Raw genomic sequence first — 72,089 nt, 5'->3', positions numbered from 1 at the left:
CTTGATTTCAGCAAGGCATTTGACAAGGTGCCCCATGATATTCTTGTAAAGAAGCTGGTAAAATGCGGTCTTGACTATGCTACCACTCAGTGGATTTGTAACTGGCTGACTGACCGAACCCAAAGGGTGCTCATCAATGGTTCCTCTTCATCCTGGAGAAGAGTGACTAGTGGGGTGCCACAGGGTTCTGTCTTGGGCCCGGTCTTATTCAACATCTTTATCAACGACTTGGATGATGGACTCAAGGGCATCCTGATCAAATTTGCAGATGACACCAAACTGGGAGGGGTGGCTAACACCCCAGAGGACAGGATCACACTTCAAAACGACCTTGACAGATTAGAGAACTGGGCAAAAACAAACAAGATGAATTTTAACAGGGAGAAATGTAAAGTATTGTACTTGGGCAAAAAAAATGAGAGGCACAAATACAAGATGGGGGACACCTGGCTTGAGAGCAGTACATGTGAAAAGGATCTAGGAGTCTTGGTTGACCACAAACTTGACATGAGCCAACAGTGTGACGCAGCAGCTAAAAAAGCCAATGCAATTCTGGGCTGCATCAATAGGAGTATAGCATCTAGATCAAGGGAAGTAATAGTGCTACTGTATTCTGCTCTGGTCAGACCTCACGGAGTTTTACGTTCTAAGAGATTTTTATGTCTAGTCCATACCTCATACAAGGATTTTCTAATGATGTGGTGCAGAAACCCTCTGTGAACTTTTGTCTTTCCATACCACAGGTAGGCGTGCCACCCGTATCTATTATCGAATCCCTCTAAATCTAGTACCTCCTCATTGTCTAATGCTATCCAATCACGCAACCAACAAAAACAAGATGCTTCATAATAAATTTTTAGATCTGGCTGGGAGAATCCACCTCTTTCTTTTGTATCAGTCAGGATTTTATATTTGATCCTAGGTTTCTTTCCCAGCCAGATATATTTAGAAATAAGTTTTCGTCAGATGTCAAATTGTTTCGTTCCACATATAACCAATCGGTTAATTATCCTCTCAATTCTTTGAATGATTTTAACTTTACTTTACCATGGAATAAAGATTAACAGTTTCGGAAGCATGTTCATTTTAATATCAGCAATTCTGTCCATCAACGATAATTTCATTCTGGTCCAAATTTCCAGGTCTTGTTTAATCTCTGTCCACACCTTTTCGTAATTATCTTTATATAAGTTGATGTTTTTTGTCATTAGCCATACCCCCAAGTATTTTACTTTTTTTTGCAATTGTTAGTCCTGTTTTAATTTGTAACTCTTCTATTTCTTTACTATCCATGTTTTCTGTTAGTAGTTTTGTTTTGCTCTTATTAAATTTAAATCCAGCAAGATGACAATATTCTTCTATTTTTTCCATTGCCTCAATTGAACTATTTATTAGTTGTTCCAACGTCAACACTACATCATCTGCAAAAGCTTTATATTTGTATTCTTTTAAACCAATTTCTATACCTTTTACTCTTTTTGTTTCAGTTATTTTTTTCAGCAGAACATCTAGTGTTGTTATGAATAATAATGGCAATAGCAGGCAGCCCTGCCTTGTCCCCTTCGTTATCTCAATTCTTTCCGTTAAAGTATTGTTAATTATTAATCTAGCGAATTGTTCGGAATAGATAGATTTAATTCCATTCAGATATTCTGAGCGAGTATCGAGGCAGCTTCTTATGTATTTTGTAACTTGATGCAAGAACCTTCCCTCTCAGTCTCAGTCACCTCACTGCTATGTTAGGAAAGTGATACTGGCCTACCTTGGAAGACTGTTGTAAGAAAAAAGTAGGTTTTTTAAATTGTACCCATGGTTTTTCAGAACCTATGGCTTGTCTAACTGATGCACTTACCTGAACTCACCTTTTACATGCCTTCTGAGGACATCAATTTTTCTTTTTCTTCCATGCTGCCCCCAGCAAAGGAAATTTTTGTGTTTCATTTGTGTTCCTTTGCATACTTCTGTATCTGTATTTTATTTTGTTGTACTTACCTTTGGGGAAAAACCCTTAATAGACAAATATACAATGTTTAAATTGTTATATTGAACCAAAAACAGAGGTGCCACACTACTGGCAATTGCAAGTTTGAGAACACTGCTGGAAATTAGCATGTTGAATCCTAAGATCATCTGTCCAGTGGTTGTTGCTTCTGCTCGGATGAATTGGATAAAATGATTCTAGGGTAATTAAATGTTGACCTACATATCCATTTTTCATTTTCATATACAGTGGTACCTCGGGTTAAGAACTTAATTCATTCCGGAGGTCCATTCTTAACCGGAAACTGTTCTTAACCTGAGGCACCACTTTAGCTAAAGGGGCCTCCCACTGCCACCGTGCAATTTCTGTTCTCATCCTGAAGCAAAGTTCTTAACCCGAGGTACTACTTCCGGGTTAACAGAGTCTGTAACCTGAAGCGTATGTAACCCGAGGTACCACTGTATAGTTATTGTGTTCTATATAATTTTAAGTATAATTCCCCATACAAGTGAATAGTAAAAGAACTCATACAAGTAATGCTGACACAACCCCTCACACACACTACCATATTTTTTGCTCTATAAGACGCACCAGACCATAAAACGCACCTAGTTTTTGGAGGAGGAAACAAGAAAAAAAATATTCTGAATCCCAGAAGCCAGGACAGCAAGCGAGATCGCAGTGATCCCGCTTGCTGTCCTGGCTTCTGGGATAGCCACACGCAGCCCCCGGCAGCGGGATGAAGGCTTCTGTTGCCCGGGAGAACTTGCGCATGGCTAAGGCTCCCCCAAGACCTGTGCTCCCTTTAAAGAGCCTGTGAAGCGCTCTTTCCCTGGGGAAAAGCCAAGAGCCGCACACAAGCTCCACACGGCTAATAAAAGGGAGCACTGAGCAGAGCCTCCCGCCTGCATTCGCTCCATAAGACGCACACACATTTCCCCTTACTTTTTAGGAAGGGAAAAGTGTGTCTTATAGAGCGAAAAATGCGGTAAGTAGAATAAGAGAAGCATAACCACCCGACCCCACCCCTCTCCCTCTTTTGTCTTTTTCTTCTTCTTCTTCTTCCTAATTGTTTAAACCAGTTCATAAACCAAGAACTTATACACTGATCACTAATAATGAAACATATGTTGCAGATATTTTTCCACAATTATTATGCTATTTTTGTGACATACTAATGACATGAGAAAACTTGTATAATGTTATTCTTGTTTATATAAGCCAATAAACACACACACACACACACACACACACACACACAATTTTAGTTCTCATTTCCCCTAATTTCTTTCCAAGCAATTTTCCCCAAAATAACACATTTCTGTTTGTTATTGCCACAAATATATGTATTTTTGATGCACACTTTTCCCTAACGTATGTGTCACGGGAAATGGGGATGCTTGTGTGTAAATCTCCAGCCGTTCCAAACTGCTTAGGTGTGGTTGTGTCTTTTTCTGACTGAGCAGCCCTTTGCGCTGCTGCTCAGTCGCTAGCAGAATCCGTGAGTGAGTGTCTCCTAAATTTCCTCCAGCATAAGAATTCCTTAACGGACAACCTTCGCCTCGCCTCTCTGCGCAGAAGCCTTCTGCGCAGAGTGGGCATGCCGAGTGGTGGTCCTCCACCCTCCTCACTGACTTCACTGGAAGAGTCTCGGAGCCTCGCCTCCGAGCTGCTCTCTGCCTCTCCCTTCTTCCTGGTGTCACCTGAACTTCCTTCCCCAGATGACGTTCTCTCTCTTCCCTTACTCTTCCCCTCTCCTGCAGAGTCCGGGAGCCTCGCCTCTCCCCTCTGCTCCGATGTCAGTTCCCTGACATCCACCTCCCTCCCAGGGCCCTCCAACCCCCCCGTCCTTTCCTCGGACGGTGATGCAGGAAACCCCCGGAAGGAACTCTCCCCTCCATCTGATGATTCAAACACCCCTCTCCATTTGCTGCTGTCTCTTCTCTCTCCCCTATCTCCCCAGTCGGATTCTTCTTCGGACAATTCCCCTTCCTCCTCTTCGGAGGCGGGAAAACCCTCAAACTCTTCCTCTTCATCGGTGGTGCCAAATTGCTCCCCCCAGAACCTCTCTGGTGGTTTGGGCTTTCCCGGATACCTGCTATGAAACTCCTCCTGCAGATACTCATCCCTAATCTCTTCTGCTGGGACCCATGCGTTTTCCGCTTCTGGCTCCCCCTCCCACGCCACCAAATATTCCACTCGTCCCCCTCTCCACCTGGAATCAAGAATTTCAGCTGCATGGCCACTGAATTCCCTTTCCTCCATCTGTGGATGCAAGGGTGTTTCACTTTGCTGACCCAGAAATTCCCTCCCCTCCCTGAACGGTGAGAGTAAGGACCTGTGGAACATGGGGTGCAGTTTCATGTGAGATGGCAATTTGAGCCTAAAGGCCACTGGATTAACTTGCTGGGCTACTTCGAACGGTCCCAGTTTCTTTGGCCTTAGCTTCTTGCACCCTCCTTTGAACGGCAACCCTTTGGTAGACAACCACACCTGGTCCCCCACTCTTATGGTTTCTCCCTCTCTGCGGTGCTTGTCTGCCTGCCTCTTGTACTCTTCCTTGGCCCTTTCCAGGTTTAACTTAAGCTGTTGGTGTAAAGCCTCCATTTCTTCCACAAATTTTTCAGCTGCGGGAACACTCCAACTTCCCTCCCCTTCCCCGGGGAAAGCCCTGGGGTGACACCCGTAATTCGCCATAAACGGACTCATCCCTGTGGACACATGTTCTGCGTTATTGTATGCAAACTCAGCCAGCGCTAATTTGTCCACCCAATCCTTCTCCCTCTCGCAGACGTAGCAGCGTAGATATTGTTGAAGTATGCTGTTAGCTCTCTCTGCTTGTCCATTGGTTTCTGGATGTCTGGCCGTTGAGAACCCAACCTCGACGTCCAGCAGACTCATGAGCTTCCTCCAGAATCTGGACGTGAATTGCCGGCCTCTGTCGGATAAAATCCTCAAGGGGGCGCCATGCAACCTGAAAACATGCTCTACAAACAGCTTTGCTGTTTCTTCTGCAGTCACCGCATGCGAGCACGCAATAAAATGGCACATTTTGGTCATCAAGTCAACTACCACCATTACTGCCGTTTTCCCCCTGGCTTTGGGTAAGTCCGTCATAAAGTCAATTGATACCACCTCCCATGGCCTCTCTGGTGTGGGTAAGGGCTCCAGTAACCCTGCAGGTGCTGTCCTCTCCCCCTTCGCTCTCTGGCAGCACTGGCACCCACGTACATACTCCTTCACATCTTCCCTCACCCGTGGCCACCAAAACTGCCTGGTGACCAGTAGCATTGTCTTATGTTGTCCAAAATGTCCTGCCGTGGGGTTGTCATGCAGTTGTTTGAGTATTCTGCTCCTCAAATCCCCCTCAGGTATGTACAATGCACCCTTATAGTACAGTGCCCCGTCCTTTACTTCGAACCCCCCCCCCTGAGTTTCCCCAGTGATACCAATTTCTCGGATTTTGGTTTGTGCATATTGATCATCCCTCGTCAACCCGGCCAGCTCTTGCCTCCCGACGAACACTCCCCCACACACCCATCTGCCCTCGGGAATGACATGACGTGCTTCTGGCCCTCCCTCCCCTTCTGCGTATTCGGGCTTGCGGGAGAGGGCGTCTGCTCTGACATTTTCCTTCCCAGGCACGTACCTAATCTCAAAATTAAACTTGGAAAACTCCTGTGCCCACCGCACCTGTCGTTGGTTCAGCACTCTCGCCGTTCTCCAATATTCCAGGTTCTTGTGGTCAGTACACACCTGGACTTTGTGCTGTGCGCCTATGAGAAAATGTCTCCATCGTCAAAAGGCCTCGTGAATTGCCAGCAGTTCCCGATCGTACACTGTATAGTTTTGCTCTGACTTGTTCAGCTTCCTGGAAAAGAAGGCACACGGCTTCCACTGTTCCCCATTTTCCTGCTGGAGCAATATGCCCCCCACAGCTCTGTCTGGCGCGTCCGTCTCTAGCCTCATCGGCTTCCGCAGATCCACATGTAGGAGCTGCTCTTCCGACGCGAAAGCCCTCTTAAGCTTTTCAAAGGAACGCTGGGCCTCTTCTGTCCATTCGAACTTCTTCTTACTGCTGAGACAATCCGTTATGGGTGCCGTTAGATGGGCGAAGTTCTTGATGAACTTCCTGTAGAAATTTGCAAACCCCAAGAACCTCTGCACGTCCTTCCTGTTCTTGGGAGGCTTCCATTCTAGCACGGCCTGCACCTTCCCCGGGTCCATGGCCAAGCCCTTGTCTGACAACCGATAGCCAAGGAACTCCACCTATCGAGCGTGGAATTGGCACTTCTCCAATTTGACCCACAGCTGGTGCTCCTGCAGTCTCTTCAGCACTTCCCTGACGTCTTTTACATGCTGCTCCTCGTTCTCTGATTAGATTAGGACGTCGTCCAGGAAGGCTACACAATTCTTGTACAGCAGGGACCCCAGCACGTGGTGCATGAAAGCTTGAAAGGTGCTCGATCCCGATTGTAATCCGAAGGGCATAACTAAGTACTCAAAGGCTCCCAGAGGGGTGAACATGGTGGTTTTCCATTCATCCCCCTCCCTCATCCTTATCAAGTTGTACGCCCCCCGAAGGTCCAGCTTGGTAAAAATCTTCCCCTTCCTTACCCTGGCCAAAATGTCATCAATTCTGGGCATTGGGAAGGTCACTGGTTCCGACACCCTGTTCAATCCACGGTAGTCCACTACGAGCCTGGGCTCATGGGAGTCTCGCTTGTCCACAAAGAACACTGGACTACCCCCCACCGCCCTCGATTCCCTTATGAACCCTCGCTTCAGGTTCTTGTCAATAAACTTCCGCAATTCCTGCATCTCCCTATCTGACATGGCGTACAGCTTGCCCACTGGCAGCTGAGCGTCTGGGAGCAAGTTGATCTGGCAGTCAAAGGGCCTGTGGGGGGGTAGCCGATCCGCCTCCTTCTCGCTGAAGACTTCTTCCAAGTCCGCATACTGAGGTGGTATCTTCCCTTTTTCCCCTACTGCCATCCCTGCCACCCTGGCTACTGCCATCCTCAGGCCTTCACCTCCGTGGCAATGCTCTACGCAGTGAGCTGACCCAAAGGTGACTGTCCGCTGGTGCCACCCTACTACTGGGTCGTGCAGTGCCAGCCAACTCATTCCCAGTATGATAGGTGGTCCTGCTAAGGTGGCTACGTGAAAGACAATTGTCTCAGTGTGTCTGGAAACTGTCATTTTCATGGGCGGGGTCTGGTGGGTCACTTCCCCTCCCAAAAGTTCTCTCCCATCTATCGTGGTTACTTGCAGGGGATGTTCTAGAGGCACCACCTGTAGCTGGTGTTCTAGCGCAAAATCCTTGCTAAAGAAGTTGCAAGAGCTGCCTGAATCCAGCAGCGCCTTCACTTTGATGGGGTGTCCGTTTGGGAGTTCTAGCACCACCTCTATTGCGATGGCTGCTCGGGGGGGGGGTCTGGTTTGGGCACTACTACTGGTTGCTCGCCTGGCTGCTGTGCCCTCCTTCCTGCAGCCAAGCACGGCCGTTTCCCGGCGCCTCTTTTTTTTCCTCCTCACTCCCCACTGCCCCCACCATTCCTTGCCACGCCTTCTTCTGAGGGCATACTCTGGCAAAATGTCCCGGCTGCTGGCATAGGAAACACCTCTTACTGGTTTTCCCCTCCTTCTTACGCACCTCGCTGGAGTTTGAAAACCCGCGCACGCTCGCTTCTCCAATCTCCATTGGCTCCTCGGGTGGCACAGTAGACGCTGGCATGTCTGGAATGCGGTTGTCATGCCAACGCTCTGCTCTCCCTTCCCGCCTTTCCAGAGCGCGCGTCTCTTGTCGGACTCCTACAGAGAGCGCCAACTTGGTCAGCTGGTCCATCGATTCCGGGCGGGGTGAGCGGGAAAGTTCGTCTCTCACCCAAGGGGATAAGCCCTCCTCAAATAACATTTGTACTGGTTGAGAACTCAGATCCCACCCAAGTTTATGGATCAGCATAGCAAATCTCGACCAGTACTCTCTCACTGACTGGTTTCCTTGTTTGCACCCCATCAGTTCTTTACGAGTCACACTCTCTTCAACATCGCTCGCGAACATGTGATCCATCACGCTAAAAAACTTTCTCAGGTCCTTCAAAGCCGCGTTCTCCGCCGCCATTAAGGGTCGGACCCAATCTCTGGCCCTCCCCTGCAGGTGCCCCACCACGAAAGCGACTCTTCCCCCATCGTCGGCAAAGTCATCGTGCTGCAGATCCAGCGCATACTGCACTTCAGTCTTAAAAGCGTTATAATCTCTGGGGTTGCCCCCAAAAGTCCGCACAAGTCCCCGTACCTTTCTTGCGATGGGGGTAATCTTCCCCTGGGCGTCATGTGTCCTCCTTTCATCCAGCCGCGCCGCTAGTAGAGCCAGTTGCTGCTCCAAGTCTTGGTTTCTCTCCTCCAGACTCTGTCCGCCTTTGGCCCCCTCTCCTGCGCCGGCTCCTCCGGTTTGACTCATGACTGTACCCCGGTCCTCTTGCACACAAGCAACGTAAAGGACTCACGGATTGCTGTCATGGGAAATGGGGTTGCTTGTGTGTAAATCTCCAGCCGTTCCAAACCGCTTAGGTGTGGTTGTGTCTTTCCCTGACTGAGCAGCCCTTTGCGCTGCTGCTCAGTCGCTAGCAGAATCCGTGAGTGGGTGTCTCCTAAATTTCCTCCAGCATAAGAATTACTTTGATCTGAAGCCTTTGAAGAGGAATTTAAAAGTTTCAATTTCGTGCATGACCTGAACTGTCGCTATAGGTACTAAGGGATTTAAACTTTTTTTTCTGCTTTGCTTTGAACTTAGTTTTTCCTCTCCCTGTGGATTTACAAAATTATTTAAAGAAACCCAGGTACTTGACTGCCAAACTATTAGAGCTGTCAGTTTGCGGACTTGATTTTTGCTACTCTGAACTGTTACTTTTGAGTGTTACTGGACTTTGAAACACTATTATCTGGCACTTTTCCTGAAACTTTGTTTAAATAAGGACTCACTCTGCTGGCTATAAAGAAGAGCGGAAGGTCTTTCTTGAAATTTATGAGTGGTTGGATACTGTTGGATTTTGGCAAAACTTTTTTAAGCTTTTAAGCTTTGGAACAACTATTGGAAAAATTTCCTTTGTTCTCCTCAAGATTTGTTTGAACTCCCCCTGGTGGATTTTGGATTTACAACTGGTTGGGACTTGTTTTTTCTCTTTTTTCTTCCTTTAACTTGTTGTTTACTCTCTGGGCTTGTGGATTCCCATGGGAGCATACTAAATCTGACCTTGGTACGCAGACAGGAGTGGAATGAGTGGCACTGGGAAAACAAGATCGGCCAAAGCTAAAGCTAAACAATTAACTCAATCAACATTAACTTCCCAGTTGCGCAGATCATCTGTTCCTACTGTTTTGGGAACACAAGAATTAGAAACTGAGCTGACTTTATCAGAAGGCATGGCAGCTGGAGGAAACGAATCAGTACTAGACAAAATCTTGGAGAAGTTGGAAACATTGGACAAAAAAGTGGATGTACAATCGGCAAAGATTGACCAAAATACTGCCAGCCTAAATAAATTAACTGAACAAGTGACCTTACATGCACAATCAATTGGGAAGCTTTTTGAAGCTACTACAGAGAATCATAAAGCTACCACAGAGAATCGTAAATTGGCTGAGGAAGTTAACCAGAAAGTGGAAGCAGTGAAGGAGGAGGTTAAACCACTGACTAAACAGATTGGTGAACATCAGGCCTACCTGTCTATGATTGAATTACGCAGTCGGGAAAATAATCTGAGGCTGAGATCAATTTTAGAACTGGAACAAGGGAATTTAACGGAATATTTGACAAAAGAACTTTCCAAGTTTTGGAACTTGGAGGAAGACAAGGACTTTAAAATCGTTAGTGCCTTCAGACTTGGAAGAGTTGCAAGGAAGGACAGACCCAGAGACTGTTTGATTACTTTGAGATCTAAGGAAGAGAAGGATAAAATACTAAGCTTACATTAGGAAAAATCACTTGTAATCCAGGGAAGGAGAGCGGAAATTTACAAAGATATCCCTAAACAACTTTTGGATCTAAGAACCACCTATACAGAACTAACCAAACTGTTGAGAAGTAACTCAATCCTTTTCAGGTGGGAATTTCCTCAAGGATTATCTTTCACATTCAGAGGGAAGAAGGTGAAAATTAAAACACCCGAGGATAAAGATAAGTTCCTGCATGATTACGGAGAAGACCTTCAGAAAGTGATTACAGGGCCTGAGGCTTGGTCACCGCCACCACCTGCACCTACACCTTTGGGATCTGAGGAACAGAAGAAAGAAACACCACCCTCTACAGAATAACAGACTCGCCCAGGATGTCTCTGCAACTTCTTAGCTGGAACATTAATGGTGGAAATTCCCCGGAAAAAAGGAGAAGGATATTCCATATATTAAAGAAAGAACAATTGGACATTATTTGCCTACAGGAAACACATGTGACTAGGCTCCACAGAAAAGTGTTAATTAACAAAAGATTAGGCCAAGAATTTATTTCATCAGACCGAGTCAAAAAGAGAGGAGTGGTGATTTATGCAAAGGAGAGCCTATCACCAAAATTCCTTTTTAAAGATGAACAAGGAAGAATTTTGGCAATCGAAATTCAAACCCAGGGTGAAAAGTTCTTGATACTGGGAATCTATGCACCGAACGAAGGGAAATCAGAATTTTATAAGAAGCTGCATGAGACAATGCTGGACTATCTGGACTATAATAACATCATTATGATGTAGATAGGTAGCCGTGTTGGTCTGCCATAGTTAAAATAAAAAAAATTCCTTCCAGTAGCACCTTAAAGACCAACTAAGTTAGTTCTTGGTATGAGCTTTCGTGTGCATGCACAAGAAAGCTCATACCAAGAACTAACTTAGTTGGTCTTTAAGGTGCTACTGGAAGGATTTTTTTTTATTTTATCATTATGATGGGAGATATGAATGGGGTGGTGTCTACAAATATGGATAAGTCACATGGCCAAAGCTTGACAAAAGATGGCAGACTACCTAAAACTTTTTTTGAACTGACTGACAATATGGACTTGATTGATATCTGGAGGACAAAAAAACCCCTAGGAAGAGAGGGAACATTCTTTTCTGAAGCCCAACTGACATGGACAAGAATCGACCAAATCTGGATAACTAGAGGTCTGGCACCCAAGATCAGAAAAGTGGAAATCTGCCCAAAGACTTGTTCCGACCATAACGCAGTAAAGATGGATATGAGACTAACTACAACCGGCTCCTTTAGATGGAAGATGAATGACACCCTGCTCAGAGACCAGGAGATTATCAAAAAGGCCCAAAAAGCTTTGAAGGACTATTTTGAAATAAATTTGAACACCACGGTGGAAAAAAGAGTAATCTGGGACTCAAGTAAAGCTGTAATGAGGGGGTTTCTGATACAACAGAACACCATAAAGAAAAGAGCACAGAACGAGAAAAAGGAAAAGATTTTGGAGAAAATTAGGGAATGCGAGAAAAAGTTAAGATCGAAACCGAAGTCAAAGGAGATTCTGAGAGAAACTAAACTCTACCAAGTACAATACTCTAAATTGATAAATCAGGAAGTGGAGTGGAAAATCAAGTTAATGAAACAAAGATCATTTGAATCGGCAAATAAATGTGGAAAGCTGTTAGCATGGCAGCTGAAAAAGAGACAAAAACTAAATACGGTTACCAACTTAGAGATTGAAGGGAAAAACATTCAGAATCCTGTGGAGATTAGAAAGTGCTTCCAGAGATACTTTAAGCAACTTTACACTCAAGCTTTTTGTTCAGAATATATCGCACCCATACCATTCTCAAATCCTTGGCCTACCCCCATCCCATGAAGATTCTTTTTCATAAAACTCCAAGAGATATTGTCAAAGGCTTTCTCCGCGTCCACAAAAATCAGAACTGCTTTAGTGTTTATATTCACCTCTAGTAGTTCCAAAATGTCTATTATGTTCCTCACATTGTCTGATAAATGCCTTTTAGGGAGAAAGCCTGCTTGGTCCTTATGAATCTTCTCCATCAACACTCTTTTCAATCTTTTTGCCAAAATGTCTGCAAAAATTTTGTAATCCACATTAAGTAATGATATTGGGCGGTAGTTCTTAAGTTGAGTCTTTTCAGTCTCTGTCTTTGGTATGAGTGTAATATACGCTTCTTTCCACGATTCTGGCGCCCTTTTCCCCTCTAAAATCTCATTACAGACTTCCTTTAGCGGTTGCACCAACCACGCCTTCAAAGCTTTGTAGTATCTGGAAGTCAGTCCATCTGGTCCTGGAGATTTGCCCAATTGCATGTTCTGAATGGCACCCTCTATCTCTTGTTCTGTTATTCTCTGATTTAGATCCACCTTACTTTGATGAGAGATTTTTTGTAATCCATATTTTTTAAGGAATTCATCTATGTCCTCTTCATTCTGTGATCCTTGTGAATATAACTTTTTAAAATAACTCAGGAAACAATTTCTAATCTCGTTGGGTTTGGATATATTCTTTCCATCCACTTCTAGATTTGTAACTGTATTTAGTTTCTGTCTTTTCTTCAATTGCCAGGCGAGAAGTTTACCACATTTATCTGCCGATTCAAATGTCTTTTGTCTCATTTGCTTTATCTTCCACTCAATCTCTTGATTCATCAATTCCATATATTGTGTTTGATATAGCTTGATCTCTCTCAAAATCTCCTGGGACTTTGGTTTTGATCTTAATCTTTTCTCTCCTTCTTTTATCTTTTCCAAAATCTTTTCCTTCTTCTCATTTTGCTTTCTCTTTTTTATTGAATTTTGTTGAATCAAAAATCCTCGCATCACAGCTTTGCTTGCGTCCCAGATCACTCTTTTTTCTACATCGGCCTTTAAATTTATTTCAAAATAGTCCTTTAAGGTTTTTTGGGCCTTTCTGTGGATCTCCTCGTCTCGAAACAGGGTGTCATTCATCCTCCATCTGAATTGACCAGTTGTTGTAAGTTTCATCTCCATCTTCACGGCGTTATGGTCGGAGCAAGTCTTTGGGCAGATTTCTATTTTTTTAATCTTTGGAGCCATCCCACTAGTAATCCAAATTTGGTCGATTCTGGTCCAGGTCATCATTGCTTGAGAGAAAAAAGTTCCCTCTCTCTCGAGAGGGTTCCTTGTTCTCCAAATATCTATTAAGTCCATATTTTCAGTCATTTCAAAGAAGGTCTTCGGAAGTCTCCCTTCCTTGGAGATTGTCAGTCTTTGTGCCTTGTCCATATTTGTAGAAACCACACCATACATATCTCCCATAATTACTACGTTATAGTCCAAATAATCCATCAGAGTTTCATGCAACTTCTTGAAGAATTCCGCCTTCCCTTCATTTGGTGCATAGATTCCAACTATTAACAATTTTTCTCCTTGTACTTGTATTTCCACTGCTAGGTATCTTCCTTGTTCATCTTTAAACATCATTTTTGGGGCCAATTTCTCTTTTGCATAAATCACCACTCCTCTTTTCTTAACTTTGTCCGATGAGATGAATTCTTGTCCTAATCTTTTATTTATAAGTAGTTTTCTGTGTACCCTGGTCACATGGGTTTCTTGTAAACAGATCAAATCCAATTGTTCTCTTTTCAAAATATGAAAAACTTGGCGTCTTTTCGTGGGCATGTTCAGCCCATTACAATTCCAACTAAGGAATTGCAGGGCCATCTTGTTATTTGTCACTTACTCCTCCTACCGCTCCAAGTTGTTGCTCTTCCTCTGATGGTGGTGGTTTAAGCCCAAATGATAGATTCAGAATGACCACTACTCTTTTTTGCTCTGAGATTGGGTCTACCGTTCCCTTCTGCAGATCCTCGTGGTTTCTCTCCAAGAATTTCTCTTTGTCTTGAATTGTTTTTATTTTCACCTTCTTTCCCTTGTAGTTAAAGGGCAGTCCTTGTGGAAACTCCCACCTGAAGAGTATGTTGTTCTTTTTCAGCAGGTAGACCAGATCTTTATAGAAGGTTCTCACCTCCAAAATATATTTAGGGATGTCCTTAAAAATCTGTATATGAGAATTTCCAATTTCCAAGGCCTTTTGGTAATGTAGTTTCAGTATTTTGTCTCTTTCTTCCTTGGATCTGAAAGTAATCAGGCAATCCCTCGGAGTCTTTCTGTTTTGTCTCCTGCCCAGTCTAAATGCTGTTATTATCTTAAATTCTTCTTCCTCCAATTCTTCCTGCCAAAAGTCAGAAAACTCTTGTGTAAGGAACTCCACAAGGCTGTCTCCTTCACTTTCAGGAATTAGTCTTAATTTCAAATTTCTCTCCTTTCTCTGTAATTCCATCAAAGACAAGGCCGCATCATGTTCATACACTTTTTTAGAAAACGGTTCTAATTTTTCCTGTGTCTCCTCAGCAATCTTTCTGGCATCCTCTGCGATTTTACGTGTTGCCGAGTTTTCTTCAATCAGTTTATTTATAGATTCTGTGTTGGATATCACACTTTTCGTATTCAAATCCAGCCTTGCTGTTAATTCTGTTAGTTTTTGTGAATTTTCTGTACTCTGCTGTGTCAAAGCTTCCAGGGATTGATTTATCTTGAGTAACGCCTGTGTCATTGACTCCATGGAGACAGCCGTCACTTTTTCCTGCCCAGCTGCACCTGTCGGTGTTAAACTTGATATTGAGCCTCTTTTCTTCTGTTGCTGTTGCTGCTGTTTTGCTTTAGCTCTCGTAGTTATCTCCTCTGCTGGGCCACTCATGTCCCAAGGACGTTCTCACAGGAACAATTTCCAAATGGAAAATCCCACTGTCTTAATCTGTTATTCTGCAACTGTTACTTCTCAGCCCTCTAGAGGGGGCAAAACATAATGTCCAAGTGAAGGAAACAAAGAATATAGAACAAAGAAACCAGGAAACTTCAATATAAATGCTGCAACACTTTTTCTATGTAGTTTCTCTGTCAACACAGTCCAGTCTGGTATATTGTAGCAGCAAAACCCCAAAACTTTGTATCAGTTAAGTCCTCAACTATGTAGCCTTGTAACAAGTTTCTAAAATCTTTTCACTGTCCTGGTATCTTATTTTGACAGTCCGTCTCAGGGGATTGAGGCAGCGGAAAGTTTTTCTCTTTCAAAAATCATGCAGGTTAATGAGGTTACTTTCCCTCCCCTCTGCCCCTGCCTGCTAGAGAGGAGATTTATATCCAAATGCCAGGCTTAAATAGTCCTATTGTTATTTCCCTTCAGATGCAGCTCTTTGTTTTTCGTTGCTTCATCTGTCATGCAGTCGGGGGAAGGCAGACTTCCTTGATTTTAACCTCCCCCGTTTCCGGCCAAATTTCCAATTTAAATTTAAAAGTTCCCGATAGTCATTCAATCCTACTCACGGGGTTTTCAATCCGAATTCAATTTGCAGGAAGGAATCGGCGCTCTCCGTCAATGGCGACGCGGCTTCACTCTGCGGTCTGGGTAGCGACTCTCAGCACCGCGCTCTCCCGATGCCGTTCCGGAGCCTTTAAAAAGGCAGTAAAGGGGGGCGCTTCTGGTGCCCACCGAGTCTCCTTGTTCACAGGCATCCGCGCCTGTGATTTTAGGGGTCCCGCACTTGCCGTAGCGGGTCAGACCCGAACTCGTGGAGCAGTCCTCCTCCGGAGCTCGGAAAGAGGACCGCCATTAACGCTGGCGCCGACCGGAAGTAAAGGCTTTCTGGGAAATGATCTATAATGAGTTAAAAAGGTATTTAAGTATACCTTCCTTAAGAAACCAGAGGCCTTCCTTTTGGGCATTGTCGGCCAAGGGGTGTTAAAGAAAGATAGAACCTTTTTTATGTATGCAACAACAGCAGCAAGAATACTCATTGCAGAGCGCTGGAAGACCCAAGATTTACCCACACTGGAAGAATGGCAGATGCAACTGATAGACTACATGGAACTGGCTGAAATGACTGGCAGAATCCGGGACCTGGGAGAAGAGACGGTGGAAGAGGATTGGAAAAAATTTAAAGACTATTTACAAAAACACTACAAACTGTATGAATGTTAGGAGAATGCACGATTGAAAGTAACACGGCAGCAGAAACTTTGTTGTAAAATATATGAGAATAAGTGAGGTTTAAGGAAATGATGAAATTTGAAGCAATATTATGTTTAAATCAAGCAGTTTAATTTACGATAAAGTTATTTAAAAGTTGGGACATAATATCCGAGATTTACAAAATAAGAATTGAAATAAGGTAATAAATTGCTGTCTATAACTATGTGACTGAGAACGCAGGGAAGGGAGATGCGGGGAAGTCCAAAGATTATGAAAATATGACTTATGAACAACTGTGTTTTATATGTATTCTTCTTTTATTCTTTGTTTATTTCTTAACTTTGCTTTGACTTTTTCTGTCTGTATGGTGATGGTATTTTATATGTTTGGTGGTTTGTTCGTTGTTTAAAAAATTGCAATAAATATTTTATTTTTTTTAATAAAAGAATTCCTTAACGGACAACCTTCGCCTCGCCTCTCTGCACGGAAGCCTTCTGCGCAGAGTGGGCGTGCCGAGTGGTGGTCCTCCACCCTCCTCACTGACTTCACTGGAAGAGTCTCGGAGCCTCACGTCCGAGCTGCTCTCTGCCTCTCCCTTCTTCCTGGTGTCACCTGGACTTCCTTCCCCAGATGACGTTCTCTCTCTTCCCTTACTTGTCCCCTCTCCTGCAGAGTCCGGGAGCCTCGCCTCTCCCCTCTGCTCCGATGTCAGTTCCCTGACAGTATGTCCACATTGTTTTTTGTTGGAGAACCATGTGGCAAAATTCCAAGAAGTGCAAATTTCAAAAGAAAGCTGCGTTTCAGTGTGCCTCTTGTTTAAGGAAGGGTGAATTGGGTCAGTTTCATGTTAAGGGAACTGAATTTCCTCTCCATCCCTCTGTTCATATTGAGAAACATTCTCTTTTGCTTTGAGGTTCATTTTTTTATGCTTTCTGGACTTTTTGTTTCATTTTAACTGGGATGTGGTCATTGTTGCCCAGGCAGCCTGTGCAAACACCCCTCTCTGAGCTCCTGGGAATGGGGGAAGGTTAGAATACAAATGCTGCAAATAAAACGAAAAAATGGAACCAAAAAAATCAATGAATACTATATCATATGAAGGCAAAGGAATGGGGAACATGGTCTTAGCATGGGCATAGCGAGGACTTTTGTTAGCGGGGCAGAAATGACATGATTGGTCAGTTAAGTATTTCTATTGTTTTATTTGATAGGGAGCAGCTGCCCTCTGTCCCCCCCCCCCTTAGCTATGCCCATGGGTCTTATGAAACAAAATGTGGTATTTTGGGCTTGTGGCTCTCCCCCCCCCCCCCCCGGGCTGGTAACTTGCAAGGAAGGAGGACTTGTATTAGCAGCACACAAAGAGAGAGAGAGAGAGAGAGAGAGAGAGAGAGAGAGAGAGAGAGAGAGAGAGGGAGAGAGAGGGAGGGAGGGAGGGAGGGAGGGGGAGGGAGAGTATTCTGCCAGAACCATGGTAATATGGAAATAAACAAGTCTGGTTCCACACTTGCATCAGCATCGCCTGGGCAACCTGGGAGCGAATTGCGACATGAGGCATTGTTTATGTTCCAAAAAGGAGGGGGTAGAGGAGGAATTGGAAAGCTGAGTAACATCCCCACTCCTTATTGAAATCTACATCCAGATTTCCATTCCATCCAGAGAAGCAGCATCAGCGGTATGGGTGACTGACACAACCAATTGCTACTTTGATTGGTAACTGAAATCCTAAGACCTTTGTTTGCTGTGTATTAGCATGATTAGGGTTAGGGAGCATAGCAATGCAAAGGCCAGTTGCCACCTCTCTTAGAAACTCCAGAGAATTAGAAAGACACAGAAGAAATTGTTTGTATTCTCCAAATGCTGCCCCACAGACCATGCCACTACAAGGAGATGACAAAAGGCATTGTTTTTGTGCCCTGTATTTAAGTTTTATTCCCCACCCCCTCCAAAGTGCTCAGGGTGAGGGATCAGGCCTGGTCTCATGCTCTGGAGGGGGTGCTCCCTTCATTCTGCTCCTCTGTCCTGAAGGGCTCTGGGATTAGGGTGGACACAGTTGTGGTTTTCCGGGGGGAAGGGTCAGACTTATGCTTGGAATGTCTGGAATCAGTATTTTGGTACCTGGAAAAGGGCAGGCGACAGCTTACTCATGCCAAATATAAGCAGGATATAAATGTAAGAAAACAACTAGCTAAATAAATACTCCCCCTTCAATGCCATCTAGGTCTTCAGCTGGTGGGTCAGGACTTCCACCAATACTTCCACCATGCAAATATATGGTCAATGATGAAGAAATGGGTCCCCAAATGCATGTTACTGAAAAGGATGGAGATCCCTATCTAGCCTTTCGTCCATCATTGAATCACAGAACTGTAGAGTTGGGAAGGCCCATGAGTGTCATCTAGTCCAACCCCCTGCCATGCAAGAATCTTTTACCCAACATGGTGCTCGAACCCATGACCCTGAGATTAAGAATCCCATGCTGCACCAACTGAGTTATCCTAGGTTCAACAAGTCTTGTGGCAGCAAATTCCACACATCAATGGTGAGTGTGCTTTGCTGCGAACAAATAAGAACGTAAGAACATAAGAATCTGTTGGATCTGGCCAAAGGGCATCTAGTTCAGCATTCTGTTCTCACAGTGACCAACCAGATGCCTGTGGGAAACCTGCAAGCAGGATCCAAGCACTCTCCTCCCATGTTTCCAGCAGCTGGTATTCAGAAGCAGGACATAGTCATAGAATCATAGAATCATAGAATCATAGAATCATAGAGTTGGAAGAGACCACAAGGGCCATCGAGTCCAACCCCCTGCCAAGCAGGAAACACCATCAGAGCACTCCTGACATATAGTTGTCAAGCCTCTGCTTAAAGACCTCCAAAGAAGGAGACTCCACCACACTCCTTGGCAGCAAATTCCACTGTTGTCCTGACTAGTTGTCATTGATAGCTTTATCCTCCTCTGTGAATTTATCCAGTCCTCTTTAAAAGCCATCCATGTTGGTGGTCAGCACTGCCTCCTGTGGGAGGGAGTTCCATAGTTAAACTAAGCGCTGTTTATTGGGGCTTTGCTTAATGCTATCAACACACATGAAACTATTTCCCCAACTCCTGCCTGCTGGTTCCCCTTGCATGTTTCTTTTGGTGTGTTTTCTACATGGCTATTTTGCTATTAATCATTTCTATTGTTTTCCTTCTGCTGTTTGGGATCGTGGTACTGTTGCTTGAGCTGCTTGCAATTATATTTTATGGTTGCAATTTCATTCCATGTTGTTCATTTTAAATTGTTCTGAGCTGCCTTGGGGACCTTGTTGTTGAAAGGCAGGCTGGGGGGGGGGCAGTAAAATCAGGGGTCGATAAGCTTTTTTTTTTAGTGCAAGGGCCATATTTGATAACCATCTGAGGGCCATGTACCAGTGTTGAATGGGGTTAGATACAAAAACTGGGTGGAGCAACAGGAGGGACTCTTTGTGCATTAGGCTATAATCCAGCTCCACATACCCTCCAAGTTTCTATACCTACCCCTGCCCCCATCTTCATCCAGGAAAGCAAGAGGCTTTGATCTCACATTCCAGCCAGGCAAAAGCACTTGAAGAGGGCACAAAGCAGGGGCAGGGAGGCTTGTGACCTGGAGAGAGTGCTAATGGTCAGAGAGAGAGAGGTCTGGTTGGTGGCATGTGGCTCCTGGGCTGAGCCTCCCATTCCTGGTTTAAATAAACAAAGGCACACAGACCTCTGGATTCACCCTCATTCCCTTAGCCCTTACAGTGCAGGGGCTGCAAAGGGGCTCTTCTCTGTCTGTTGTTGGACTAAAACTCCCATCATCCCATGGTGACTGGGGCTGATGGGAGTTGGGGTCCAACAAGCTCTTGGGATGTTGGCTACCCTGGCCTAGGTACATGCCGTTAAATCACATAAACAAGCAGCAATCTCCATTCTTTTAGCACTTATGGTCCTTATGTGGCCAAAACAGCACCATCTGTGCAAGACGGAGGGCTCAGCAAGCCTGGAGAAAACTGCAAGGTTTGAAGATAGGATAGGATAGGATAGGATAGGATAGGATAGGATAGGATAGGATAAGATCCCTCAGAGGAGAACACTCCCCCCTCCCCAAATAGCCCAATGTGAACTTAGCATACTTAGTGGAAATTGAATACTGTTTGGGGTGGGGTAGAACGGAGTAGCTGGAACCCTGAGCTGCAACACTCCATGGTGCAACATTTTATTGCAGGTTGGACTTGCATTCATTCATTTACTTTCATTCCCCAGAGCACTGGTGACACATACGACTCCCCACTGCAGTGGGCACACTCCAATGCCGACTTCCAGAGCCAAAGGTGCAGCTCAGCCTGTTAGTTGTCTTTCTGGTATCTCTAAGCATCCAGCCAGAGTGCCGGCCATCAAGAAGCAGTATGCGTCCATCAGTGCCAAGTATAAAGGTGAGCTGTGGGAATAGATGGGGCAAGAGAGAGAAGGAGATCAGGAATACAGAGGTACCCATATCTTTGCCAGTCTGGATGTGTTCAACAGCATTGTTGAAAGACCCTCTGGCATCTGGTTAGCCCCTGTGAGAACAGGATGCTGGACTCGGTGGCTGGCTGGCTTGATCCATCAGGGTTCCTTTTTTGTTCTTGTGGAAACCAAAGAAGGAAACTGATCTACATTTCTCAGTCACCATCAGAACTTTCTTCCAAGAGTACTGCTAGCATGCGAGACAGTGCATATTTCCTTGTTAATAAATAATAATAAATAATAAATTTTATTTATATCCCGCCCTCCCCAGCCGAAGCTGGGCTCAGGGCAGCTAACAACAATAAAATAATACAACATTCTAAAATCATTTCATTATAAAATTTATTCAAATCAAATTGATGGCAACCATTGGGCTAGAGTTCTGTGAAGATTGCCAAAGGAGGGAGTCAGGCTAATAATATTTTTTTTCTTTTGTTTTCCTTTTCCTGTGGCTGGTATGTCACCACTGCTGTTGTCCTACCAGGGTAACGCTTGTTTAAAGGGGATGAAGGAAGGGGGTTGGGAAAGTACAGGCAGAGCATAGGTGGTTGAGTAAAATGGGAAATCTTCTCTGGCTTGAATTATAGTCCGAGCCACAGAAGAATTCAGGTGCCTTGTAATGCTCACTTCCTATTGCAATGCAAATATCCTGGCCCAAGGCTAGCGAGATTTTACCAGAGGGAGAAGAAAAGTATGTTGTGGGACTTCCATCAGCCCCAGCCAGTCTGGTTCAATGGTCAGAGAGGATGGGAGTTGCAGTGCAGCAACACCTGGAGATCAAACACATCCATTCTTAAGGAAATTAGCCCTGAGTGCTCACTGGAAGGACAGATTGTGAAGCTGAGGCTCCAATACTTTGGCCACCTCATGAGAAGACTCCCTGGAAAAGACCCTGATGTTGGGAAAGATGGAGGGCACAAGGAGAAGGGGACGACGGAGGATGAGATGGTTGGACAGTGTTCTCGAAGCTACAAACATGAGTCTGATCAAACTGCGGGAGGCAGTGGAAGACAGGAGTGCCCAGCATGCTCTGGTCCATGGGGTCACGAAGAGTCGGACACGACTAAACTACTAAACAACAACAACAACAACACCTAGAGAGCTGTAGCTCCAAAACCCAATATATTATTCAATATATTATTCAACACAATATATTATTCCATTTTGCCCTTTTACCCAGTGTGGCAGCTCATAATCTGCAAATGCTAATGGTTCCGGGTTGTCTTCCCATTATTTTATTCCTCCCCCCCTTGTGGTTCTCTTGCAGGGCCAGGACCTGGGAAGTATGGTAGGTAGCCTCTCACTGGCATTAAGGACCATGACTTCACCAAGTATGCTGAGCCAGCCTACACAATGCGTGTGAAATCCAGTGAAAGATGTAAGATGCTGACAAGTTAGGTTCTGTGTTATTTGGGTTTTCCCAACAGCATTAACTGACCCACAGGGTGAAGCTGGCTAAACAACTGTTAAATTTGCTGGCAAAACATTTGAACAGAGATTGACAACCTGTGTTTTTGGGACTCTCTAATTATCGGGGCCACAGTTGATGGGACCTGGGTGATCCATGATCAAGAGCTGGGTGGCTTTCCAAAGTTTCCATTCCAACTGGATCAATGGCACTGCATGTAGGGGGCTAATGTAGTTGTTTCTTGACTACAACTCCCATCAGCCCCAGTCAGCATGGTCAAGAATGATAGGAGTTGTAGTCCAGCAAGGGCTGGAGGGTCTTATACTGCTGATTATTATGGTTGCACAAAAATCAGGGTTCTCAGTTGTACAGCTGTGGACCTTAGTGGGAAGAGGATGATCTACACTTAAGCCATGTTGAAGGATAACAGGAATGGAGGTGCAGGGGGCGGAGCTTAACATATTCACTGCTATCTAGCTAGTGGGTGCCTTTAATTGATATCGGATAGGAAGTCAGTCATTGCAACCAAGCTAAATAGCTCAGAATCCACACCATGCCTCATGCAGACAATTCTTCTTTCCTTTGCAAGTGATCTCGATCACGGAGAGTCCTGGGCCCTGCTACTATGTGGACCCAAGCATGTCCCGTCTAGGGATATGGAGACCAGTTTCATTCCGCATGGTGCAAGAGAGAAAGCGGGCATGTAAGTTGAAAGATGAGAAATACTATGATGGTCAAGATGGGGCTGGAGTGGCATCTGTGCAATTTTGTGATGGAAATGTTTCTTTCTCACCTTGTGCAAAGAAGGCTTGTTGGTCAATCCCTGAACATGAAAGAGAGGGAATGAAAAAGAATGAGTGTGAGTGAATGAGCAGGTGTGTTATGCATGAAAATGGATGTGTGGGAGCATTATGTGTGGAGCTGTGGTCTTAAACCACTGAGTCTCTTGGGCTTGCTGAGCAGAAGGTTGGTGGTTCGAATCCCTGAGACAGGGTGAGCTCCTGTTGCTCTGTTCCAGCTTCTGCCAATCTCGCAGCTTGAAAGCATACCTGTGCAAGTGGATAAATAGGTACTGCTCCAGGGGGGAGGTAAACGGCGTTTCCATGCACTCTGGCTTCTATCACAGTGTCCCGGTGCACCAGAATGCTGGCCACATGACCCAGAAAGCTGTCTGCTCCTTCAGCCTGAAGTGAGATGAGCGCCACACCGCATAGACACCTTTGACTATGTATGTAAGGTCCTTTACCTTACATTTACCTTTTACCTGCATGCATGTGGATTTGTGTATGAATGACAGAGAGCAGGGGTAGACTTTGGTAATACGGTTTTCTAAGTGAGGACAAAATTTGGCACTTCCCCCAATATATTTTATTTCCACAGTAATTCCTTTTGGTACAGTTGCTTTTTAATGGGGTTTCTCAGTAGGTACCCACATGAATATAAGTATTAATTATTACTATTATTATTACTATTATTATTGCTACTACCAATATTATTATTACTATTATTATTATTTTATGCCCCCTTGGCTCAGCACCCTGAGCAGGGGAACAGCCTGCACTGCCCTAGATCTGGCACTACAGAGAGAAGCATATGAAAAAGAGACAGGTGGCCTCACCCTCTTTTTTTATCAGCCACACTCACTGTTTGTCCCAGCCCCACTGGTTTGCAGGCCCTGGAAGGTTGACTGCATGGGAGTGTTGTCCATAGGCTGTAAAAGTTTATTCACTCTTTGATAAAAAAAATATTTCTGAGTAGGGGGTTTTCAAGAACCAGACAGGAAAACCAGCTATGTACAGAGACCTTACCTAAGTGGGCTGTTTGATGTGGGAGATTGTCTGGGGTGATATCAAAGTGTAGTTTAAAAGTGTCTGTGACGCCCATCCATCCCTCCATTCATTCCATGTGTGTGTGTGATCCCTATTGCTTTCCAGCTATTGGCCTTGACCGAGTGGGGCTGCTCTGGATAAAGGGGCATTCAAGGAACTGGGGGAAATATAGTTTTCCTGATTGGTGTTCCACCAAGTCAACTGGGTTGAAAAACACTTTTTACCATTAGGGTGTCTAAGTGTCCTACTTTACAGAGGGCAGTCCTCTAGGCAAAGGGTTCTTCCATGTGCTATATATATCAATAGTAACACCTTGAACCTGGCCTGGTAGCAAATCAGCAGCCAGTGCAGATCTTTGAGCACAGGTGTTATATGCTGACAAGGTCTCACTCCTGCCAGCAATCATGTTGCAGCATTCTGGTCAATCACGCTGGAAGTCTCATCTTCCTGATGCCAAGGGACCATAAGATGTTGAGCATGTGGCTGATGAACGGACAGAAAGGAGAGCCACCAAAAACAGCATAAGGGAAAACAAGAGGGTCATGTTGCTTTAGAGTCATAATCTAGGAAGTAGTCTGGAGGGTACCTATGGAATTAACAGTAAATGACAGTGAATTGCAAGGGAAGATGTCATGGAAGAGATTAATAGCAGTGCACTCTTAACTCCACAGGTGATGAACTTAGTTGGAAAGGCTGCTAGAAGAGGAGATTGGAGGACAATGCCATGATTTTTAAAAGTGGGGGGGATTTTCAGTCAAGGCAAGGAGGATAGTGCCTCTTCCTCCAACATCCTCAAAATCACAACAGTTTACAAATGATTCAGCTTAAGAACAAATAGAATTCTCAAATTTAGAGAGAGAAAGAGAGAGAGAATATGCAAGGCTTGTCATCTACAAGGAGGAGCAGAGTATTGTAGCAAATACATGGGGAATGCTTTTCCCTTTCGTTTGAGAAACATCAATGGAAGCTTGGGATCTACTAATAGATCAATAAGTGGGTTTTTTTTACTCCTAACATTAGCAAGTAAAACAGCAACTTAAAAAACAAACAAACCCTGCATGGCAGATTGCTCCTTCTCTTTAAGCCTCAATGTTTCTCACCTGTCAGATTTTACATCCATCATTCCTGCCTCCTCCTGTGCTCCTGTAGGATATGATGTATCTGTTACGATATAGAAGCAATGCGGCCGCGAGCTGGTAGCTTGAAAGCAAAACATAATGGGAATGTTGGGACTGTTCCGTGGGAAACAGAGGGACAGTCAATTAACAGTGCAGAGAGCACCGGAATTAGCTGAGAGCGTAATATGAGCTGTACAGGAAGTACAGGTGGAGTTTGTCTCTCGGCTGTTGGAGTTTGAAGAGAGCAGTCGTGTTTTTCTGTAACGCTGCAAAGACAGAAATAAAGGCATGTAAATACGTTTCTGTCTATCTCTTTCCCCTGCCTGGGGGGGGGGCAGGAAAGAGGGGGGGTGTTCTTCTCACGCTGAGAAGGATCGCCTATCACGACCTAGCCTGTATCCTGCTGGGGAATGCAGACAGGGAGGTCATCAGGAGATCAAGCCGGGTGCCTAGAGAGTTGCCAGTTTCTCCTAATAAAGGCTTGATTCCCAACATCTGGTAGCAGAGGATGGTTTTGATCCATGAAAGCAACAAGAGAGGTTGATGGAGCGTACTTCATCCTCTGCAAGGAGATAAGGAAGATATGGTAGCGTGCGGATGGAAGCACCGGAGGAGGTGTTTTTGCTGAGCAACGGAACCCCTAAGGTATGCTAATTTTATGGCTGTGAGAGTGAACGCGAATTGAGACATTCTTCGGTTCACTGAGTGTCTGCTTTTGGATGAAACCAGCACTGAAAGAGAGCCACATATTTCGCATACCTGAGTCTTGATAAGCCTGGAATGTCCAGTTGCTAAGCAACGAAACGTCAGTAAAGTGGAAAGTTACCGGCCAACAACGGAAGAGGGGCTGGGACTGTGAGAGGCTGGTAAACAGCGTTTGTTTTGTCTAATATCTCACTGCTCTTGAAAGGACTTTCAAAACAGCCTGTGTTTAACTGCCAAGTGAGGCAGTAAACAGCCAATAGACTCTTGGAATTTTACAGGCTCGAGAGTGAGAGCTGAGGCTTGGATTCAAAATGGATGCCAAGAAGGGAGGAGGCTTACCTTACCCACCTCCACTGACTAATGACAATTATTCCTCATGGTCTGTAAAGATGAAAGCCCTGCTTCAGAATCAGAGGATTTTTGGGGTGATTGAAAACCCCATCCCTGCTGCACCAACGCCAGGTTGGAATTCACAGAATGTGAGAGCCAGGACGGCCATAATTCTGTGTATCTCAGATGATCAACTCGTGCATATTCAGAATTTGCAATGCGCGCGTGAGATTTGGCAAACGCTGCTGTCAGGGGTTCAGGAGCAGAGGCACAGGAAAGGGAGGAAACAGAGAGCGAGGGGGAGGAATCCGGAGGTAATATGAGCGATGACAGCGGCCCGAGATCTCTGAGTCTTTCCAGTGAATCGGAAGATTCACAGAAAGGGGCGCCAGTGGTCAGAGCAAGGGGGGCGCCTAGGGGGACACCCCAGGTAGAAGGGACCAGAGGGGACTCAGAGAGCAGCAGTTGGAAATCGGGACCAGCTTCCCCACCAGAGCGCAGTAGGGGGGAGGGGTCCCAGGTATCGGGATCTGGCGGCTCGCCGCAAGCGGGAGGGCAGGAGTTAGGATTGGCCACACCTCCATCGGGGAGCGAGGAAACCGTCAAGAGGAAGGTTGAAGGCTGCGCGCGCGCGCGCCAAGTTCAAATGCACAGGAAGGCGGCACAGTAAGCAGCCCGGATAGGGAGCCAGGTCCTAAAGCCTGCCGCAAGGAGGGAGAAGAGTCGGGGGGGTCAGCGTCAGAAGAGTCCAGGAAGGAAGAGACCACGGGGGGTAGAGGGACCCAGAGGAGAAAGGAAAGACGGAAGAGGTGGAGTAAGGCTAGAGTATTAAGTTGGTGTACAGGAGGCGGAGACTCAGACGGAGCTTCGCCGGTCTAGCTTCTAAGACGTAGAGCTGCGCGCTGCGGCTTGAAAATGGAAACTGTAGCTCAATAAAGAAGTTTGTACAATACTGCCGGCTAGCGTGGTCCTCTGTGAGCTGGGACCTGGAAGCGGCTCTGACAGCTGCGTAGAATACATCAAAGAGATGCTGGTTCTTCAGCGTTGCTGCATTTTGAAAAGCTGACCAATCTAAGGCTAGTGCCAGATGGAGATGTACAAGCGCATCTGACAGAGATGAAATTCTTACGCCAGCAGATGGCGGAATGCAATTTCCCTCTACAGGAAGAGATATTCTGCTTCATGATTATTAACAGCCTTAATCGGACTTATGCTGCTGCATCGTGAGTGTCGGAGAAGGCCTCTCCCTCCTCAGGCTCATTCCATCCGGCCTAGGGGGCGGGGCCCAGGCTCACCTTCGCCACAGCTTTAAGAGGCCTCATTGGGGTCTGGGACATCGCTGCTGCTGCATCGTGAGTGCTGGAGAAGGCCTCTCCCTCCTCAGGCTCACTCCATCCGGCCTAGGGGGCGGGGCCCAGGCTCACCTTCGCCACAGCTTTAAGAGGCCTCATTGGGGTCTGGGACATCGCTGCTGCTGCATCGTGAGTGTTGGAGAAGGCCTCTCCCTCCTCAGGCTCACTCCATCCGGCCTAGGGGGCGGGGCCCAGGCTCACCTTCGCCACAGCTTTAAGAGGCCTCAATGGGGCCTGGGACATCGCTGCTGCTGCATTCTGAGTGTTGGAGAAGGCCTCTCCCTCCTCAGGCTCACTCCATCCAGCCTAGGGGGCGGGGCCCAGGCTCACCTTCGCCACAGCTTTAAGAGGCCTCATTGGGGTCTGGGACATCGCTGCTGCTGCATCGGAGTGTCGGAGAAGGCCTCTCCCTCCTCAGGCTCACTCCATCCGGCCTAGGGGGCGGGGCCCAGGCTCACCTTCGCCACAGCCTTAAGAGGCCTCATTGAGGCCTGGGACATCGCTGCTGCTGCACCGTGAGTGCTGGAGAAGGCCTCTCCCTCCTCAGGCTCACTCCATCCGGCCTAGGGGGCGGGGCCCAGGCTCACCTTCGCCACAGCTTTAAGAGGCCTCATTGGGGTCTGGGACATCGCTGCTGCTGCATCGGAGTGTCGGAGAAGGCCTCTCCCTCCTCAGGCTCACTCCATCCGGCCTAGGGGGCGGGGCCCAGGCTCACCTTCGCCACAGCCTTAAGAGGCCTCATTGGGGTCTGGGACATCGCTGCTGCTGCATCGGAGTGTCGGAGAAGGCCTCTCCCTCCTCAGGCTCACTCCATCCGGCCTAGGGGGCGGGGCCCAGGCTCACCTTCGCCACAGCCTTAAGAGGCCTCATTGAGGCCTGGGACATCGCTGCTGCTGCACCGTGAGTGCTGGAGAAGGCCTCTCCCTCCTCAGGCTCACTCCATCCGGCCTAGGGGGCGGGGCCCAGGCTCACCTTCGCCACAGCTTTAAGAGGCCTCATTGGGGTCTGGGACATCGCTGCTGCTGCATCGGAGTGTCGGAGAAGGCCTCTCCCTCCTCAGGCTCACTCCATCCGGCCTAGGGGGCGGGGCCCAGGCTCACCTTCGCCACAGCTTTAAGAGGCCTCATTGAGGCCTGGGACATTGCTGCTGCTGCATCGGAGTGTCGGAGAAGGCCTCTCCCTCCTCAGGCTCACTCCATCCGGCCTAGGGGGCGGGGCCCAGGCGCACCTTCGCCACAGCTTTAAGAGGCCTCATTGGGGTCTGGGACATCGCTGCTGCTGCATCGGAGTGTCGGAGAAGGCCTCTCCCTCCTCAGGCTCACTCCATCCGGCCTAGGGGGCGGGGCCCAGGCTCACCTTCGCCACAGCTTTAAGAGGCCTCATTGGGGTCTGGGACATCGCTGCTGCTGCATCGGAGTGTCGGAGAAGGCCTCTCCCTCCTCAGGCTCACTCCATCCGGCCTAGGGGGCGGGGCCCAGGCTCACCTTCGCCACAGCTTTAAGAGGCCTCATTGAGGCCTGGGACATTGCTGCTGCTGCATCGGAGTGTCGGAGAAGGCCTCTCCCTCCTCAGGCTCACTCCATCCGGCCTAGGGGGCGGGGCCCAGGCGCACCTTCGCCACAGCTTTAAGAGGCCTCATTGGGGTCTGGGACATCGCTGCTGCTGCATCGGAGTGTCGGAGAAGGCCTCTCCCTCCTCAGGCTCACTCCATCCGGCCTAGGGGGCGGGGCCCAGGCTCACCTTCGCCACAGCCTTAAGAGGCCTCATTGAGGCCTGGGACATCGCTGCTGCTGCATCATGAGTGTCGGAGAAGGCCTCTCTCTCCTCAGGCTCACTCCATCCGGCCTAGGGGGCGGGGCCCAGGCTCACCTTCGCCACAGCCTTAAGAGGCCTCATTGGGGTCTGGGACATCGCTGCTGCTGCATCGGAGTGTCGGAGAAGGCCTCTCCCTCCTCAGGCTCACTCCATCCGGCCTAGGGGGCGGGGCCCAGGCTCACCTTCGCCACAGCCTTAAGAGGCCTCATTGGGGTCTGGGACATCGCTGCTGCTGCATCGGAGTGTCGGAGAAGGCCTCTCCCTCCTCAGGCTCACTCCATCCGGCCTAGGGGGCGGGGCCCAGGCTCACCTTCGCCACAGCCTTAAGAGGCCTCATTGGGGTCTGGGACATCGCTGCTGCTGCATCGGAGTGTCGGAGAAGGCCTCTCCCTCCTCAGGCTCACTCCATCCGGCCTAGGGGGCGGGGCCCAGGCTCACCTTCGCCACAGCTTTAAGAGGCCTCATTGGGGTCTGGGACATCGCTGCTGCTGCATCGGAGTAGGCCTCTCCCTCCTCAGGCTCACTCCATCCGGCCTAGGGGGCGGGGCCCAGGCTCACCTTCGCCACAGCCTTAAGAGGCCTCATTGAGGCCTGGGACGTCGCTGCTGCTGCATCATGAGTGTCGGAGAAGGCCTCTCCCTCCTCAGGCTCACTCCATCCGGCCTAGGGGGCGGGGCCCAGGCTCACCTTCGCCACAGCTTTAAGAGGCCTCATTGGGGTCTGGGACATCGCTGCTGCTGCATCGGAGTGTCGGAGAAGGCCTCTCCTGAGGTATCTAATCATAGCCTGCATTTTTATCAAGGCTTATAGTTTGATTAGGGTCTGTATTTTAAAATGAGCTTAAAGATTTTCAAATGTTTTATGCCAGGCAGAAGTACTTTGGCAAGATGTTTATCCTCCTGGACAAGGGCCCCCCCCTGATTTATAGCAGAAAACAATCCTCAAAGTCGTAAAAAGGGAATTACAGGCTGAGACCAAGGCTACACTGACCCTACATAATTAATAGTTGGTAAACAGTAAAATAAAACCATGTGCCTTAAACTTGAGCCATATCTTCTTAAGGTTAAAGGCCAAGAGTAAATGGAAAAGAAAACAACTGGCTGAGAAGGGAAGTGTAAATAGAAGAAGGGGCTTTTATTTTGAGGCTGTAAACTGGTCCATCCTTTCCTTTGAGAAGGTTTATTCTTCTAAAAAGCTATCTATGGTAATGTATGAAATATACTGGCTTAAATATAATTATGCAAAGGATCTAGAAAGAAAGAAATGTTAAATTCTTATTTCATAGAGTCATATTGCTGTAGGAGACCAGAGGGGCAGATGAGCCCAGCCCCCTGCCAGACAGGAGACGCCATCAAGCACTCCTGATATATGGTTGTCAGGCCTTTGTTTAAAGACCTCCAAAAAGGAGATCTTTCATTGATGATGCATGAGAATGTGAACCCAAGATCCCTGACATCTGTCTAAGATAAAAATTTAAAACTATTAACCATCTGTTTTGGAGGGCCATAGGGCAAGGAGGGCAAGAGGTGAGCTGGTAATTAAGGTTCCTTGTTGAGACAAATGTAAGATATATGACTACTTATTTGTCATTTATAGATAGAAGAATATATAGCTTTTTGTATCCCATAAAAGGCAATAGGAAATGGGTGTATCTTTTAGGATTGGTTATAGCAATCAGCCAATAGGAAATTCAACCAGGCTGATTGGACAGAGGCAGCCAAAGGAGGAGCAAGGGGGCTGGACTGAGGGAATATAAGTGCTGGCCATAATGACAGGAGACCAGGCCAGAGCTTGGTAACCATATACCACTGTGCCTCTCATTTATTTGTCTGACAAATAAATTATTATTTTAATTTCTCTATTGCTGCGTTGAATATTTCATTCCAGCTAAGCGTTAACCACAAGCAGGGTGCTACATTTTATGGTGCCCTGTGACTTGGATAAGTGGTCTGCTGGAACGCAGCCCCTTCGCCTTACTGGGCAGGGTACAAGAGAGAGGACCACTCTTTGCTTACCCAGCGCGCACTGGAAAGTTTTTTTCCAGGGGAACGCAGAAGTCTCGTCTGTCTGATACCCTGCCCACCGACGGCGACGGACCGGGGGGAACCAGAGAAATAAACAGGCAACCAACTAAGGGTAAGTGCACTAAGGGGTTTTTGGCCCTCCAATTAATTGGGAGGAAGAGAAGTCTTGATCAAACTTCTGCGTCTCAGTAAAGGGGAACTGAGTACGCTAGGTGGTTGGGTACATCAGATGGTGATCTGGTGTAGGGAAAGGGAAAGGTTGGGAGGTAGAGTGTGTGGTGAAGTATCCAACGCATTGTATGTGTGAGAAAGTACAATTTGTAGCTGACCTGAGTGTGGAGTGGGTAGTACTTCGGTTCCCAGTAAGGCGACTTCACGGGGCAAGGAATCTCACGAAGCGTGTGTGTGAGTGACTGAGCGGATACTTCACAGGGCCATACAATGGGAGTTGGGGGTTCAAAGGGGGGAAATACACCTCTTGAATGTATGTTAAATAATTTTAAGAAAGCCTTCTCAGGGGCATATGGAGTCAAAATGACGCCAGAGCGCTTGAGAACGTTATGTGAATTAGAGTGGCCGAAACAAAATACTGAATGGCCATCTCAGGGAACCTTTGATATAAATTTAGTAAGCAAACATTGGTCTAACATTGCCAAAGAAACTGGAGGGTGCCCAGAACAATTTTCATATATAGATTCTTGGCTGAGCACATTAAATAAAAATCCTCCATGGATAAGGGAATGCAAAGTCCAACGATGCAAATTATTGGCTGTAAAAGCCGAAGCTAGGAAAGGAATCTTGCCAAATAAACTCAAACCCATTTTTGAGGGACCAGAGGAAGAGCTGCTTCCACCTCCACCCTATGCTCCACATCGAAGGGAGCCTAATCCAAACACTCCACCAGTTGTAACCCCAAGGCAAGAAAGTGGAATGAATAATGGGGCTGGAGTCACAGAACTTGATTCCTTGATAGATTATGATAAATATCTTCAGGAGGCATTGGAGGCCTATAATAAAGCCCAAGCAGAAGTGGTTATTCCACCTGTGAGTCCCAGTAGAACTCCATCTACAGTCTCTTTTAGTGGAACAACTGATTGCCTACCCCAAACCCCTGTACATCCAAGTCCTAGAGAATTATTACAGAAGTTACAGGGAGACCTTAATCGGTCAGCAAGCAATACAGCCAGGCGTATAAGGCTGCTAAAAGAACGCCTTGGGACAAATACCATCCCCTATGATTTGAGGCCCCTAGAGCAAAGCGAAGAGAAAGATCACGTAGTAGCCCCTCTCAGAAGAGTATTTGATGCACTTGAGGAGCCTGTGCTGGTTAACGGGCAACTCGGACCACGGCCACCTCGAACTTCAACCCTCCAGTACATTCCATTCACAACTACGGATCTGATGAATTGGAAAACACACACCCCATCTTTTGCAGAAAAACCTCAGGCTATGATGGACTTGGTGACTTCAATAATAAATACTCATAGTCCTACTTGGACAGATTGCCGCCAGCTCCTGAATACTCTGTTCACCACTGAGGAAAGGAGAGACATAATTGAAAAGGCACAGATATATTTGCGTGAGCAGGCCAGAGTGGGAAATATTTTTAATATTGACCGTCATCTCCAAGACAACTTTCCCTTGGAAGATCCTAATTGGGATCCAAACAATGCAATTCATCTGGCCAGGCTTACCACCTACCGCCAGACGCTTGTGCAAGGTATCCGCAGGGCATGCCAGAAGCCCACTAATATGTCTAAAGTCTCAGAAGTAGAACAGAAACCAAATGAGAGTCCAGGAGACTTTTTAGAGAGGCTGCAGGAAGCCTATCGTATATGGACTCCTTTTGACCCTGAAGCCCCTGAAAACAGCAGAATGATTACTGCTACATTTGTGGCCCAGTGCGCTTCTGACATTCGTAAGAAAATTCAGAAATCAGAAGGATGGGAAGGGATGCTGATGAGCCAAATTATGGCCATTGCACGCCGAGTTTATCGGAATAGGGATGAGGCTGAGAAGCAAGAGAAGAAGAAGTGGCAGAAGGAAAAGATGGTGATGCTAGCCACAGCAGTGATGTGTTACCCATAACACTGTTTTGTGTTCGGTGTGCACCCACAAAAAGACTTAAGTTGTCACCTTTTGAGCTCCTGTATGGGAGGCCGCCCTCCTTTGTTCAGGATATTCCAGCTGACCTCAAACAAATAGGAGACCATGTGACACAGGAACAAGTGCACTCTCTTTCCCGTGTTGTTTTTTGTTTCTCTTAACAGGTGGGCCCTCGAGCGCACGCCGTGCAGCATTGCCGAGCCGATTCATCAGTTCCAGGCTGGCGATAGCGTATGGGTGAAAGAGTGGAAACGAGATCCACTTGCACCTAAGTGGCGTGGACCTTACACCGTCTTGCTCTCTACTCCAGTGTTTCCCAACCGGTGTTCCGCGGCACACTAGTGTGCCGCGAGACGTTGCCTGGTGTGTCGTGGGAGGGAGGCGGGCGAGTCGGGCGGCGAGAGGCGGGGCGGCGGCAGCGAGGAGAGGCCGCCCAGCGCGGGGCTCTCACTGTCTGCCTGCCTGGCTGCCTGCGTGGCGCTGACGTCCGGGGCTGTAACGTGCCCCACATAGGCACACGCGGGGCGGCGAGCGAGCTCCCTCCCACATCCCATCGCCGGCTCTGCACCAGGCGGTAGAGCTCGGCGAAGTCGCTGCGCTGGAAGGCCAGCAGCGCGCGCGCCTTGGCCAGGCTCTCGCCCGCCTGCGCCTCCAGGCATGGCGCCTCGGCGTCGGGCGGCAGCGAGCCCAGGAAGCGGCCCAGCCGGCCGGGGTCGCCCGCCTGCAGCAGCGCCTCGCACACGCACGAGACCTGCTCCGCCGAGAAGCGCGGTGAGCGCGGAGGATCGGGCACGGCGGAGGCCAGCCCCGCGCTTGGAGAGGACGCAGCAGCCGTCGCCAAACCCGATCCTCCTCCTCCTGCTCCGCCGCCGTCCTCTGGCTCTCGGCCGGGAGGAGCCTGCAGCGACGGGGCGGGCGCCGAAGTTGGCAGAAGTTGGCGCGCCTCCTCGGCAGCGCCTTCGTCCTCCTCCTCCTGCCTCTGCTCTCCTCCGGCGGCGGGGGCGCGCCGCCCTCCCCGGCCGGGGGGCTCGGTGGGGCCCGCGGGGAAGGAGGCCATGTTCGCGGTGCGCGGGATCGCGGCCCCCCTCGCCCGCCTCCGGCCCACTCCCCTCCCCCTGCGCGCTGCCCTAGCCGTGCGGGTCTCCTCCCCCTGCGCCGCCGTCCCCTTTCCACATCCTAGGAGCCGCGGTCTGCCTTCCGCCCCCGGGCCGTGGCGCGGCTCCCAGCCCGGGCTGGCCTCCGCCTCCTGGGACGCGCGCCCACCCCCGCGGCCCCCCAAACTTCAGAGCAACTCTCCAGGCGCTTCTCCCCCGCCTCGGTCTCCCTCCTTTCCACTTCTCTTCCCCCCTTCCTTCCCTCTTTCTCTTTCGCTCCCACCCACCTTTCCTTCTATTAACTTTCCTTTCCCCTTCCCATGTAGAACAGTCCCTGCAAATAAAAACCTAGTATATTTGGAAGAGGGATGCTAGCCTAACCATTACCTTCCATGCTGTTACTATATTTTTTTACATAAGTAAAAAGTGACCTTTCCCCATCTGGCATGGTGGTGTGCCTCGAGATTTTTTTCATGAAACAAGTGTGCCTTTGCCCAAAAAAGGTTGGGAAACACTGCTCTACTCCAACAGCGGTGAAGGTAGCTGAGGTGACCCCCTGGATTCATCACTCCCGTTTGAAGAAGTCCGAAGGCAGTTGGACGTGCAAAGGTGACCCCTCTAATCCTCTTAAACTGACTCTCTCCAAAAACCCCTGTATCTAGCCCTACCGGGAACGGGCTAGGTCACGGGCAATATTAGACGACCGGCCTGCTGCAGCCACAACCTGGAAGCTGGCTGACCTGTGCACGCCTGAAGCTTGAGGAGCATCTGAACCAGCGATTGTGAAAGGAAAGTTTCTCTTATACAATTAATTGACTGCCCCCCCCTTGTGGAACAATTATCAAGGATATTACTCATTGGGGATCCTTGGGATATATGTTTTGGTCTTGGTGGTTCCCCACTTCTGTCACTGGGGGAATTATATTGGGACTAATATTTTTATGCTATCACAATAAGGTAATCTTTTGTGGAAGGAATGCATATACTACATATCAACATGATTTTATTATTAATCCTGATCCCTTGGGAAGGGGAAGGGTCCTTGAATCTGACCAAATTTGCTAAATATGGATTCCGCCATGACCACAATATGTGGGTAGGCTTAGCTGAGATGGTAGCCAATGTTGCAAATAGGACCAATTGCCTTGTTTGCTCTCTTGGGCCAGATGATTCAGAGGGAGGTATGCCCTTATTACCGATACCATTAAATGCCATTGGTATGGTAAGCGAAATGCCACACCAAACAGAAGTACAGAATTTCCCCGGATGGAACTCATCTAAACCACTACGAGTTATACCTGTACAAGGGGAATTCTGTGTACATAAATCATCAGAGGCAGCTGATCCTACCATGGTAGGCTCTTCTCATTGTCACTATACTTGGGATTATATTAAGAATAGTCAAACCTGGGCAAATGGTACTACCTATCGAACTCGGAATACCTTGCCCTGTGCACCTCCTTTTATTCATGCATGGAAAGTGGTATGGAACATAACTGTGACAGAGAAAGGCAATCTAACATACTGCACTGTGAACTCTCTACCCCTTTTGATATTTCGCCTTATGCACTCCACATACCAAAAACCTCAGACCCGATGGTTGTGGTGGATATGTGGAGAATGGGCATACAAGCAACTCCCTTCCAAATGGAGTGGGACTTGTTTCTTGGGATGGATATTACCACCAATGTGGATTATGCCCACTAATTTGGCCAAGCGTACACGAAGAAACGCTGATATTTCTCGTATAGCAGGAGGAAGTACCCAAAGTTGGAGCGATACTGATGATTGGCCACCAGAGCGCATTATAGCCTATTATGATCCTGCCTCCTGGAATCCTGGTGAGCTCATACAAGGGGCACGGGATCCTATTTATAATCTAAACAGAATAATTCGATTGCAAGCAGTAGTGGAACTTGTAACCAATGCAACGGCCCAGAGTTTGAGACTTATTGCACAACAGCTGGATGAAAGTAGAGCCGCCATTTTGCAGCTGAAAATGGGAATGGATTATGTACTTGCCAGGCAGGGAGGCCTATGTGGAGTCTTGAACTTGACAGGGAATGCCTGTTGCTTTAACATTTCTGATAATGGTGAGGCAATCCGTGTGTTGGCCACAAAGATGGAGAGTATAGCACATGTCCCAGTACAAACATGGGAAGGATGGGATATGGGATGGCTCACCAACTGGTTACCTAATGTTGCGGGACTCAAAGGGATACTATTGTCTTGCTTGTTTTTCTTGACGGTAGTAATAATGGTTTTATGTATGGTGCCATGTATCATTTCATGTTTTAGAAGTACAATTAGCAAGATGATTTCGAATGAAACTCTACCTCATATCATGGCCCTATATAGAGCTTTACCTCAGGAATATGATGAAGGTCAAGCTATCAAGGACACTTGGGATGAAGGTCCTTGAGCTTGAAAGGGGGGAATGAGGTATCTAATCATAGCCTGCATTTTTATCAAGGCTTATAGTTTGATTAGGGTCTGTATTTTAAAATGAGCTTAAAGATTTTCAAATGTTTTATGCCAGGCAGAAGTACTTTGGCAAGATGTTTATCCTCCTGGACAAGGGGGCCCCCTGATTTATAGCAGAAAACAATTCTCAAAGTCGTAAAAAGGGAATTACAGGCTGAGACCAAGGCTACACTGACCCTACATAATTAATAGTTGGTAAACAGTAAAATAAAACCATGTGCCTTAAACTTGAGCCATATCTTCTTAAGGTTAAAGGCCAAGAGTAAATGGAAAAGAAAACAACTGGCTGAGAAGGGAAGTGTAAATAGAAGAAGGGGCTTTTATTTTGAGGCTGTAAACTGGTCCATCCTTTCCTTTGAGAAGGTTTATTCTTCTAAAAAGCTATCTATGGTAATGTATGAAATATACTGGCTTAAATATAATTATGCAAAGGATCTAGAAAGAAAGAAATGTTAAATTCTTATTTCATAGAGTCATATTGCTGTAGGAGACCAGAGGGGCAGATGAGCCCAGCCCCCTGCCAGACAGGAGACGCCATCAAGCACTCCTGATATATGGTTGTCAGGCCTTTGTTTAAAGACCTCCAAAAAGGAGATCTTTCATTGATGATGCATGAGAATGTGAACCCAAGATCCCTGACATCTGTCTAAGATAAAAATTTAAAACTATTAACCATCTGTTTTGGAGGGCCATAGGGCAAGGAGGGCAAGAGGTGAGCTGGTAATTAAGGTTCCTTGTTGAGACAAATGTAAGATATATGACTACTTATTTGTCATTTATAGATAGAAGAATATATAGCTTTTTGTATCCCATAAAAGGCAATAGGAAATGGGTGTATCTTTTAGGATTGGTTATAGCAATCAGCCAATAGGAAATTCAACCAGGCTGATTGGACAGAGGCAGCCAAAGGAGGAGCAAGGGGGCTGGACTGAGGGAATATAAGTGCTGGCCATAATGACAGGAGACCAGGCCAGAGCTTGGTAACCATATACCACTGTGCCTCTCATTTATTTGTCTGACAAATAAATTATTATTTTAATTTCTCTATTGCTGCGTTGAATATTTCATTCCAGCTAAGCGTTAACCACAAGCAGGGTGCTACACTCCCTCCTCAGGCTCATTCCCATCCGGCCTAGGGGGCGGGGCCCAGGCTCACCTTCGCCACAGCGTTAAGAGGCCTCATTGGGGTCTGGGACATCCCTGCTGCTGCATCGTGAGTGTTGGAGAAGGCCTCTCCCTCCTCAGGCTCACTCCATCCGGCCTAGGGGGCGGGGCCCAGGCTCACCCCCGTAATAGTTTTAAGGACACTGGTGCTGCTGCAGCAAATGTTGAAGATGTTTATATATATTTTAAGGTATTTTAAAGGTGTTTTTATTGTTTACTTTGTTGTACCACCGTGAATGGTGGTTTTTATCTATGTATTTTTGTTTGTTCCGTCTTGTTTTGTTTTTGGGGTTGGACATCGAGTGGGGTGGGGATTGGTTTTGTTTGGGCATAATTGTTTTGGTTGTTTTGTTTTCTAATTTGTAAATGGAGGTTAGTATGAGGCTTGGGATTGCTACCGTGGAGGGGCGAGGGAGGTATGGAGGTGGGGGCAGATGTTATAGGCGAAGGGGATTGAGATACGGATATGCTCGTACCCCTTCCAATCTGCGCCCCATCTCGAGGGACGAGGGTAGGGTGAGCAAGGATTACTCACCTCCTTCACTGGTGTTGTGCAATGCCAGGTCTATAGGCAACAAAACCGCTACCCTGCGAGATTTCTTTACCTCGCAGGGGGTTGACCTGGCTTGTGTGATGGAGACCTGGGTGCACGAAGGGGTAACTGTTACCTTACGAGAGATGGCGCCCCCGGGTTTCTCCGTCCTCCACCAGTCACGGACTGTGGGCCGGGGGGGAGGGGTGGCAGTATTAATCCGGGAAGATTGTTCTTTCAGGGCTCTACCATCGCCATTGATCCCCGGCATTGAATGTGTTGGCCTAGTGTGGGGCTCCGAGGAGAGCTTGGCTGTCTGGCTGGTGTACCGGCCACCTAGCGTACCAGCAGCCACCCTGTCAGGCCTGTTGGAGGCGGTGGCCAGCTGGGCCTTGGAGTTCCCTAACCTATTGGTATTGGGAGACTTCAACTTCCACGCTGATGCCACTCCCTACTCACAGGCTCTGGAACTGGTGTCTTCCATGGCGACACTAGGGCTCTCCCAGTTTGTTTCGGGCCCCACACATCAAGCAGGCCACACGCTGGATTTGATCTTTGGCGCCGGTATAGATGTGATCATGTCTCCTTCGATGAAGGTGCCATGGTCTGATCACTATGCTCTGAAAGCCAGGATTGATGTTCCACCCCCACCCTGCTTAGGTGGCGAGCCGATTTGGGCTCGCCCGCAGAGGCTGATGGACCCTGATAGATTCCGTCAAGCCTTGCGGGACCTTTCTCCCCCTGGCGACTCATTGACTGAGCTTGTTGAGGGCTGGAATACCCAGCTCCTGGCAGCCATCGATGAGATTGCACCTAAGCGCCCTCTACGACCCTGCAGAAACCGGGCTCCCTGGTTTACCGAGGAGCTTCAGAAAATGAAGCGGGACCTCAGACGGCTAGAGCGAGTATGGCGGGGTGCCCGTGACGGAGCCTCAAGAACATCTTATAGGGTTTTTATGAAAACCTATGAGATGGCAGTGAAGGCCGCTAAGAAGTCTTACTTCTCGGCTTGCATTGCATCCGCTAGCTCTCGCCCGGCGCAATTATTTAGTATAATTCGGTCTTTAACATCCCTTGAAGGACAGCCAAATTTAAATAACAATCTGACACACAGCTGTGAGGCATTTGCGAGCTTTTTTGCGGAGAAGGTCCTGTTGCTCCGCCATGACCTCCCTGCCAATTTGGATACAATAAAGGAACTGGAGGCCCCTCGACTGTCCTCGGGTCCAGTATTGGACCACTTTGACCGGATATCTCCAGCCGATGTGGACAGATTCCTCCAAGCTGGAAAGCCCACCACCTGTCCTCTTGACCCGTGCCCGTCATGGCTGATTAGAGCGTGTCCAGACGAGGTGCGGGCCCCCCTGGGGGATATCATCAATTTGTCCCTTGGCACCGGGATATTCCCAGGGGAACTGAAGGAGGCGGTGGTGCGTCCGCTCTTAAAGAAAACATCATTAGATCCCTCAAATCTATCCAATTACCGCCCGGTCTCGAATCTTCCATTCCTGGGTAAGGTGATTGAGAGAGCGGTTGCTGAACAGCTTGGTAGGTTTCTGGATGAAACATCTGCTTTGGATCCATTCCAGTCCGGCTTCCGCGCTGGTCATGGGACCAAGACGGCTCTGGTCGCCCTAACAGATGATCTCCGCAGGCAGCTGGATCGAGGCGGGTCGGGGCTGCTGATTCTTCTAGATCTGTCAGCAGCCTTTGACATGGTCGATCACGAACTCCTGGACCACCGCCTTGCCGACGTGGGGATCCAGGGCACAGTCCTTCAATGGCTGCGCTCGTTTCTCTCTGGTCGGGGACAGAGGGTGGCGCTTGGGGGGGAATTGTCATCGCGCCACTCCTTGGTGTGTGGAGTGCCTCAGGGTGCAATTCTCTCCCCGATGCTTTTTAACATCTTTATGCGCCCCCTCGCCCAGCTTGTCCGGAGTTTTGGGTTGGGTTGCCATCAGTATGCTGATGACACCCAACTCTATCTGTTGATGGATGGCCATCCTGACTCGGCCCCAGACACACTGACCAGATGTCTGGAAGCTGTGGCTGGATGGTTACGTGGGAGCCGGTTGAAGTTAAATCCTTCGAAGACAGAGGTCCTCTGGCTGGGGCGGGACGATATGGGATTGAGGGGGCAACTCCCATCTCTTGCGGGGGTGCAATTAGTGCCAGCACCGTCCGTTAAGAGTTTGGGTGTAATCTTCGATACCTCCCTCTCCATGGAGGCGCAGATTACAGCTATAACAAAGGCGGCATTTTTTCATCTCCGCCAAGCTAAGCAGTTGGCCCCTTATCTCTCTCGCCCTGACCTAGCCACTGTGATCCATGCGACGGTCACCTCCAGACTGGATTATTGTAACTCGCTCTACGTGGGGCTGCCCTTGAGACTGACCCAGAAACTCCAGCGGGTGCAGAATGCCGTGGCGAGACTCCTTATGGGGTCTTCGCTGCGAGATCACATTCACCCGGTACTATACCAGCTGCACTGGCTCCCGGTGGAGTACAGGAGAAAGATACAGTGTTTATAGAGTGCTGGTTTTAACCTTTAAAGCCCTATACGGCCTAGGACCCTCGTACCTACGGGACCGCCTCTCCTGGTATGCCCCACAGAGAAACCTACAGTCTGCCAATAATAACATCCTCAAGGTCCCAGGCCTCAGAGAGGTTAGGCTGGCCTCAACTAGAGCCAGGGCCTTCTCGGCTGTGGCCCCAATCTGGTGGAATGCTCTGTCACAAGAGACTAGGGCCCTGCGGGACCTGACATCTTTCCGCAGGGCCTGCAAGACAGAGTTGTTCCACCAGGCCTTTGGTCAGGGCGCAGCCTGACTCCCTCCTCTGGCAACCTGCACATAATTTTGCTTAATTGGTTGCCTTCAATTTGATTTAATTAATTTTTATAATGAAATATTTTTAGATTGTGTAACTATTTTACTGTTTGATTATTTGATTGTTGTTAGCCGCCCTGAGCCCGGCTTCGGCTGGGGAGGGCGGGATATAAATAAAATTTTATTATTATTATTATTATTATTATTAAACGGTTGCAAGTCAGCTTGGTTCTCTACTTGCCGCAGAACTCACGACAGAGAGAATCTGCGCCGTGATTCTCAATGAGAAAGATCGCCTTGCTGCAATAGATGTCAAAGACAGGGGGAGAGAAGCTCGGAGTTCTGACACCCCCACTGCTATTGCTAGTGAAGAACAGGCTGTTGCTTTGAACGTTGTCCATTGTTTCAATTGTGGACAGACTAGGCATCTTCAGCGGAATTGTAAGAAGCCATGTCAACACAAAGGAGCTCAGGGGAGCTCTGCAAAGCCTGAAGCGTCAGGCAAAAGTCGTACCAAGTCCCAGGTGAAACCTGCAAAAGACTTCCGGTCAGCACCAGCGACAAATGGCGGATTCCCTCTGAGCTCCGGAGGGAATCGGCTCCACGGGGACAGGGTCTGACCGCTGCGGCGAAGCGGGACCCGAAGAAATCTCAGGCGGGGAAGCCTGAGAACTTGGAGACTCGGCGGGCTCCGTTTGCGCCCCCCTTTTTAAAGGCTCCGGAACGGAAAGGGGGTGTGTGGCGCGGAGAGCACTGATTTCTTTCTGGACAATGGGAAGCTAAAGCAACTACCCGTGAGTAGGAGTAAGCAAGTAATTGGAAGAAAAATTTAGTTAATTTGGCACCGAAACGGGAAAGGCACAAACAGGAAGTCTGCCTCTTCCGACTTGTAAATAGATTAAAGTAAAGAGACTGTAAAGCTGTAACCCTGAAAGACGACTTTTAAAGGTCAAATCCAGCACCAAAAAAGACGACTCCCCTCCGGTTTGCAGGAGTGGAGGGGGGAGAACCGAGCATTATTTTACCTGCAAGAAAAGAGGGTGTAAATATATTTCTGCTGTCTCGGAAATCTGGGAACGGACTGCCTATGACAGGGAAGGTCGACCAGTGGGAAGAATTGTCTGCATGTTAAGGGTAAAGAATATTGACACTTTGAGAAAGATACAGTGTTTATAGATCTGCCTTTGACTATAAAGTAACTTTTTAGAGACACTGAAACTTTTCTAAAAGCATTGAAACTCTGGCTTTTGAGGGATATTGGAACTTTTAAGAACTATACTTGTTTTTAACAGTTGCATAGTGAAGTTGGAAGGGTGTCCCCCTAGAGGAGACTACGTTGTAACAACTATTTTGTCATCAAGTTACCAAGCTCTGGAAAATTACTTTGCAAAACAAACTCACCAAGCGTGTGACTGACCTTGGGCTTGTTATGGCAGATGGGAAAGGGAAGATAGAGCTGGTGAGTGGCATACAGGATAAAACTACCAGATCCGGCAGACAATACAAGACTGATATTACTTTTCAGAGAAGGGCCTCAACATCCGGAGTGGCAGGCACAGTAGGAGCTGCTGCTTCGCAAGTAAAATCAAAAGCTATGTCATCTGAAGAGCTATTGGCTCAGGCACTTGGCAAAATTGATGCATCTTTGGAAAAATTAGCCAAACAGGTTGCAGAGACAAATAAACAAGTAGCTGGGGCCTCAGCAAAAATAGATTTGAACACTCCAAGTATTAATGAACTGGGGAACAAGGTGAACTCCAATACACAGTCCATTGAAAAACTATTAGAGGAATCAGCCTCGACTCGACAGATTGCAGAGGAAGCTAAGGATATTGCAACTGCTGTTCAAGAGAAGATACCACCGGTATATAAGAAATTAGAGGATCACGACCTGACACTGTCTATGATTGAATTACAAAGAAAGGAGAGAAACCTAAGAATTAGAGCAGTACCTGAAAGTGAGAAAGACAACTTGATAGACTTCCTTACAAAGGAATTCACAGACTTTTGGCTACAAGACCTGGGGAAAGATGAATTCAAGATAGTGAGTGCATTTAGACTCAGCAAAAGACAAGGAAAGAACAGAGCAAGAGATTGTTTGATCACCTTAAGAACAAAAGAAGAAAGAGATAAAATCTTGAATCTGCACTACCAAAGAACCTTGGAAATTGAAGACTCATTTGTTGAGTCCTTCAAGGATATACCTAAACACATTTTGGATATAAGGGCTTATTATAAAGATCTTGTCGGCCTACTTAGAAGAAATAAAATACTCTTCAGGTGGGAATTTCCCCAAGGTTTATCTTTTAAATACAAAGGAAGGAAAATAAGAATAAGGACAGTGAATGATAAAGACAAGTTTCTGAAAGATCACGAGGAGGACTTACAGAAGGAAGTGGAATCAGGAGAGGAGCTGACTGCATCAGGAAAAGGAATTCTAGACATAGCAAACTTGTCATTTGGATTCCCGGGCCCAGGGAAAGACACACCACCGACAGAAGAACAACAACAACTCGGTGCAGTTGGAGGGAAAGCTAAGTAACTTACCATGGCTCTGCAACTTTTAACCTGGAATTGTAATGGACTGAATTCCCCTCGGAAGAGGAAATCTGTTTTTCATGTATTAAGGAAAGAAGAATTGGACTTGATTTGTTTAAAAGAAACACATGTAATGAGGCTACACAGGAAAATGCTTATTAATAAGAGATTGGGACAAGAATTTATTTCGTATGACAAAGTTAAAAAGAGAGGCTTGGTGATATATGCAAAGGAGAAATTGCTACCAAAATTTCATAGAATCATAGAATCATAGAGTTGGAAGAGACCACAAGGGCCATTGAGTCCAACCCCCTGCCAAGCAGGAAACACCATCAGAGCACTCCTGACATATGGTTGTCAAGCCTCTGCTTAAAGACCTCCAAAGTAGGAGACTCCACCACACTCCTTGGCAGCAAATTCCACTGTCGAACAGCTCTTACTGTCAGGAAGTTCTTCCTAATGTTTAGGTGGAATCTTCTTTCTTGTAGTTTGGATCCATTGCCCCGTGTCCGCTTCTCTGGAGCAGCAGAAAACAACCTTTCTCCCTCCTCTATGTGACATCCTTTTATATATTTGAACATGGCTATCATATCACCCCTTAACCTCCTCTTCTCCAGGCTAAACATGCCCAGCTCCCTTAGCCGTTCCTCATAAGGCATCGTTTCCAGGCCTTTGACCATTTTGGTTGCCCTCCTCTGGACACGTTCCAGTTTGTCAGTGTCCTTCTTGAATTGTGGTGCCCAGAACTGGACACAGTACTCCAGGTGAGGTCTGACCAGAGCAGAATACAGTGGCACTATTACTTCCCTTGATCTAGATGCTATACTCCTATTGATGCAGCCCAGAATTGCATTGGCTTTTTTAGCTGTCGCGTCACACTGTTGGCTCATGTCAAGTTTGTGGTCAACCAAGACTCCTAGATCCTTTTCACATGTACTGCTCTCAAGCCAGGTGTCCCCCATCTTGTATTTGTGCCTCTCATTTTTTTTTTGCCCAAGTGCAATACTTTACATTTCTCCTTGTTAAAGTTCATCTTGTTTGTTTTGGCCCAGTTCTCTAATCTGTCAAGGTCGTTTTGAAGTGTGATCCTGTCCTCTGGGGTGTTAGCCACCCCTCCCAGTTTGGTGTCATCTGCAAATTTGATCAGGATGCCCTTGAGTCCATCATCCAAGTCGTTGATAAAGATGTTGAATAAGACCAGGCCCAAGACAGAACCCTGTGGCACCCCACTAGTCACTCTTCTCCAGGATGAAGAGGAACCACTTATACCGAAAACAGAGACTGAAAAGACTCAACTTAAGAACTACCATCCCATATCCTTATTAAATGTGGATTACAAAATTTTTGCTGATATTTTGGCTAAGAGGCTGAAAAAAGTACTGATTGAAGAGATTCATAAGGACCAAGCGGGTTTTCTGCCGGGAAGACATTTATCTGATAATCTGAGGAACGTAATTGACATTTTGGAAAAGTTAGAAGTGAATATAAACACTAAAGCAGTTTTGATATTCGTGGATGCAGAGAAAGCCTTTGATAATATATCTTGGAGTTTTATGAAAAAGAACTTGCAGGGTATGGGGGTAGGCCAAGGTTTTGAAAATGGTATAGGTGCAATATATTCTGAACAAAAGGCTAAATTAATTGTAAATAATGTGGTTACGGAACAATTTAAGATAGAAAAAGGAACACGACAGGGGTGCCCAATTTCCCCATTGCTTTTTATATCGGTCCTGGAGGTTCTGCTCAATATGATCGGAAGAGACCGGCAGGTTAAAGGTATACAGGTCGGAGCTAAACAATATAAATTGAGAGCATTTGCAGGTAACCTAGTTTTGACGTTACAGGAGCCAGAGTCTAGTACCAAAAGAGTATTAGAATTAATTCAAGAGTTTGGTCAGGTGGCAGGATTTAAATTGAACAAATTAAAAACTAAGGTTTTGGAGAAAAACTTAACATCATTGGAAAGAGAGAAGTTCCAGAATGAAACAGGTTTGACTGTGGTTAAGAAAGTGAAATACTTGGGGATTAATATGACAGCTAAAAATGGAAATTTGTTTAAAGATAACTATGAAAAATGCTGGACGGAAGTTAAAAAAGATTTAGAAATTTGGTCAAACTTGAAGCTTTCCTTGTTAGGTCGAATTGCTGTTATAAAGATGAATGTATTGCCAAGAATGTTATTTTTGTTTCAATCATTGCAAATTTTGGACAAAATGGACTGTTTCAAGAAGTGGCAGAGAGACATTTCTAGATTTGTCTGGCAGGGCAAGAAGCCCAGAATAAAATTTAAAATATTAACTGATGCAAAGGATAGAGGTGGATTTGCCCTGCCAGACTTTAAACTCTACTATGAATCAGCGGCATTTTGCTGGCTGAAAGAATGGCTGCTTCTTGAGAACACAGACATTTTGGATTTAGAAGGTTTTAATAACGTTTTGGGTGGCATGCATACTTGTGGTATGACAAGGTTAAAGCACATAAAGCATTTAAAAATCATATTGTCAGAAGAGCATTGTTTAATGTCTGGATAAGATATAAAGATTTACTTGAAAATAAAACCCCAAGGTGGTTGTCACCGATGGAAGCAAAGGCCCAGAAAAAGCTCAATATGGAGGCCAAATGGCCGAAATATTGGGAAATTTCGGAACAAGAAGGAGATAAACTGAAATTACAGAGTTTCGAGAAATTAAAAAGTAAAGTGAGAGATTGGCTCCATTATTATCAGATAATGGAGGCCTACAATTTGGATAAAAAAGTTGGCTTCCAGGTGGAAAATACTAAACTGGAAACAGAACTGTTAGAACCCAAAACCAAGATTTTGTCAAAAATGTATAACTTGCTGTTGAAATGGAATACTCAGGATGAAACGGTTAAATCTGTCATGATTAAATGGGCACAAGATGTTGGACATAATATTAATTTTGCTGACTGGGAACAGTTGTGGACCACCGGAATGAAATTTACGGCATGTAATGTCTTAAGAGAAAATATTATGAAAATGATTTACAGGTGGTACATGACCCCAGTCAAGCTCGCAAAAATCTATCTATCATTTGCCCGATAACAAATGTTGGAAATGTAAAGAAATGGAAGGTACATTCTTTCACCTTTGGTGGACGTGCCCAAAGATTAAGGCTTTCTGGGAGATGATATATAATGAACTGAAAAAGGTATTTAAGTATACCTTCCTGAAAAAACCAGAGGCCTTTCTCCTGGCCAATTGGTGCCAAAGAAGGACAGAACTTTTTTTATGTATGCAACGACAGCAGCAAGAATACTTATTGCAAAGTATTAGAAGACGCAAGATTTGCCCACTTTGGGAGAATGGCAGATGAAGCTGATTGACTGTATGGGACTGGCAGAAATGGCTGGCAGAATCCGTGACCAGGGAGAAGAGTCGGCAGAGGAAGATTGGGAAAAATTTAAGGACTATTTACAAAAATATTGCAAAATTAAGGAATGTTGAATGATGTTGGATTGAAATTAAGCGGTTTTCAGCTGTAATGGTAAAAGGAATTTGATAAAATGGTTTTCTTTTATTCAAAGTTATAATAATCTAAGAAAATAAGGTGTTTTTTTCTTCTTTTTCTTTTTAAGCTGTAATGCTTTGAGATAAGGATTTGCTGTATGAATAATCTGAATTGGATATACAAGAAGGGGAGGTATGAGGAGGTCGGGGAAAGATGTTATGAGAAAATAAGCTGTGAAATTTATGTGGTTTTGGGTTTTTTTGTTCTTTTTTCTTTTTGTTTGTAAAAATTGGAAACTCTAATAATTTTTTTTTTTTAAAAAAAGAAAGAAACCTGCAAAAGCATTGCTGTCAACAAAAGCCGCATTTTCAACGGAGAACGCTTTTGTTCTTGACACGGGATGCACACAGCACATGACATCGCACAGAGATCTGTTTTCAACATTTAAGAAGCAAAGCTTCACTGTGAAACAGGCCAATGGCCAGGAGCTGAAAGCGACCGGGTTTGGAACTGTGCATCTTGAAAGTCTGAACTTGACTATAAACAATGTGTATTTGGTTCCTGATGTAAAGTTCAATCTGCTGAGTGTTTCGCAGATCACAAAGAAAGGACTGACTTTGTCCTATGATAGAGAAAGCTGCAAAATCTTCAAAGATGGAGAGCTGTATCTTTCTGCCAGAGAGAAAGATGGGCTGTATTTGTTGACTTTTAATCAAAATGATTGCATAAATTGTAATGCATCTGAATCTAACATGATTTCTTTCGCAGGTGTGTAGAAAAACGTCCAGAAGACGACGCAAGTAATCAAAGCTTTTCAGCGAGTGTATGCTGATGTGATTGGTCCTCTAGCACCATCTAGAGGCAATGCAAGATATTATCTTGTGTGTGTGGATTATTTCTCTCATTATGTGTGGGTATATATATTGCAGAAACCACAAGAAGCCTTAGAAAGGTTTAAAGAATTTTGTGACAAGGTTAAGAATGTCCATAATGCTAACATTGATTGTCTTTTCACAGATGAAAAGCCAGTTTTTCTTTTACAGGATTTTCAGGATTTCCTGGATAAGAAAGGGATAAGGCACAAGACTGCTGTTTCTGCAGAAGCATGGAACAGAAGTGTCTGTGTGCAAGTGAACAAAGAATTGTAAAATGGCATGAAGGCACAATTGCTGAGTTCACATTTGCCACATGAGTATTGGGCGGAGTCGATATTGTGTTATTGTTAGTCTTGATTGAGAAAGGTTTCAAAAGATTTGGGAAGTTCTCCTTTTGAGAAGCTGTTCCGTAGAAAACCTTGTGTTGCCCATTTTAAGGTTTTTGGGTCTCATGTGAAGACAGAAGCTCCAGGTGGAGTAAAGAATGCTAGAGGCATTTTTGTGGGTTATGAAAAGGGTCTCTACAGAGTAATTTTGTCTGAATCTGGTCAGGTGATTCTCAGAAAATTTCTAGAGAGTGCTCCTGAACAGGAGAGAGTAATTGTTCACACATTTCCCACTGAGGACAATTCAGATGTTGATGATGATTTTACTGATTACAGTGGTACTCAGAGTGACAGTGATAGCTCAAAGAGCTCAGTTGACACAGTCATTGAGAGGAAATCTCACACAATGGCTAGACCTTCACAAATGAAGGATGAACCACTGTTTACTATTGGAACTGGTTCTCCAAAGAGTCCTGAGACTGAACCAGTGAGCAAAGAGGATCAGCACCTCATACGTAGGTCTGAGAGAGTTACAAAGGGTGTACCACCCAAGAGGTATTCAAAAGAGTTTGCTAACTTAGCTGTTGCATGTGTTACTATTGTTGACAAGTCAAGACAGGTTGAAGCTGTGTCTAAGTCAGAGACAAAGACACAACAGGGAGTTGCTAAGTGTAACACTACATTCCCTAGCCAAGGTAATGCAGATGCACTCATTCCTTGGAAGTCAGACTACCAGAGAGGTACACTGGGGAAACCAGTGGCGGGTAGTTCCAAGGGTGGAACTGAAACAACAGGGGAGTGTTATATGTATAACAACTGTTTGTTTTCTTCTCTGGATCACGCTTTGCTCGCAGCGCACATTGATTCATATGGGGGAGTATGTTACGATATAGAAGCAATGCGGCCGCGAGCTGGTAGCTTGAAAGCAAAACATAATGGGAATGTTGGGACTGTTCCATGGGAAACAGAGGGACAGTCAATTCACAGTGCAGAGGGCGCCGGAATTAGCTGAGAGTGTAATATGAGCTGTACAGGAAGTACAGGTGGAGTTTGTCTCTCGGCTGTTGGAGTTTGAAGAGAGCAGTCGTGTTTTTCTGTAACGCTGCAAAGACAGAAATAAAGGCATGTAAATACGTTTCTGTCTATCTCTTTCCCTGCCGGGGGGGGGGGCAGGAAAGAGGGGTGTGTTCTTCTCACGCTGAGAAGGATCGCCTATCGCGACCTAGCAATGCAGACAGGGAGGTCATCAGGAGATCAAGCCAGGTGCCTGGAGAGTTGCCAGTTTCTCCTGATAAAGGCTTGATTCCCAACAGTATCCACAGGTTTATCCACATGCTCGACAGTGGGGAGCACCAAGTGAGGGGTGTCACCTCCTATCTGCTCTTGGCTTGCAGTTATATCTTGTACGCCTGCCCCAAATGAGTACTACGTGGAGAAGATACACCCACTTGAAGAGTCGAATGCACCAGCGTACACTATGGGCCTTCGAACGCACTACTGGGTGAGCAGCCCAAACCCAGCACCCAACCAATACACCCTTCCACAGACACTGGGTCCAAAGCTGCCTGTCAAACCTGCAGCTCCCTGCCTCTCAATGGCATCCAGTGCCTCTGTGTGGGGCTATGCTAAAGACCTGGTGAGAGGGCCTGGCCCGGCAATGAATACCATACCTGAACCAGATGTTTACCTGTGCCACCAGCCATCCTACAGCATCTCCCAAAGGTTTGCTTCCTCCAGCAAGAACTATACACCAGGACCCCCTGACTACAATGCGGAGCTGGTCACCACTGACAAACCCAGAGCCCCACAGTTCAGTCTTGGGATTCGTCACTCTGAGTATTCTCATGGCACACCTCCAGTTTGTTTACTCAAAGAGTGAGGGTGGACTCACAGGCCACAGAGGTGACTTGCCCCTTTGGGTAGACCCACCTCCAAATAATTCCATTGTGACACAGTGTCAGGAAGCAGGTGTAAATAGCTTGTTTCAGAGGGAGAGATTCTGATGAACTTTGAACACGTTTGGGCTATGCCAGGGTCAGGTAATTGGGGAGGGGGACTAGATAGCCCTCCTTTGTGAGACAGGGGGTCTGCCTTGGTTCTTGGCAAAATCCTTTCTCTATCCTTCCTCCTTCCAGTGTGCATTACTAGTGAAGTGTTTCTCACCCCACCACTTAATTCGCTTTCTGTTACAGAAGATTATTGGGAAGAAGGCTAAGATGCTCTTTTTGCTCATATAAGAAATAGTTTTATAATTTTATAAGTATTACCTTTTTTTTTTACAAAGCTCCATAAATATTTATTTTCCTTGCTACTATTCTATTTACACTGAGAATGAAATGCAAAATGAGAGAGCTGTTTTTAATATTGTGTTTTACCAGTGTATATTGAAGAGCCTTCCAAAGAGTGAATTTATAGGGCAGTCTATGTAACTTGTTTACATGTTACTTGCTTTGCGTAAGTAAGTAAATAAATAAATCCAATTTAGATCGCAGTTTTGGATTTTGTCAGCTTGGGATGACTAATGTACCTTCTAACATGCCTATCATCAAACCACATTCATTATGCTCTCAATTGATAAATGTAGGCTACATTGATTATGTTTATGAGCTCTGTGCATCCCTTCCCCCTCCATACCCAGGTGATTCAATGTATGAAAGGGAGAGTGAGACTGGGCTGCTTAGGTATCGTTTTCTATCCTAACCTCTTATTTGTTGCATGCAGCACCATTTCTGTTCTGCTACAGTTTGTCTCCTGCCAGCAAATATGTTATTTGTCTTGTCTGCTGGTGGTGAAATTATGGCACTTCACATCAGTCTCAAGGTTGAGGGTGCCTCTTGCCCACAACACATACACAGAATTTCCTCTAAGAGAAATGCTGGTTCTTAGCTCTCTCCTCCTAATCTAGATGAGCACCACAAGCCAAAAACCACTTTCTTGGGAAGAAGACTCACTGAACTCACTCACTTCACAATAAGAATGCGTAAGAACCAGGCTCTAAACTGCCTTTTTTCAATGTATTATTTATCCTGTAACAGGGATGTTTTCCCACTATTCTATTCTTCTATAAACCAGATGGGAACTAAGCTGACCCCCTTTCTCTCATTTGTTTGCTGCTCTTGCTCCATGTATCATTTTTACAGCACTTCCAGCCAACTTTATCCAACCTCTTTGCAAGTGCATGAGTGAAATATTATTATTAATATTAATAATTCAATTTTTTTATAATCTTTTAGCAAAAGATTTCAGGGTGGTGTACAACATTAGGAACACATTACAAAACATCAATGAGCAGGGCAGCAGTTGAAGAAGGAGCAAAAAGGGTTTTCTTGTGTGTGTGTGTGTGTGTGTGTGTGTGTGTGTGTGTGTGTTTCTTTGTGGCTGATTAGCTGTTCTCCCTTTGCAAAGGTCAGAGGGGGCAGGGTTTCTGTTGAGGCAGGGGATTAGCTGTGGGAGGAGCTTATCAGACCTAGCAGGGCAGCAGTTGAAGAAGGAGCAAAAAGGGTTTTCTTGTGTGTGTGTGTTTCTTTGTGGCTGATTAGCTGTTCTCCCTATGCAAAGGTCAGAGGGGGCAGGGTTTCTGTTGAGGCAGGTGATTAGCTGTGGGAAGAGCTTATCAGAGCTTGCAGGGCAGCAGCGCGCGCAGTTTGATCCATCGTGTAGATTTAGGAGAGCTAGTCTCAAACGTTTGTTGGGGGAGACCTAGGGTTTTTTTGTGGGAGGAGTTATTTGTCCTGTCTTCACGCTTTTTATGATGGAGGACCGCTGTAGCCACCCCCAATGACACATTCTCAAGATGGAGGGTGAGGGAACAGCTGCAGTCGCCTGCGGTTCCTGCGCAATGTTTGCCATCTTGCCAAAGGTTGCAGGCAGCTTTACCTGTAGCAACTGCATGTTGATTGCCCTCTTAAAAGACAAAGTCCAGCAACTGGAGGAACGTGTAGCTACGCTCCAAAGAATTAGAGAGCTGGAGCTCTTCTTGGAAGCAACAGAGCACACCGTCTCCACCAAGGAGGAGACAGGGGACTCCCCTGAGAAGGAGGCTAGTTCACCAACACAGGAGCCAGATATATGGAGAAACGTGACTCAAAGAAGTAGGAGGCCCAGGGTTCGCTCTGATTGTTTAGAAATACACAATCGCTTTGAGGTCCTCTCCCCTAGCATGGAAGACGAAGAGCAGACTCCATTTGAGGATCTCTCCCTCATTACAGTCGATCAGGTATATGAAGACGAGCAGCAAAGTCAGTCCTCAGGGAATGTGCAGGCGACCTTGGAACGGACAGCTCACGGAAGAACCCCGACCAAACCTAAGAGGAGGCGTGTAGTGGTGATAGGGGATTCCCTACTGAGGGGAACAGAAGCAGTGATCTGTGGGCCTGACAAGATGTCTCGGGAAGTGTGCTGACTCCCCGGGGCTAAGATCCAAGATGTAACTGAACGACTGCAAGGAATCATAAAACCCACTGACAAATACCCCTTCCTCTTGGTTCATGTGGGAACCAATGACACTGCAAGCAATAGCCTCCAGAAGATCAAAAGAGACTATGAGGCCCTCAGCAGGAAATAGAAGCAACTAAATGCACAAATTGTCATCTCATCTGTCCTCCCAGTTGAACGACGTGGCCCAGGGAGAGAGGGGAAAATAGTGGAAGTGAACAGCTGGCTTCGCAAATGGTGTAAACAGGAACGGTTTGGATTCTTAGATCACGGACTGCAGTTTCTTGAAGATGGACTTCTGGCAAGTGATGGGCTGCACCTCACAACGGTTGGGAGAAATGTTTTTGCCAAGAATCTCAGAAACCTCATCAGGAGGGCTTTAAACTGACTAATGTGGGGGAGGGAGACAGTGCTCCTGAAGGTAGGAGTCTATCAATTGATGAAGATGATCATCCAAATGTCATAGACCAAATGGAGCAAACAGCACGCAGACCTAGTGGTGGGAGGAAAAAATCCTTAAATAAGAGACACGGGGGAATGATTAATGGACTTCAATGTCTGTACACTAATGCGCAAAGCATGGGAAATAAACAAGATGAGCTTGAGCTCTTGGTACAGCAAACTAAATATGACATAATAGGCATCACTGAAACCTGGTGGGATAAGTCCCACGATTGGAATGTAATAATGGGGGGATACAATCTATTTCAGAGAAACAGACCAGACAAGAAAGGAGGAGGAGTGGCGTTATATGTCAGGGATGTGTATACCTGTGAAGAGATCCAAGATTTAGAACCTCAAAGCCAAAGTGAGAGCATTTGGGTCAAAATTAAGGGAGAGAAGAATAACAGGGACCTCATTGTGGGAGTTTACTATAGATCCCCAAGCCAAACGGAGGACATAGATGATGCCTTCCTGGAACAGATGGCCAAGCATGCAAAAGGAAGGGAGATAGTAGTAATGGGGGACTTCAATTACCCGGATATTTGTTGGATGTCAAAATCAGCCAAGAGCATACGGTCAAACAGATTCCTCACTGGCCTTGCAGACAACTTCATTGTCCAGAAAGTGGGAGAAGCAACAAGAGGAACAGCCATTTTAGATCTGGTCAATACCAGGGAAGATTCTGGAGTAGATCAACAGCCATTTTAGATCTGGTCAATACCAGGGTAGATTCTGGAGCAGATCATTAAGCAAACAGTCTGTGAGCACCTAGAAAGGAATGCTGTGATCACCAATAGTCAGCATGGATTTCTGAAAAATAAGTCTGAAAAATAAGTTTGAAAAATAAGTCTGAAAAATAAGTTCCCTTCATCTACCAGGCTTGTAATTCTGTCAAAAAACGAGATCAGGTTAGTCTGACACGACTTATTTTTCAGAAATCCATGCTGATCTGCTCCAGAATCTTCCCTGGTATTGATGTCAGACTGACTGGGCGGTAATTATTTCGGTCCTCTCTTTCCCCCTTTTTGAAAATAGGGACAACATTTTCTCTCCTCCAGTCTGCCGGGACTTCGCCTGTTCTCCAGGAATTCTCAAAGATGACTGCCAGTGGTTCTGAGATCACATCTGCCAGTTCTTTTAATACTCTTGAATGCAGTTCATCTGGCCCTGGAGACTTGAATACATCTCAACTAGCCAAGTATTCTTGTACTATCTCCTTAGTTATTCTGGGCTGTGTTTCCTTTGCTGAATCATTTGCTCCAAATTCTTCAGGTCGGGCATTGTTTTCTTTATCAGAGAAGACTGAGGCAAAGAAGGCATTGAGGAGTTCAGCCCTTTCTGTGTCCCCTGTTTGCATTTCACCAACTTCTCCTCTGAGTGACCCCACTGTTTCTTTGTTCTTCCTTTTGCTACGAACATACCCATAAAAGCCTTTTTTGTTGCTTTTAACCTCTCTAGCAAGCCTGAGTTCATTCTGTGCTTTAGCTTTTCTGACTTTGTGTCTACACGTGCTGGCTATTTGTTTGAATTCCTCTTTGGTGGTTTCCCCCCTTTTCCATTTTTTGTACACATGCTTTTTTAATCTTAATTCAGTTAAGTTCTTTAGATAGCCACCCTGGCTTCTTTAGGCACCTTCCATGTTTCCGTCTCATTGGTATTGCCTGACGTTGTGCTTTTAGTATCTCCCTCTTAACAAACTCCCAGCCATCATGAACTCCCTTTCCTTTTAGTATTACTGTCCATGGGATCTCACCCAGCACTTTCCTAAGTTTTATGAAGTCAGCTTTCTTAAAGTCAAGAAATTGAGTCCTAGTATGCTTGGCTGCTCCTTTCCGCTGTATAGTAAACTTCAGAAGAGCATGAACACTCGCGCCGAATGATCCTTCCACTTCTACCCCACTAACCAGGTCATCAATATTGGTTAGGACCAGATCTAAAATGGCTGTTCCTCTTGTTGCTTCTCCCACTTTCTGGACAATGAAGTTGTCTGCAAGGCCAGTGAGGAATCTGTTTGACCGTATGCTCTTGGCTGATTTTGACATCCAACAAATATCCGGGTAATTGAAGTCCCCCATTACTACTATCTCCCTTCCTTTTGCATGCTTGGCCATCTGTTCCAGGAAGGCATCATCTATGTCCTCCGTTTGGCTTGGGGATCTATAGTAAACTCCCACAATGAGGTCCCTGTTATTCTTCTCTCCCTTAATTTTGACCCAAATGCTCTCACTTTGGCTTTGAGGTTCTAAATCTTGGATCTCTTCACAGGTATACACATCCCTGACATATAACGCCACTCCTCCTCCTTTCTTGTCTGGTCTGTTTCTCTGAAATAGATTGTATCCCCCCATTATTACATTCCAATCGTGGGACTTATCCCACCAGGTTTCAGTGATGCCTATTATGTCATATTTAGTTTGCTGTACCAAGAGCTCAAGCTCATCTTGTTTATTTCCCATGCTTTGCGCATTAGTGTACAGACATTGAAGTCCATTAATCATTCCCCCGTGTCTCTTATTTAAGGATTTTTTCCTCCCACCACTAGGTCTGCGTGCTGTTTGCTCCATTTGGTCTATGACATTTGGATGATCATCTTCATCAATTGATAGACTCCTACCTTCAGGAGCACTGTCTCCCTCCCCCACATTAGTCAGTTTAAAGCCCTCCTGATGAGGTTTCTGAGATTCTTGGCAAAAACATTTCTCCCAACCGTTGTGAGGTGCAGCCCATCACTTGCCAGAAGTCCATCTTCAAGAAACTGCAGTCCGTGATCTAAGAATCCAAACCGTTCCTGTTTACACCATTTGCGAAGCCAGCTGTTCACTTCCACTATTTTCCCCTCTCTCCCTGGGCCACGTCGTTCAACTGGGAGGACAGATGAGATGACAATTTGTGCATTTAGTTGCTTCAATTTCCTGCCGAGGGCCTCGTAGTCTCTTTTGATCTTCTGGAGGCTATTGCTTGCAGTGTCATTGGTTCCCACATGAACCAAGAGGAAGGGGTATTTGTCAGTGGGTTTTATGATTCCTTGCAGTCGTTCAGTTACATCTTGGATCTTAGCCCCGGGGAGTCAGCACACTTCCCGAGACATCTTGTCAGGCCTACAGATCACTGCTTCTGTTCCCCTCAGTAGGGAATCCCCTATCACCACTACACGCCTCCTCTTAGGTTTGGTCGGGGTTCTTCCGTGAGCTGTCCGTTCCAAGGTCGCCTGCACATTCCCTGAGGACTGACTTTGCTGCTCGTCTTCATATACCTGATCGACTGTAATGAGGGAGAGATCCTCAAATGGAGTCTGCTCTTCGTCTTCCATGCTAGGGGAGAGGACCTCAAAGCGATTGTGTATTTCTAAACAATCAGAGCGAACCCTGGGCCTCCTACTTCTTTGAGTCACGTTTCTCCATATATCTGGCTCCTGTGTTGGTGAACTAGCCTCCTTCTCAGGGGAGTCCCCTGTCTCCTCCTTGGTGGAGACGGTGTGCTCTGTTGCTTCCAAGAAGAGCTCCAGCTCTCTAATTCTTTGGAGCGTAGCTACACGTTCTTCCAGTTGCTGGACTTTGTCTTTTAAGAGGGCAATCAACATGCAATTGCTACAGGTAAAGCTGCCTGCAACCTTTGGCAAGATGGCAAACATTGCGCAGGAACCGCAGGCGACTGCAGCTGTTCCCTCCCCCTCCATCTTGAGAATGTGTCATTGGGGGTGGCTACAGCGGTCCTCCATCATAAAAAGCGTGAAGACAGGACAAATAACTCCTCCCACAAAAAAAACCCTAGGTCTCCCCCAACGAACGTTTGAGACTAGCTCCCCTAAATCTACACGATGGATCAAACTGCGCGCGCTGCTGCCCTGCAAGCTCTGATAAGCTCTTCCCACAGCTAATCACCTGCCTCAACAGAAACCCTGCCCCCTCTGACCTTTGCACAGGGAGAACAGCTAATCAGCCACAAAGAAACACACACACACAAGAAAACCCTTTTTGCTCTTTCTTCAACTGCTGCCCTGCGAACGGCGATCTGGCACTTCTCCCTCTTTACCTTGAGCGCTGCCTCTTGGAACCTGGTCAGTACGGTGTGGAGGCGCTCGAACAGCTGCTGGTGTGAGTCTGCGGACACCAAGACATCATCAAAATATGGTACCATGCCCGGAAGCCCTTGCAGGAGACGCTCCATAAGGCTTTGGAAGATCCCAGGAGCCACATTTACTCCGAACTACAAACGGCGGCAACAGAATGCCCCTCGGTGGGTGACGATTGTCGGGGCTTCAGCGGTGGCATCATCGGCGGGCAGTTGTTGATGGGCTTGGGCAAGGTTCAGCTTAGCAAAGACCTTACCCTCATCCAAGGAACGCAGCAGGTGTTGAACAATAGGAACCGGGTAAGCATGCTGCTGAAGTGCCTTGTTGATTGTGCACTTGTAGTCGGCGCAGATTCTCACCAACCCATCCGGCTTGACAGGCGTGATGATGGGGGTTTCCCACTTGGCGTGGTCAACTGGCTCCAAAACTCCTTGGGCGATCAGCTTGTCCAATTGTTCATCCACCTTAGCCTTGAGAGCAAAGGGAACCCGGCGTGGCTTTAGCTTGATGGGGGCGACTTGTGGATCAAGGCTAAAGGAGATGGGCGTACCTGTATATTGCCCCAAGTGCCGTCAAAAACCTCAGCAAAGTCTTTGACCAGATCCTCAGTCTCTGCGTTAGAGATGCAGTTGATGCTGGTGACTTCCATCAAACCAGTCTAGCCCTAGGAGGCTTGGCCGCTGACCTTCGACCACCACCAGTCAGAGCAGGCCTGAAAAATCCTTGAAGGTGATCTGGAACCGGCCAACGCCTACCACGGGAATGTTGTTTCCCTGGTAGTCTCTCAGGTGTACACGGTGAGAGTCGAGTTGCCTTTTAGACACTCTGGGTACCAGTCTTTTGATGGTGCTCCAAGACACGATGGACAGGGCAGACCCAGTGTCAATCTCCATGTCACATGGAGCTCCTTCAATGAGCACCGTGACGTTTAGCTTGCGTCGCGTAGGCGAGTCGGTTTGGCCAATAGTGGTTCCAGACGGGCAGTGGCAGTTGGTGAGAGCGAAACAGCTTTCCTTGGCGGACTGGAGTGAAGACTTGGACTTGTGAGGCAGTGAAGGGGGGGTGCTGGACGGAGCCAATCGGCAGACCTTAGCAATGTGGCCCCTTCTGGAACACTTCCGACAGATGGCATCTCTGAATCGACACTTGGCACGGGAATGGTTGCCTCTGCAGCCGGCATATTCCGATTGACCTTTGGACTTCTGTTGGAACTTCCTGCGCTCCCGCTTTATCTGGTGCACGTCATCGTCTTCACTGGAGGATGCCTCATCACTGCTGGCCTCTTCATGATGCACTGGAACTGGCTTCCTAGCAAGACGTGGGCTGCTGGCTTGAGGATCAGCAGCTTCCGAGGCCACGGCCTCCTCAATGGCTTTCTGCAGCGTGAGGTCTGGTTTGGCGAGGAGACACCGTTGCAGACAGATGTCCCGGACCCCGCAGGCGAATCGATCCATCAGGGCATCGTCTAAGTCTCAGAACTTGCAGTGCATTGCAGCCTGTCGCAGGGTGGTGGTGTAGTTGTTGATTGACTCCCCCGCTGCCTGGTTCCGGTGGTAAAACGCATGGCGGGCAGCAATCTTGGATGGCTTTGGCGCGTAGTGGTTGCGGAGCTTCTCTTGAATCGTGTCCCACGGAGCTGCCTGGACTGCTTCAGGTGCAAGCTGCTTCAGGTGCAAGCAATGCTCAGGCCATCTCAAACACCTCAGGCCCACAGAGGATTCTTCTTTCTATGTAGATGGAACCCAAAACAACCTGTTTTGCTTTGTTTAGCCTTATTACACTTCGCTTTGCTATTTGTGGGTGAATGAACAATTTGTTCAGGACCTGAGACAGTGGTGGGCAACCCAAATTCCCTTCTAAATTCCCTTCCTGGCAGGAACTACATGGTACAGCGCTGCAGATCTATGCTCTGCATTCTTCAGTCTCCCTCTAGCCCCTGAGAGTCAATTCCTCTTCGCCTTCACCTGGGGACCTAGTTAACTAACCTGGACCAGACTACCCCAGGGTTATGCGGAATCACCCGCTATATTTTCTGCAATATTACACCAGGATTTACAGGATGTACATCTGTCTGGTCTACCTATCTGCTCTATGTAGACAACATTTTAATATGTTCTACCAGCGAGGAGGCGTGTAAATTAGACACAAAACACCTCCTTCTCGAGCTAGCATATAAAGGACACAAGGTGTCCCCTAAGAAGCTCCTTCAATGAGCACCGTGACTGTGTATCTGAAGAAGTGTGCATGCACACGAAAGCTCATACCAAGAACTAACTTAGTTGGTCTTTAAGGTGCTACTGGAAGGAATTTTTTTATTTTGCCTAAGAAGCTGCAATACTGCAAGCAGGAAGTAAAATACCTCGGACATATCCTGGGGATAGGCACCCAAAGCCTAGCAACTGACAGAATAGAGGCAGTCACCAAAATCCCCCTCCCCAAAACAAAGAGACAATTGCCAGGCTTCCTTGGTATGGCAGGCTTCTGCCAAGCTTGGATTGCCGGCTACAGCGAAATAACTAAACCCCAGTCCACTATGACCCGCCAAGATCATCCTGATGAACTGGTTTGGGGAGAGGAAGCCTATAACACCTTTGAAAGCCTTAAGAGGGAATTACGATCTGCCCCCACCTTGGGCCTCCTGGACTATCGCATCCCTTTCAACCTATTCATTCATGAACAAATGGGGGTAGCCTCAGGAGTTCTTACCCAGCCCTTCCGAGATCAAGAAAGGCCAGTGGCATATTACAGTCTATAACTCAATACTGCAAAGGGAGCAGTGAGTTGCTTGAGAGCCATTGCTGCCACTGCACTCCTCCTTCAAAAGGCTCAAGAGACAGTGTTGGGACATAAGATCACAATACACGTTCCCCACGCAGTCTCAACCCTTCTAGCTCTAAGGGGCTGCCACCACTTCTCAAACCCACGTCTAAACCGTTATGAAGCCCTCCTGTTAACTCCATACAATGTCACTATTAAACGGGTCAACTCCCTAAACCCAGCAACCCTACTACCCCTCCTGTTGCGTTCGCAAAGTAAAGGAAGGATTGAACTCTGATTAATAAGAATACACACAGAGGCTTGAACCAGCAAGACTCTGGGAAGGGTGCATATAAATCGTCTCTCTCTCTCTCTGTGCCTGTCCATGTGCAGCCCCTGGCCCAGGCCGTTTTATTCACAAAAGAACTTTTTACAGAGTGTTCGTAAGAACCAATCAGATTTCTTCTGAGCATTTCCACAAACCCACGTGGGGACAAGTTAAACTACTAAAACTAATTAAGCACAAATATTTCTGGGGTAAACAAAGAACAGAACTACAAAGAGCATATGGCAACCCCGGAGGTAATAAACAATCAGTACATATGATAAGAAGGATGACCAGGAGGACAGCGGATCATTATCACCTTCATGTGAGATCTGTTTCCTGGCCCTAAGATTAACATCCTAAGATTAATATATAAGAAACTGCTTCAAAGAAACTTGCCCACTATCTTTATGGCCCATGATGCCTGCCTGGTGAAGCAACTGCTGTGTACGTGACATGTGAGGAAGAGAGGAATGGAACAGGGATGCAGGGGTGTAGATTGATCAAGAATCATATCAAAATATGATATGTCAGGAAAAAAGCAGCAATGTGAGAGCGAGCTGCAGGTGGCTGCAAAGCAAAACAGGATGTTGATGTTTGGGACTGTACCATGGGAACGAAGGGGCAGTCTATTCACTGTTCTGAGCACCGGATGTTAGCTCAGAGTGTCATCTGACCTGGACTGGAAGTACAGGGGTGGAGTTTTTTCTCTCTACTGTTGGAGTCTGATGAGTGCAGACGCGTTTCTCTGTACTGCTGCAAAGACAGAAATAAAGCGATGTAAATAGAATTCTGTCTGTCTCTTTCCCCCTCCCTGAGGGAGGCAGGGAGGAGGGAGGAGTGGTGTGTCCCTCTCACGCTGAGTGGGATCGCCGATAGTGACCTAGCCTGTATCCTGCCGGGAGACGCAGACGGGGAGGTCAACAAGGATCTTAAGCCGAGTGCCTGGAGAGTGGCCAGTTTTCCCTCTGATAAGGCTTAAGAATCCAACATAAACCGACTTCCGGGGGCGGCGCGAAACTGTAATGGCGGTCCTCTTCGTTCTCTGAAGAGGGGCTCCGCGGAAAAGGGTCGTTCGCTGCGGCATAGCGACGACCCATCAAGACAAACCACGGGTAGAGTGAGCCCGTGGCCGTGGGACTCGGCGGGCACCAGAAGCTGCTCTGAAAACACAGAAGGGACCCCGTAAGGAGACCCGGAGTGAAGGAGGGGTAGCGGTGCTGTGAGTTCATCGCTCTTTCCGCGGAAGTGAAGCCGCGCGGCTGTTACAGATGAGCGCTGATCCTTCTTCCTAAAACCAACACCAAACTGCAAGCAACATACCCGTGAGTAAAGGGGTTTAAAATTTGGCAAAGAATTTTTCAAATCTGGCTGAAAACGGGAGACGAGAAAAGGGAAGTCCGTCTTCCGACATTGCTGACAAGATCAAAGCAAAGCTTTAAAAAGCGGAAAGCGCTTGAAACGGGACTGTGGGAAGTTTTAACTTTTTCGTGCTATCAGACCTGCTTGTTCTTTTAAACTGAAGGTGGAAATGGACATTGACTAAAAGAAGTAGTAAATGGGGACTTTCCTCCTATCTTTTTTCTTCTTTGGGCTGTATTTTTAAGGAGCCAGATCGTCGGGCTGCCAGAGAGGGAGACTGTGTTAAACTGCGGAAACAGTTGCAAAAACTTTGCTGGAGCGTAACTGATACATTTGAGCAGAAAAGACTGGATGTGATACTGTTGCAAGCACCTTTTGTGAAACTTTGCTGAACTATAAAAGGTGCTTTGGGGAACTTTGAGTCTTTGAAGGGACTGTTGGACTATCGGATTTTCTGATTTGAAATAACTTGGAACTTTAATGGCGGATTACTTCCTTCTTTGTCTTTGAAACTTTGTGGCACTCCCCCTACAGGGCTTTCGGATTATAAAATCCTGGGAATTGACTTTTGTTTTGAATTCCACTTCACTGGTTGTTTATAACTGAATTTGCCTCTCCCATGGAACAATAGACAATCTGACCTTGAACACTGACAGATGTGTAATGAGTGGTGCAGGGAGAACAAGAGCATCTAAAGCTAAGGAATCTAAAGAGGCCAAGGAAAAAGAAAAGGAAAGAAAACCAGCACAATTTGTACAAACAACACTGACTCAAGGACGCCGATCGTCGGTTCCAGCTGTACTGGTGACCCAGAGGGAAGGGGAAATAACCGAGAAGCCCACTGAGGAAGATATGGCAGCAGGTGGGTCAGACACACTACTAAAACAAATACTGGAGCAACTATCAAGTCTAAACCAGAAAGTGGATGACCAGTCTTTGAAAATAGATAAAGCGACTTCCTCGATTCAAAAATTGACTGATCAAGTTTCCCAGCACACGCAAGCTATAGAGAATTTGCAAGGAGCAACGGCGGAAAACCGGGAATTAGCTGGAGAAGCAATTCAGAAAGTGGGAGCTCTACAAAAAGAAGTTGAAGAAATAAAAGGAGAAGTCAAGCCCCTGCACAAACAGGTGGGTGAACAACAAATTTATCTGTCAATGGTGGAACTGAAAAATCGCGAGAGCAACATCAAATTGAGAGGCATCCCGGAACTCGAGCAAGGAGACCTGATTGGATACTTGACACAGGAATTCACGAAGTTCTGGGGTTTAAAGGAAGATATAGACTTCAGGATTGTCTCGGCATATAGACTGGGAAGATTGGTAAGGAAAGACAGATCCAGGGACTGCTTGATAATCTTAAGATCAAAGGAGGAGAGAGATAAGATCCTAGGTCTTCACTTCAAAAAAGCAATTGAAATTCAAGACAAAAGGGTGGAAATTTACAGAGATATTCCGAGACAGTTGTTGGACCTCAGAGCCACCTATACAGAACTAGCAAAATTGCTGAGACACAACGCAATTCCCTATAGGTGGGAGTTTCCACAAGGATTATCTTTTACCTACAAAGAAAGGAAGGTTAAAATCAGAACACCTGAAGATAACCAAAAGTTCCTTCACGACCACGGAGAAGATCTCCAAAAAGGAGCAGATTGGCTTCCAGGCTTACCAACACCAATACTGCCTGGAGGCGGGCTAACGCCTGCACCCTCGGGACCTGAGCAAAAGGAAGGCACCTCATCCTAAGAACATCTTAATTAGAACAGGATGTCTCTGCAGCTACTTAGTTGGAATATAAATGGCGGGAATTCCCCGGAAAAAAGAAGGAGGATATTTCATATCCTAAAAAAAGAACAATTGGACGTAATATGCCTCCAAGAAACACATGTGACTAGGCTCCACAGGAAAGTATTAATCAACAAAAGACTTGGCCAAGAATTTATTTCATCAGACAAAGTCAAAAAAAGAGGCGTTGTAATTTATGCAAAGGAGAACCTGTCACCAAAATTTCTATTTAAAGATGATCATGGAAGAATTCTTGCAATTGAAATTCAAACACAAGGGGAGAAGATTTTGATATTAGGAATTTATGCGCCAAATGATGGAAAATCAGAATTCTACAAGAAGCTGCATGAGACAATGATGGACTATCTGGATTACTCTAATATTATTGTGATGGGAGATATGAATGGGGTGGTGTCAACAAATATGGACAAACCCCAAAATCAAAACTTAACAACAGACGGCAGACTTCCTAAAACCTTTTTTGAAATGACAGACAATATGGACTTGATTGACATCTGGAGGACAAGGAACCCCTTGGGTAAAGAAGGAACCTTCTTTTCTGAGGCCCATCTGTCATGGACACGAATTGACCAAATTTGGATATCTAGAGCAGTGTTTCCCAAACGTTTTTGGGCAACGGCACACCTGCTTACCAGAAAAAAATCTCGCGGCACACCACCATTAAAGCCCCGCCCCCGTGACGTCAGCGCGCAGCGTCACGCCGGGAGGGACGCACAAAAATGAAAGTTTTTTCCCTCCCCCTTGCCGGGGTGGGAGGAGGCAGCAGAGCGAGGGCAGCTGAGGCGGCGGCGGCAGCTGAGGCGGCGGCGGCTGCGATAGCGGGCGGAGGAGGAGCCGTCGCCGGGAGTTGCTCCTGCTGCTGTTGCTGCTGCTGCCCGGACATGCCGGCCTCCTCCTCCTCCGCTGTCTCGCGCTCCTCCCTTTTGCGCGCGCTGCCCCGCCGCTCGGCACGACCACCGCGGAGCCGCCCCGGCTCGACGCGGATCCTCCCTGCCGCCTCTCACCGCCGCCTCTCGCCCGCCTCCCTCCCACGGCACACCAGCCGGTGTCTCACGGCACACTAGTGTGCCGCGGAACACCGGTTGGGAAACACTGATCTAGAGGGCTGGCACCGAAAACAAGAAAAGTGGAAATCTGCCCAAAAACCTGCTCCGACCATAACGCCTTGAAATTGGAATTGAGACTTATCCCAACTGGATCCTTCAGATGGAGAATGAATGACACCTTGTTAAGAGATCAAGAGATTGTTAAGAAGGCCCAAAAAACGCTAAAGGACTATTTTGAAATAAATTTGAACACTACGGTGGAGAAAAGAACAATCTGGGACGCAAGTAAAGCTGTAATGAGAGGGTTTCTGATACAACAGAATACAATAAAGAGAAAATTTTGGAATGGAAAAAAGGAAAAAATTCTAGAGAAAATAAGTGAAGGAGAGAAAAAGCTGAGAACCAAACCAAAGTCAAAAGAGGTGCTAAGAGAGATCAAATTCCATCAAGCTCAATATTCGAAATTGATCAATCAAGAGATTGAATGGAAAATTAAACAAATGAAGCAGAGATCGTTTGAATCAGCAAATAAATGTGGAAAGTTGTTAGCTTGGTAGTTGAAAAAAAGACAAAAGTTAAATACGGTCACAAACTTGGAGATTCAAGGAAAAATAGTTCAGAAACCAGAAGAAATAAGAAAGTGCTTCCACAGATATTTCAAAGAGCTTTATGCACAGGGGCCTCAGAAAGAATCGGAAATAGACCAATTTTTGAGGACAAATGGACTATCCAAAATAAGTCAAGACAAAAGATCAATTCTCAACAGCAAAATAACTCAACAGGAAATTGAAGGTGCCATCCAAAATATGCAACTTGGCAAATCGCCAGGCCCGGATGGACTCACCTCCAAATATTATAAGACTTTGAAGGATTGCTTGATACAACCGTTGTTGGAGGTTTGTAACCAGATTATGGAGGGGAGAAGGGCACCGGAAACGTGGAAAGAAGCATTTATCACATTGATACCCAAATCAGAAAAGGAAAAGACCCAGCTTAAGAACTACCGTCCCATCTCACTCCTGAATGTGGATTACAAAATATTTGCAGACATTTTAGCGAATAGACTTAAAAATGTACTAAATGAAGTAATTCACAAGGACCAAGCCGGCTTTCTCCCTGGTAGACACATGTCTGATAACACTAGGAACATTATTGATATATTGGAGCTGTTGCGAATTAGAAACACAAGGGCAGCTTTAATCTTTATTGATGCGGAGAAAGCATTTGACAACATTTCTTGGATGTTTATGAAGAAAAACCTGAAAGGGATGGGAGTGGGACGGGGGTTTGAAAATGGTTTAGAAGCAATCTATTCAGAGCAAAAAGCCAAACTGATAGTGAACAATGTGGTATCGGAGGAACTCCAAATTGAAAAAGGGACACGACAGGGGTGCCCTCTATCACCTCTGTTATTTATTTCTGTTCTGGAGGTATTGCTGAATATGATCAGGGAGGACCAGTTGGTGCAGGGTATAGTGGTCGGAGCAAAACAATACAAACTGAAAGCCTTTGCAGATGACTTAGTCTTGACAGTACAGGAGCCAGAATCTAGCACAAAAAGAGTTCTTGAACTTATCTTGGAGTTTGGTCGGGTGGCGGGATTCAAGCTAAACAAACAAAAAACTAAGGTTTTGGTCAAAAATTTGACACCTACAGAGATAGAGGGGTACCAGAAAGAGACAGAGCTAAGTGTGGTTAAAAAAGTGAAATACCTGGGGGTATCCTTGTCCACCAAAAACTTAAACCTATTTAAAGATAATTATGAAAAATGTTGGTTGGAAATTAAAAAAGACTTGGATATTTGGTCAAGATTGAAACTTACCTTGTCAGGCCGAATCGCAGCTATAAAGATGTGTGTTTTGCCAAAAATGTTATTCTTATTTCAAACCCTTCAGGTCGTGGACAGAATGGAATGTTTTGGAAAATGGCAGAAGGACATCTCTAAGTTTGTCTGGCAGGGCAAAAAGCCCCGAATAAAATTCAAAATACTAACTGACTCAAAAGAAAGAGGGGGGTTTGCCCTGCCGGATTTAAGGTTGTACTACGAGGCTGCAGCCTTCTGCTGGCTGAAGGATTGGTTTCTGTTGGAAAACACCGATGTCCTAGATCTGGAAGGGTTTGACAACGTTTATGGTTGGCATGCATACTTGTGGTATGACAAGGCGAAGGTTCACAAACTGTTTAAAAACCATATTGTCAGAAAATCAATTTTTGCCGTCTGGATGAAGTATAAGGACTTATTAGAAAGTAAGACCCCGAGGTGGTTATCACCAGTGGAAGCCAAGATTTCTAAAAAAAGGCCCAATATGGAGGCCTATTGGCCAAAATATTGGGAATTAATTGAAAGAGTTGGAGACAACTGGAAGCTCCAAAGCCAGGACAAACTAAAAAGTAAGGTGCGAGATTGGTTACATTATGCTCAAATTCAAGAGGTATTTAAAATGGATAAAAAAGTGGGTTTCCAGATGGAGAAATCGAAACTGGAGACGGAGTTACTAGAACCAAAGACCAAGGTACTTTCGAGGATGTATGACTTGCTGCTTAAATGGAACACACAGGATGAGACAGTTAAATCTGCTATGATAAAATGGGCACAGGATGTAGGACACAACATTATGTCTGAGGACTGGGAAAGGTTATGGAACACCGGTATGAAATTCACGGCATGTAGTGCCTTGAAAGAGAACATTATGAAAATGGTATACCGGTGGTACATGACCCCAGTCAAGTTGGCTAAAATATATCATCTTTCTGATAATAAGTGTTGGAAATGTAAGGAGGCAGAAGGGACATTCTTTCACCTCTGGTGGACCTGCCCGAAAGTAAAGGCCTTCTGGGAAATGATACACAATGAGCTGAAAAAGGTATTTAAATATACCTTTTCCAAGAAACCAGAGGCCTTTCTCCTGGGCATGGTGGACCGGAAGGTGCCAAAGAAGGATAGAACCTTGTTTATGTATGCAACCACAGCAGCAAGGATCCTTATTGCAAAGTTCTGGAAGACACCAGATTTACCCACGCTGGAGGACTGGCAGACGCAGTTGATGGACTACATGGAGTTGGCAGAAATGACTGGCAGAATCCGAGATCTGAGCGAAGAAACAATAGAGGAGGACTGGAAAAAATTTAAGGACTATTTGCAAAAATACCATAAGTTGTTTGAATGTTAAGATTGTGCACGATTAAGAAATGTTACGCTTCTGCAATTTATCTAAGTAAATGATAAAGTAAGTAATGACGAAAAAACGAGATAAATTAGAAACAAAATATTATGTTTATTAAAAGTGTTGAAACCAAATTACAAATTTCCGAAATTGGTAACATAATAAATTTAAAGGTACAATAAGATGTGAAACAAGATAACAAATTGCTGAACTGGCTAGAATAATGAATGCAATGTTGAGAGGATGTGAGGAGGTCCAAAAGAAAGTGAACTGTTGATATCTAACTTCTGTTTTCTTTTTTTTATTCTTCTTCATATATATAAAAAAAATGTTTCTTGCATGTTGCTATGTAAATTAATCTGTTAACCTATGGAAAGAAACGCAATAAAAAATTTTATAAAAAAAAAAAAAGAATCCAACATAAACCCAGTCAACGCAATGCTTTCATTGCTGACACAGATGGCTTACCCTATATCTGTTATAATTCCTCATAGCAATCCCACCTGATCACTACATCTCTGGATATTTGCACTCCTACACCCTCCCAGATGATGGCACCCTGCACCATGATTGTACAAAGATAGTCCAACAAGCTGAGAAACCCCGAGAAGATTTAGACCACCTCCCTCTAGAAAACCCTGATCTAATACTCTACACAGACGGCAGTTCCAAAGTCATAAACGGGGAAAGGAAGACTGGATATGCCGTAGTCTCTGACTTCAAAGTCTTAGAAGCCAACCCTATAAACCCTCAATATAGTGCCCAGGCGGCAGAGTTAATTGCCCTCATAAGGGCTTGTGAGATTAGCGAAGGAAGAAGGACAACACTGACAGCAAATATTGCTTCGGACTAGTACACACAACTGGCCAGATATGGCTCCAAAGAGGCTTCCTGACCGCAGCTGGTTCTCAGCTCTCCCACGCCGCCCTAGTGGAAAGGTTACTAACAGCCATCCACATGCCCAAAGCAATAGCCATCGTCCATTGCAAAGCACATACAAAGGGGAGGGACTCAGTCTCCAAAGGTAACAGGCAAGCCGACAGGGCAGCCCAAATGGCCTCACTACATCCCCCAGAGGACGAGACTGAGTTCCAAGGTATACAACTCCCTGCCAACATTGACTTCAAACAAATGTACCAATCGGCCACTGAAGAGGAATAAACAATGTGGGAATCCATGGGCGCCAACAAAACGGGTGGCGTCTGGCTCCTCCCAGACGGCAGAACCGTCATGCCAAAAGCCTGGACTCCAAAATTTGTGAGGGTCCTCCACCAACAGACACATTGGGGAAAGGGAAGACTAATAGACCATGTCCAAAGGTGCTGGTATGCTCCAGGGATAGCGGCTGCAGCCACAGCAGCCTCAAAGAATTGCATAACATGCATAACATGAGAGTTTACAGCTGGATTTCATCGACTTACCCCAGTGTCAGGGGTTCAAACATGCCCTAATCATAGTGGACAAATTCTCCTCCTGTGTGGAGGAATTCCCTTGCAAGAAGGCAACCGCTTCAGTACTCGCCAGGGCCCTTTTACAAGATATCATTCCCCGGTATGGAGTACCCCGTCGACTGGACAGTGACTGCAGAGGCAGTCCAACAGGAGGCCCAAGCTCTTCGAATAAAGTGGGAATTCCATACACCCTACCACCCAGCCTCATCAGGACAAGTAGAGAGCATGAATCAAGAAGTAAAGGTACAGCTAGGGAAACTTTGTAGTACCACCGGACTAAAATGGGTAAATGCACTCCCACTAGTTCTCCATAATATTCGGAGTGCCTCCACTGGACCGTTAAAACTGTCCCCCTTTGAACTTCTGTTTGGGAGACCCCCTCCCTCTGTTTATAACACTTTATTTCCCCTCTTGGAACTTGAGGTGGGGGAAGCAGAACTTACTAATTATGTCATTCAGCTCCAAAAACAGCTACAACATCTCCACAAGTATGCTGCCATAGAGGGACAGAATCTACCAATCAACGTCCCAGCACACTCCTTCCACCTGGGGGACTGGATCCTGGTTAAAGTGTACCAGAAGCTGCCCCTTCAACCTGCCTGGGAGGGCCCGTACCAAGTACTTCTAACCTCGCCTACTGCTGTGAAGGTGGGAGAAAAGAACGCCTGACTACATCACACTAGGTGCAAGGCAGCACCACTGCCCCAGGAGGCGCAGGAGAGCCAGGGAGAGGACTACACCTTTGATGCCCCGCCTCCTGCCGCAACCTCCTACATCAACGAGGACGAGGCCCAACAGACCGGACCAGATCGGGGTCAGGATCGGGCCCAACAGACCGGACCAGATCAGAGTCAGGATTGGGCCCAACAGACTGGACCAGATACTACCTCTGAGCCCATCTGGACCTCCGAAGTTGTCCTGGACACAACCGCCATCAAACTACACCTCAAACATGTTTGACAGCTCAACTGACAGCTCCACTGACAGCTCCTTGCTTCGTCGCTTTCCTTCAGCGCTCCGTTTGACAGCTCAACCGACAGCTCCACTGACAGCTCACCACTTCATAGCCCAACTCCTCTTTTCCGAGCGCCAACCCAGCCCTCCGTTCATCCTGTTTACCACCCCGCTGCTGAACATGGAATATTGCCCACCCTTTTTATCCTCTCCTCCCTGACCAGGATCTCCACTTTCGCGTCGAGCCACTGCACTGGATTACAAACAAACTACCATTTCTTGGACTTTCACAGTATCGAATCTGGGGGGAAATCCAACCCTGACTGAATGGGGGACTTGGACTTCTGTCTCTCTGTGTCACTGACTCTGTTGCACCATTCATTAGTACCCAGACTTACCAATAACCAGTACTGGGAACTCTTTATACGAGACCAAAATCTCCAACGTATAGGGTCAGCCATCCTCACTCTCAACCATCAGTATTGGTACTGATATGTACCATGGGGACATATTCACCCAGTGCTTTTCAAGCTGCACTGGCTCCCGGTGGAACACAGGGTCAGATTTAAGGTGCTGCTTTTGACCTTTAAAGCCCTTCACGGCCTAGGACCCTCGTACCTATGGGACCGCCTCTCCCGGTATGCCCCACGGTCCATAAATAGTAACACTCTAGTGGTCCTGGGCCCTAAGGAAGTTAGATTGGCTTCAACCAGTGCCAGGGCCTTTTCAACTCTGGCTGGTGGAACGCTCTGCCTCATGAGACCAGGGCCCTGCAGGATCTGATTTCTTTCCGCAGGGCCTGTAAGACAGAGTTGTTCCACCTGGCCATTGGCTTGGAGCCAATTTGATTCCCTCCCTCTCTTTCTTTTTTCTTTTCCTTCTCCTCCTGCGAGGAGACTACATTTTAATATTTTAATGTTTCAATATTTTATTGTTGTATTTTTAATTTTGTTTTTAAGTTGTAATAATTCAACTTGTTTTTATTATTGCTTGTAAGCCGCCCTGAGCCTGGCCTTGGCTGGGGAGGGTGGGGTATAAATAAAAAATATTATTATTATTATTATTATTATTATTATTATTATTATTATTATTATTATTATTATTATTATTATTATTACTGCCTGAGATGCAACAATGGGACTTACCTACTTTATGGCCAGGGAGAGATCTCTAGAAATCTGAACTGGACCGAAATCGAAGCCGGAGGGGCTACACACGTGTACACAGACTCACACCACCCTTCCGAAAATTTGATCTTTGGTTTCCAATGCCTTTTTATGACCCCTGAGCCATGAAAACCCTAACTGCAAGGACTCTGCCTAAGGCAATTCTGTTGCCTATGGAGCCTTGGACTCACTCATGACTGGAGAGGGGCAGAGTACCTGGAGGGTTGGCACCATCCTATACACCCCTCCCACACCCCTGTGTGGGACAACGCCGGTCCTTTGAGATGTGGCGGGATTGCTAAGGACAGGCGGCTCCTGAATACCACTGACCCACTATACCCAGTTGGCATCGCGCCCCGGCAGCTTGGCACAGACCTCTCCTTCCCGGGAGAAGATCTCCTTTTGTCCTGGGAGCAGAACTCTTACATCAAACTTCTTAGCCAGGTGGCTAAAGAAAGTCCCTACTTCAACTGTTGGATCTGTGCCCACGCACCCAGCCACCTCCAGCAAAGTCTTCCACTAGTTCCAGTAGCCATAACACTGGAACAATACCGTTCCGGAGATGTTGCCTCCTTATAGGAAAGCATTATATAATGTCTGGACTAGATATAAAGATTTGTTGGAAAATAAAACTCCAAGATGGCT

General features: G+C 46.4%; 1 pseudogene across 1 annotated transcript; it reads left to right on the top strand.

Annotated features, from left to right (window-relative positions):
- Positions 1 to 17,519: 17,519 nt before the first annotated feature.
- Positions 17,520 to 50,607, top strand: LOC308578008 (protein CIMAP1C-like; annotated as a pseudogene). The gene is made up of 5 exons: positions 17,520 to 17,631; positions 20,223 to 20,392; positions 21,733 to 21,843; positions 22,463 to 22,576; positions 49,858 to 50,607. The product of its transcript is annotated as a protein CIMAP1C-like (transcript).
- The last annotated feature ends 21,482 nt before the right edge of the window (positions 50,608 to 72,089 follow it).

The sequence above is a fragment of the Podarcis bocagei genome, assembly GCF_964188305.1.
Source record: "Podarcis bocagei genome assembly, chromosome: W".
Taxonomy (NCBI): domain Eukaryota; kingdom Metazoa; phylum Chordata; class Lepidosauria; order Squamata; family Lacertidae; genus Podarcis; species Podarcis bocagei.
This window is presented reverse-complemented; position numbering and strand designations above follow the sequence as displayed.